The following is a 72,089-nucleotide window of genomic DNA, read 5'->3' on the forward strand; positions in this document are numbered from 1 at the left end:
GACTGTGCCTACTATCATCTTTGAGGTTAATGCTCATATGTCAATTCTTTTTTTTTTTTTTTGTTAGCAAATGTTCAAATTACACACCTGTGAAGCTGGATCAACTTCAGTGACTTCACCCATGGGTGTAACTCTAGTTGCATTGAACACTTGATCAGGAGATGCCTTCTTGTTTTGTTGGTATTGTGACATCATACGTGTTTGAACGGCACATCAGGAAGAGAGGTCACTGCTCTCAAATGCTCGGTCAGCTCTGGCATCTATCCATAGGCTGCAGACTGGTTACTGGTTTTGGCTTCTTCAAACCTCCTTCCACCTCATTAGTCCTGCTCCACCTCTTCTTTACTTTGGCCCCTGGATCATTGCGCTTCTTATTTCCTAACCAACTATGATCTCAGAAAGAGAAAACACGAAAGCCATGTGTCATCTTGTCATATAAGACACGAATAGCTCCAAGACAGAAATGAGATGAGAAAGGATGAATCTAATGGCTAGAATCAGACTTGCAAATTATCTTTGTATTTCATGTGTCCTCTCAGAATTTTCTCCTAAATAGAGGCTCACTGGCATCATGCTAATACATGCTGAGTTTGATGTCATGGTACCTAAATTGAAATCTCTGCTCTCCCACCTAGCTATGTGATCTTGGGCAAGTTATTTAACCCCCTGTAAAATTTATATTAATATTAATAATGTCTACCTTTTGAAGATGAAATAAAGATTAAATGAAATGATGGGTGAAAATTCTTAGCACAACACAATACCAGTGCACAGCCAGAGTTTAATAAATGTTGGCAATTGTCATGTGCATTAATTTTAGTTTTTTTCTTTCTGCACTTTTGATATTGAGGATAACCTATAATTAGGAAAACTCAGCTTCCAGGCCAAAAGTCAGATCTGGTAAAACTGGCCTCCATACCTGGAGGGAGATTTCTTCCTGAAAGCACTGGATTCTTCCACCCACATCGTTCTCCCTCCTCTCTCCAGGTTAACTACAGGTGCCAAAAATCTGCCATGAAAGGAGACAGGAGTTGCTAAACTTGTTGGTAGCTTATTTTGTTTTTATTTATTAATATTTACTGCTACCTTCCACCAACAGCTTACAAAACAGAGACCCAAATGACACTGAACATGTTCCCTCCTTCGGTGCTGTCCAGTCACTTTTCATCAGGGATCTCTCAAGGGAGGAAGTGGTTTCATTCCCCCCAGAAATAAATGTACCCAAGAAGATCCTTGACAAGCTGAGGGGTGGGGTGGGGAAGTAAGTGTGCGCTAGCTCTGGAGGTTTGATACATCTGCTTTAGCCATCCGGAGTGGAGTTTGCAGCATTATGAGCGTCTAGGAAAAGGCTTAGGGATCAAAGTGAGTCTGAAGGATTAGAAAAGCCATTAACAAAACTGGCCTCTGAGAATTTTAACTTGGAGAATTCAGGGGAATTCTTAGTTTCAAGTGGAAGAAAGCAGCACTAGATAGAAAACTAAGTTCCAAACACATTTAAAAAGCATACTATCCAATGGACTGTGTTTCTTCTTATGAAGATTAAAAATTATTTTGCCTACTCCCTCCCTCCCAACTCGCCTTTCCTAGTCTCAGCCCAAAGCAGTCCCTCCTCCTTTCAGTCCTCCCTTTTCCAGACTCTTTATTGGCTCTAAATGGGGGAAGGGATGGCAAGAGATGATTGGTTCAGTGAGAACAGCAGCGCCCTCCCTGAAGAAACAGCTGGAATGAGAAGTAGGGAAGGAAGGCTGGGATTGGCTGAGAGTCAGTGGCAGGGTGGGGTGAGCCAGCACAGAAGAAGCATTTACCTGTCCAGGTAAGTCAGGAAGAGGTCCAAAGAAGGAAACTACAGGAGGCAGGGGAAGCAGTCTCTGTCCCCCTGTCCCCGTTCCGCCCTTTGAAATACAGGGGTGTTTCTTCCTCTCTTCAGCCCCCCACCCAGGGAAGGTGAGTTTATCGCTGACCAACTACTGCTCATTCTGTAGAAAGGTGGAGTGGGGAGGGCACGTGGGGCCGCTTTCTGGGAATTCAGAGCTACAGGGTTGTGAGGAGCCCTGTACACCCCAGCTGGGGGGCTTTCCTGTCTGTTCCTCAACTCTGACAGGCCAGTTAGGGATCAGAAAAAGTTGGACTGAAATGCTTTTGTGGAGATGAGGGCTAGAATGCCTTTAAAAAAAAAAAATCTGCCTATTTAGGTTAGATAAGCATATTGTGCAGACACAAGGAGGGAAAACAGGTTTGTTTTGGAAATTTCCGTTTCTGAGTAATTCAAATTGAGTTGTGACTTTGGAAGAAAGTAGTTGGAGTACAGAAGTCTTCTCACCCAGGGAAGAAGAGTGGCCTTCCATTGCATTTCTAACAGGAAATTGTCCTACGGTCTTATCAAGTTATCACCTATCTTTATTTAAATACAGGCCATGTGATAATGGCAATGTGTAAGGTGTGAGCTCTGCTCCGTTGTTTGTAAGGGGTGAGCTTTGGCTTCATTGGGAAACCTCCAGCTCAGGCCCCCTGCTCATCTCTGGAAAACCCACGGATAATGTAGTTGTAGAGTCCAGTTTATTGGGGTTCAGCTCAACTAATTTTCTGGTTTTACCTATTAGTAGGCATAGAGACTGGCAAACAGAAAGCTACCTGACTGTGCTGGGACCCCTCCCACATTGATATTTCACGGTAGCATGTTGACTCTGGTAGAAGTTCTGAGTGGGGCTTAGGTCAAAGGAGTGTGGCCGGGTCCACAGAGAGGAGAACCAGACGAGTGCAGTGGTTTTGCTTATTTTCTTCTGTCAGGGGCCCCAGTTGGCAGTGTGTTTGGCAGGTTTACCTACACAAGGAAGCTAGATGTAGACATCAAGTCAGAATAGTAAGTCAGCCCTCTCCATTTGCCACCTTGGGGGATTAACACTCTGGCCTGTAAGTTTGCCTCTTTTCCTCCTTTGTCCTGCTTTGGGAAAGAGGGAAAGGGGAGACCCCAGGGCCAGGCTCCCAGGGCCTGAACTACACAAGCTCTGAGTGAGTATACAGGGTTGGCACATACAGGTGGATACACAGTGGTTGTGAGTTTGCAAGAGAGAGAATTTATTTTTATATTAATATTTAGTAACTATTGTATAATTTTCCATACGAACAACTGTAAGCCCACTTTTGCCAACCCTTGTATTAGGTTTCCAGTCTTGACAACTGGAGCTTTAGGCTTTAGCTCCGTCCACACCACAGAACTAGACCACCAAACTCACTGACTGAGGACTGCCATAGGTGGTGAACTTGTCAGCAATAAAGATGACCTGCAGTGTCAAACAAAGCTCTTTTGTGCAGAGAATATTTTTACCAACCTCTTCCCTCAACACTGTGGTGGAAATGGAGATTACAGTGTTGCCTTTAACACACACAAACTTGCCCTCTCAAAGAGGGCGGCACACACAGGGCGACTTGGAGTCTCCCTGGAGGTTTTCTTGGGATGTTCTCCAGCCTGAGGCACATTTCTGGGTAGTCGGCAAAAGGTGCAGACACCTAGTCTGAGAGAAATAGGCAAATTCCTTGACTACTAGGGAGGGAGGCTGAGCTCTTGGAGGATATGGGGTGGGCTCATGGGAGCAATCTATTTAGAAAGTATAAAGCCCTAGCTGGTGTAGCTCAGTGGATTGAGCACGGGCCTGTGAACCAAAAGATCGCGATTCAGTTCCCAGTCAGGGCACATGCCTGGGTTGCAGGCCAGTTCCCATCAGGGGCCAGTTCCCAGCAGGGGATGCACCAAAAAGCAACCATACATTGATATTTCTCTCCTTCCCTTCCCTTCTAAAGACAAATAAATAGATTAAAAATTAAAAAAAGAAAGTATAGAGAAACCAGACTGGAATGGGGCTGAAGCCTTCTCCCCACCCTCTTCAGATGCCTGAATTCCACATGCTATTTATTTACTCTCCTCTAAGGCTTGGCGGGCATTAGTAGAGTAGTTAATATTTAATGTGCCTTTGCAGGCCCTGACTATAGGCTGTGCACATTACCTAACCCATTCCCTCCTCCCCTCAAGGCCTCTGAAGAGGTCAAGGGTTAAAAGATACCAAACTCTCACCTGAGGGTTTTACATGTTTCTCAGGCTTCTTATCAGGTTGAAATACCTGAGGTTTCGATGGTTGTCGTGAAATAGATTGTCCCAAGTTTCAGGGTTGTAAAGTTGGTGGAAGGAAATACAGCATCCAGATCAGACCTCACTGGTGAGGGAGGGTGGAGGTGGGGACAGAAGACTTGTTCACAGTTCACTCTTTGTGTCAGAAAACAAGGTGTGGAGACAAGGTGCAAGCACTTCAGGGATCATTCAGCTTTGGTTTCTGATTCAGATTCATCTCTGCAGTGGTTATGTAGTGCCTGATAGTATGATTGTCAGTGGCATTTGGTATAATTCCTTTACTCTGAAATGTCTGTTGTTGGGGCAAAACCTGTCCTGGAAGCATAACGCTGAACTAAATAATGTACAGGGGTCAGGGGGTTAGTTAGGAGACAGGTGACTGTAGGGCTTTCACTGATTCGTCAGGGGTGCCCCATGACCCTTTTTTCGGTGCATGGCTGTCTTGCGTTTGGATAGTCGGAGACACCCACTGGAGGGCCAGGGCCCACAGGCTGCCCTGCGTGTGCAGTTATAGGTCATTCCCTCTTTCTCTTACGGAGGGAAAGTGGGAAGAGTTCCAGCTTTCCAACCTGTCAAATGAAAGTGTCCCATCCTGCCTAAGTTACCAGGTTATTTTAAAGATCTGACCAGCATATCTAAAGCACTTTGTAAGTTATACCATGCTATGTTTTTTGAAGCAGTGCTATTCATACAGTTTCTACCTCTTCCAGCTGTTTCAGGCCACCCTAGTTTTGAAAAGAAAGTGTGATAGGCACTCTGAGGGGAAGGATAGGCTAGCAAACAACCATAAAGGCTGAAGTGTACTTGGAAGAACATGAGTAGTAATTTTCTCTGAAAGGAGGAGGTAGTGTCCTCTCACCTATTCACAGAGAATATTGTATTAATTACAGTGAGCCACTTGTAATATTTACTGCCCCAGTTTTACAGATAAGAAAACTGGAGCCAAAAACCAGACCCTTGGTTGTAACACTGGCTTCTTGGAAACAGTGCACATTAGTGCATGCCTGTTAGTTTAACTGAAAGCATTGCCCAAATTCCACTGAACCATATATTCTCTGGGAAATAAGATATTTTAGAAAGAGTTTATAGTAATAGGGTAGAACCCAAAAAAGAGGTCTTTCAATAGCTGAACTCAAAAGACACTAGAATGGATGGCAAGTTTACTCATCTAGCATTTTTTGAGCAGCTTCTGTGTGCCTAGGCTGATGCGAGATGGGTCTCCTTTGCCACAATGGCATCAATCCCATGGAATGTCAACAATGAGTTAGTACTCTCTGAACCTAGACAGTCATCTATGGAGTGTGAGCCAAGGTGACTGAATTTCATTCACGTGATTTCTCATGTTTCTGTTTATTTGCGTTTCTGGATATTGGGAAACTAACCTCATGAAGGAAATCCAGGGGCTGTCTTGCCCATGATAACTTATCATTGGATGTCTTTGTCATCTTTGTCCCTTCTGGTTCCCCTCTATCTCCTGAGAGGCTTTGGACCCTCATAAACTACATGTGTCATTAGGGATCTTCCTTCATTTCCCATTGCCCTGCCTCTCCCTACCTGCTCCACCTGAAGGCCTTCTCCCAAATAGGAGAGGAGCTCTCTGAGGGCTTGTTTGTCAGCTCTACAGAGCTGGTGGGCTGACTCACCCAGCACAGTCCAAACCTGACTTTGGCACTGGGAGCTGTGATTGGCAAAAGGACAGCCAGACCCGGAATCCAAATCCCAAGTCCCAAGGTCTCAAATAGAACACATTTTTCTAGGACAATTTACCTAGTATTGGAAGGGTAGAAAAGGTGGTAGAACATAAGTCTGGTGTTATGGGGAAAATATGAATTCAGAATCAGACTGTATTCTATGTTATGTATTCTACTTCTCTCCCAACTCTCTGTTTAGCCTGTCTTTTAATCTTTATTCTTTTAGAATTTCATTTTCACATGGGGGAGTCACCCTAGCCTTTCCAACTCTGCTGGAGTGTTCCCACACACAGGCATGTGAAAGTCCTTGTGGTTTTTGGAAGGAAAATGGCACTGCCTTCCTTTGCTATTACCATTGGTGCAATGAACTTGAAACTTTCTCTTCTCTAGAAGTTGGAGGTGGGAGGAAGACACATAAAACATTCCTCTTGTTCATTTGACAAATGTTAGGGACCCATATTGCAAAAAGTTCAGCAATGGAGTTGCTGACACACAGGAGGGGAACTGGGTTCGTGCCAGCCACTCTAGGTACTATGCATGTGTGTCCCAGGCTAGGGAGATAATGGTGGCTGTGGTGGTGGCTGTTGTAGTGATGTTGGTGATGTTGACTGTGATAGCAGCTAACCACTGGGCCATGCACTGCACAAATGTTTTATGTGGAGAATTTTGTTTTATCTTCAGAACAACCCTATAAAGTAGGTGCTATTAAGGGCCATGTTCCTTCTTTCAAGCCTATAGTCTCCCATTTAACCCAGACTCCTCTTTTCCAAATTCTTATTTCCTTTAATTCCATTTATTTCAATTCTAGGTGGATTCTTGTCTTTTTCTTATTATAAGAACAGCAGTAGTTTATTCATTAAGTATTTGAGTATTCACTACCAGCTAAATTGCACTGCTCTCATTCTATCCTTACATTAACCCTATTTATTGAGGAAAAACAAACTCAGAGTAATTTGCCTCCAGTCACATAACTGTAAATGGCTAAACTGTGATTTGAACCCAGATTCAGCTACCTCCAGAATCCAAGCTATTAACTCCTATAGTATCTATTATACATGGTAATGAGAATATAGGGTAAGCTCCCTAGTTCAGAGGAAAAGGTAACTAAAGGAAGTGATGGGGTTTCCTTGCTGACTAGACTGCTTCTCCACCCCCCACGTCCGTCCTTCTGCATGTGTGTGGGAGCCAGCTTATGTGTCCTTCCATGCAGGCTGGGGCATTTGGGTTTGGGTAATGGCTGTCCACGGCCCCTTCTAGCTCTTTGCTTGCTTGGTGTCCCTGCCACCATGCTGCTCCCCGGCCTGGGCAGAACCTTGCCAGAGCCCAGCCTTGGCTCACACATGGCTTTGATTCTTTTCTTTTCAGGCCCAGCTTGGGACATTCTTCACTTCCCTTCGCTTCCCCTCTGGGAACCCCTTTCACCGTCCCTGCACCTTGTTTCTGGCAATGCCGGAGAGGGAGCTGTGGCCAGAGGGGCCCGGCTCAGAACCTGTGACCCGCGTCGGCAGCTGGAACAGCATGACGAGCACCACCTCCACCCGCTCTGGATCTGTACGTACTCTCTGTCCTGCAGCCTGGCCTGCTCTCCGCACACCTGCCCTGTCCTGTCCCACCCTGTCCAGGACCGACCTGTCTCACTGCTCCTTCTCTTTCATCTTCCTTGTCAGGGAGTGAGTCACACCGATTGATGCTTTCTGTCTCTGAGTCATCCCTGGTTCCATAGAAAATAAATAGGGTGGGACTACCCCAGGGTGCAATAGAACAAATGAGACTTTTTTTAGTTTTCATGAGGTTGAGGGTCTGAGTGGAAGTGAGAGAGCAGGCCAGTAATCTCAGGCCATGGTGGAAACCAGAATGTAGACCCTTGTAGCCCATGGATTCCCAAAGTTCTCTGCAATTAGCAGCATTACTTCAGTCTTTGAAAAGATCGAAGAGAACAGAGAGATTAAGAGCCTGGATTCTGGAGCCAAAAGGATCTGGGTTCCCTAGTATAAGCTCTATGACCTTGAGCAAATTATTAAATTTTCATAAGCTTTCGTCTCCTTAATTTTAAAATGGGAATGATAATAAAACTGAATCCATAGGGATCCTAGGGAGAAGTAAATGAAATGCATATAAGCACTTAGCATGTGCCTGTATGTAGAAGAGAAATGGTCTCTCTGTGCAGAGATTGAGACTGTTCCAAAGTCAGTATGTTTAACCATTTGTGAGCGGCACATAATACATTGTAATTTTTCTGGGCGTGAATTTAAATCTAAATTGTTGTATGGCTGGTGTTAGAGAGTAAATATGCCTTGTGTCCAAATGTAAGCATTCCTTTCTTATTGGGATTCATCATGTACATAATTATGCCTGAGAATTTATATTGTTTTACTTTGCATCCTCTAGAGGTATTTGAAAAATTAAGGATTATAAGAGTCTCTACCGTGTGTCAAGGATGTTTAATACAATTGATGAGTTTTGATATGTAAAAATGGATTAGAAAAAGTAGCACATACACATAAAATCCAGAGTGCAGGCAATCTATATATAATTTCTTCTTGACAGAGACATCTTTTTGCTTTTTAGGCCGAGGCCAGTATGAATACTTAGATACCACTGGACACAGAGTACGACCAAGATTAAAGGTTTTCAGAGAGAACTTTCCACAAAGGAGAAATTCAGAGCTGGCTTATCTTGGGCAAGGCTATTTTAGGTTGAAGAGGGCAGTAAAGAAAATCTTTGTTCAGAGAATCCCTGGCATTGGCTTCAGGGCTTCCAAAGGCTGTGTTTGGGGCTCCCCTTAAAATATGGGCCCCACAGTCAGCTGACAGATGGCTCTTTAAGGGGTCTTGAGACTAGAAGAAGTGTTACTCCAACAGAGTTCTTCCCTCTGCCCAGGATATTTTTAGAGTTATCCCAAAATCTCTACTGCCCATCTGGGTAGGTCTGGAGAATATACAACTTAGAAGTTTCTAAAATATTAGGGGGGAGGGGGAAGATGCCAGGAAGGGACTCTAGCCAAATTTCATATATTCCCATTTGCCCTTTTGGGCTTCCCTTCAACCTTCTCACTTGGAGAGTGATTGTTCCATGGATCTTCCTGGCCTTGTAGAGCATGGGGAGCAATCATCCAAAATGACCACGACATTTTCCCCATATATTCCTATGGCCTTTCTCCCATCCAAGTACTAACCAGGCCTGACCCTGCTTAGCTTCCGAGATCAGACGAGATCGGGCGCATTCAGGGTGGTATGGCTGTAGACTCCTATGGCCTTTCTCATAATTAAAATTACTTACTTAATACCTACTTAATATTTAATACTAAATTGCTTTCTCCTCCCCCTATATTCATCCAGTTTCTTTACCCTGCCCCCTTAAGTTAATATTTGCTTGAGAAGTACGCACTTATTTGAATGTCAGCAGAGCCAAATGCCATTAAGAAAGTAAATACACAAGGGAAAAAATTCTATATGGAATGCATATCACAGTCAAGTATAAATTATTTAGCAAACTTCTCTGTGGCTAGTCATACCCCTGTTCCCACTGGCCTGGCAGCCAGCAGTTGGCTGTGCTTTCTGTTTGTCCTTGTACTTGGCTGTGCTTCCTGTTTGTCCTTGTACTGTCCTTGACATGACAGATTAAGGATGCAGAAGTACTTTGAAAAGTTGCAAACAGTACCATTCAAACTGAAGGTCAAATCTTTATGTCACTCATATAAGTTAGAGCTAAACCAGAGACACCAAGTGAAATATTTAACACAGATCACACAGAGAAATTGGAAGTAGAACCTGGGACTGCAAAAGAAAGGCCACTTGCCATTTGTCTGCCCAGCTACCAGAGCTGTGTGCTGGTAAGAGAGCAGTCTCTGCCCTGCCTGGTGCCTGCAGTTTCAGGAAGCAGCTCCAGCAGGTTTGCAGAGTAGCGTGGTGGAAAGGTTTCCAGCTCTTCAGCATTCCTTCCCCAACTCAGGGTGGTGCTCAGGCCCTGCCAGTTTCTGCAGAGCTCCCTCTCACAGCTCCCTTCTCCTCTGCTTCCTCCTCTCCTCACTCAGAGTGACAGCAGCTACGACTTCCTGTCCGCTGAAGAGAAGGAGTGTCTGCTCTTCCTGGAGGAGACCATTGGCTCATTGGACACTGAGGCTGACAGTGGACTGTCCACTGACGAGTCTGAACAAGCCACAACTCCCCAAAGTCCCCGTGCACTGCCCCAAATCCAGCCTGCTCCCCAGGGTAAGAGAGACAGTCTGGGGTAGCACCTCTAGTGAAACCCAGAAAATATGAACATCCTTCTGTCCACTTTCTACTTTGTTTGCTCTTTGCTCTATGGGACACAGGCAGAAGAAAGAATGACCACACTCCTCTCCACTCTCCAGGCTAGAATAAAGCCTTGTCCCTGGAGGGAAGGAGAAACTGCTGACAAGCCAGCTTCCTGTGTCTTTCTGTATGTATCAGAGGCCTAGGAGCAAAAGGGGTTTGATCCACTCATGGAGAAATTCTAAATAGATACAATGACAGAGGTGAGAGAGGGGTGGATGGTTGGCTCTGGAGAGACTGAGTCAGTCTTGGGAGTTAATCTGGATGACCCAGAGGCCCAGGCTGCAGCAGATAAGAAGAGGGTAGGGCTCCCTTAGCTTGGGCGGGTGGCACCTTGAGCCTCTTGTGAGAGAATGTGAGAGCAAGTGGTGTAGGCTCAGTAGAAAGAGGTTAGGGTAGCACGTGAGTGTGGGGCCATGTGTCCAGGTGAGTAGGATGGCACTTTATTCCTAACGAGAGTCCCACTGGTATCAATGCTGCAATCATTTATTTGTTCATTTAGTAAATATTTATTGATAATGTATTAGACCCTCCCTGAAGGCAGAGCAGTAAATGGGGCCATGGCACTTCATTACCACCTAAGATTAATTCCCTGACCCATTGAGCCTGATGCCCCTGACCAGCTCACTGGAAGGAAAAGGCCCATGTCACTGTCTGGTATGGGGACAGCTTGGGCCATTACAGAATCATCCAGGTACTTTTAGAAAGGGAAGGTGGAAGAAGATGGAAGCCTGGTCAAATCGAAAGCGAACCATCTGTTTATGCTGTTCGTGTTCAATACTCCCATTGGACCCAGTTATCTGGCAGCTTCAAAACAGCTAGAGGGACTGTCCTAAACCCCTCCCCACCCTAGTGCCTCCATAAGGGAAGAACCTGGGTCAAGGACAAGGAACTATCTGGATCTGCCCTTTCCACAGATGGCCTCCTCCAGCTGCCTTGAAAAATTAATCCTTGGATGAAGGGAATCTGCTAGTGTTGATCCATTAGTCTAAATGATATCCAGAGAAGAGTACTGCCCCTTTAAGAGCAAAGAAATAACAAAAACAAAACCCATCTATGCAAACTACAGATCAGAGTTCAGGAAATATTTGCTTTGCCCTTGGCAATAGGGTTCTCACCTCTGTCCTTTCTTCTTTGCCTATTCTCTCGGACTCTCACAGGACATCCAGAGGAGGTTTTTGTTCAGCAAAGACTAGAGCCAAGAAGAGTGACTCAGTCCAGCTCATCGCATCTGCCTGAACCCCAAAGCCCGGGCTTCAGATCCGGCTCCTACAGCCTCCCCAGAAATATCCATATTGGTAGGAACCAGAGCCTCAGGAAAAGCACCACCCAGACTAATAGCCACCTCCCAGGGAAACCTGAGAGGTTCATCCCAGACCCTGAGAAAGAGCAGGTCAGCCAGAGCAGTGAGCCCATCCAGGCTCCGACCGCCCTCCAGGAGGCTGCCCTTGATTTGGACATAGCTCTCATTCCCCCACCAGAGGCTTTCCGGGACACCCAGCCAGAGAAGAGTGCGGAAGACAGCCCAGCCAAAGGACCAGTGGAGAAGAACCCCACGCCCCAGCTCCACATGTCAATCAGCCCCCAGGAGAGGAAGGAGACTTCTTCAGAGGCCATGTCCCAAAAATCCAATGAGAACGGCTTGATGGGGACACCAGGACAACCTCAGCCTCTTCCTGCTGTGTCGTCTCAGAATGCTGGAGCTGCAGATGCTCCCATCCCAGCAGGGAGCGATCCAAGTACCCAGCTGGCTCCCCTCACAGCACCTAAGCCCCGGAGGCTGCCACCTAATATTGTTCTTAAGAGCAGCCGAAGCAGCTTCCACAGTGATCCCCAGCACTGGCTGTCTCGCCACTCTGAGGCTGCCCCTGGAGATTCTAGCCTGGTCTCCTCTTCCCTGCAGGAGCAAAGGAAAGCCCGCAAAGAAGCTCTGGAGAAGCTGGGGCTACCCCAGGACCAAGATGAACCCAGCCTCCACTTAAGTAAGCCCACCAGCTCCATCAGACTCAAGGGGACTTGTGCTCAGGCCCCTTCCCCCACTCCAGCTTCAGCTCCTGCTCTGGTGCTGCCTGCAACTCAGGTCTCGGTAGCTGTGCCTGCTGCAGGGAAGGCTTCAGCTCCTGCTCCAACCCAGGGAACTTCTCCAATGAAAGCCCCAGCTCCGGGTCCAGCTCAGGGGTCTTCTCCAGGGAAGGTTCCAGCAGCCAAATCCATGCCAATTCCTATCTCTACAGCCTCAAGGGCAAATAGTCCCCTGACTCAGCCAAAGCCAAACTCAGGCCTGACTCTCCAGGAGAGCAGCATCCCTGGCCTGAGACAGATGAACTTCAAGTCCAACACTCTGGAGCGTTCAGGTGTGGGGCTGAGTAGCTACCTCTCAACTGAGAAAGACCTCAGCCCCCAAACCAGCACCTCTCTGGGAAAAGACTCCTTCTTGAACAAGATCTCACCCAATGTTTGGCGTAATTCCCGGCCCCGCCCTGCCTCTTTGGGCACCGGGAAGGACTTTGCAGGAATTCAGGTGAGCAAGTTGGCTGACCAGGAGTTGGAGCAGAGCTCCAAACGCCTGTCTCACCAAGGACAGAGCCGTGACAAGCTGCCTCGACCCACCTGTGTCAGTGTCAAGATTTCCCCCAAAGGCATCTCTGATGAGCACAGAAGGGAGGCTCTGAAAAAGCTAGGACTGTTGAAGGAGTAAAGTGAACACTGACCACCAGCACAGCCCGCACAACCTCCTCCCTGCCTCCTATCAAACAAGAAGACACTCAAGCCTCCAGCCAGGAGCCTTGCCCACCTTGCTACTCAAGGGTTGGGCAGGGGTAGTCCCCTCTCCAATGCTCTGCTCTCTGGGGTAAAGGGGAGAGAGGAGAGACTGCAGTCCAAGCCTACACTTATATTCAGGGTGGTTGTGCCAATGAGTACCTGCTCAAATCATCCTGAAGATGATTTCCACAAGTATGTGTGTGTGTATGTGTGTTAGACTGTATATCACTGAAGCTATTTATATGACACATGGAGTCATTGCTCAGAGTTCTGCTCATGTTGGTTAGAGTTCAGCCTAATGAGAACTGTGTGGAGGGGGTGGCTGAACCTGGGAATTAAAGGCAAATGAGACTGTGCTTGTGCCAGTGACATTGGGCACATGCAGCACCACCAGAAATGTGGGTCTCCCAGAATTCTTGCAATGGCTCATACCTTCCTGGATCGCTCTGCCAGTTCTGGCCTTCTGGACAGAGGCCTGGGGCCAAGAGGCATTGGTTTGTTATCTCTTCACCTGCTGCCTTCTCACTGTCCCTGGTCCCAAGGATAGGACACATTCCTGGAACTAAAAGCACTTGGCTGACTGAGAGTCGCAGAGCTCTTGTTGGTCCGAGGTCTGAGAAGGCAGAAAAAGTGTCCAAACAGCACACCTCCACTGGGGAGGGTCCTCGTCCATGGACTTGACAAATTCAATAATAAACCACACAGTGGTTCTGGATTCTGTGATTTCTGCTCCCTTTCTCATTCTGCTCATGACTGGTGCCAGAGCCCGACCAACACAGAGACAGATGGGAGCCTGAGCCCAGAGGCAGCAAAGAACTGTTTCAGGCCTTGCCCATGCTGTTACATGCAGTAGGTTTTAACTTCCTCAGAGCCTATAGAAAATCAACCCAGTACATTCTCTGCTCGTTATTCATAGAATATCAGAGCTGGGAGGGGCCTTAGAGGTGCTCAAATCCAACATTGCAGGAGAAGGGAAGTGACTCACCCATGGTCACTGCCACTTAGTAGCTGAGCTGGGACCAGAGCTGGGCCTCCGATCACCATTCCAGGCTGCATGCTGCCTCCGTTAAGCAGCACTTCTGCGCATCCACACAGCACCCCAAGGGCCCTTCAAGATCCTAAAGTTCCCTCTGAAATATCAGAAATTAAATGTTATTCATGTCTTATTTAGTGTTGTGGCTTTTTATTTTATTTTTGGAAAGTAGCAATAGAGTAACTCGTCATTAACCCCAAATTTCCTGACTAAGTTATACAGCTTGAGAAAATGCCAAAAGAAGGTGGCAAGGGTGGGTAGTGTGAGCTTGTGAATACAAGCTTGGGGATCAGATAGAACTAGACATGACCCCTGCTTCTCCTTAGGAAACAAATGGCATTCATGGCTATGACCTGGTTGGAGTCCAGGAACCCCAGGTGTTCGAGGCAGATAAAGGAGACTCTTGTTGGAATGGTGCCCTTTAGGTTGGCTGAGCATTTTTGGGTTGTGTCCTTAGGAATGCAGCATTGTCAAATTTCAGCATTTCTGAACATGATGAGGTTAAGGTAAGGACAACAAGTGGCTCACTCCACCCTGTGACGGTATGTGGGGTGTGGTGGGGACAGTTTCTGTGTACTCTCTCACACACACCCAGAAGCTTGGTGCCTTAGCCCCAGTCCTGGTCTGTCTGGCCAGTCCGGGAGCTGGTCTGTCACAGCTAACAGGAACTCCCACTACTGGCCATGCCAAGTCTTATTAGAGTCCCCAAAAGAGAGAAGTCCTCTCCCGTAAGACTGAGTGGAAATGTTATAGTTGGTTGAGCTGCTTCATGAGTTTATTTCCAGACACAACCTGAAGAACAATCACTTTATTTTTTATTAATTGCACTGATAAATAGGGCACTAGCTGTAAAAAGTAGTCTGGAGCTGTGGCATCAGCATGGCTGAAGGACATAGGTTGGTCAGGATTTAACAAAAATCCCACTCCCTGATAAAGGTAACTTCTCTCCAGACTGGAGTTGCACACAGCCTGCATTCCAGCCCTGCACTCTCATCCTAGCACCATGCCCACTTTCCCTGTTCTCTGAATTTGAGAGGCTCCCTTCCCTCATTATTTAAAGACACCATGTGTCCTGTGTCCTCATCCTTCAAGGGGCATGTTTCTCTCTAGGGGTGGTCTTTGGGGTTCAGGAATAGAATAGTAAGTCCAAATCCAGTTGTCCTCATTTTGAAGAAGGGCAAAGGGACCTCAATGAGGATGCTTGCCATCCTGAGGGTGATGTTAGACCCACCTGTGGAATTTATCTTCGGTATCAATGTAGGATTCGTCTCCACGCAGCTTGAACTGACTAGGTGGGTGGTGAAAATGTCCTCAGGTTTGCTCTTAGCTCTTTTTGAAGGGTTTTGTGTGAATGTGTAAAGGCCAGTCATTTGATGTTTCAAAACCAAAATGACAACTCTACTTCCACTTGAACTTATATCCCTGCTCTACCCTTCTGCAGTCTTGCTGCTGCTGGGAACAACCATCTGCTAAATACAGGAGCTGACCTCTCAGCCTGGCACGTGGGGACTGTGCCCTCAGGTACATTGGCAGCTGCTCCTCTGAATCATCGCTCAGGTGCTCCTCAGAGTTCTGCACTCTTTCTCAGTGAGGCAAGCCCACATGCTCTCCTACACAGAGGTCGGGGATGGGCCCAGGCATGGCTTAGGTGCCTCCCTTCACGGTGGGATGTGTGGTCTGGCAGAGGCCTCCCTGTAACCTGGGTGTAGGCAGGTATGCTGAAGTTGGTGTCTATTCCGTGGAAGGAAGGGCACAGGGAAGACTGCAGTTCAGGCCCTATTTGAAGTTACGAGTGAAGATTTCAGTCTCCAATATGTGTAAATATGCAGGAGGAATAACTCTATTCTTTGATCCATGATCATATATGTAAGAAGGAAAAGATCATACACTATCATAATGCGAAGCCATAAGCTCATAGACTAGAGGAAGTGACGACCTGGGGCATGGACAAGAAAAATCATGTTCATCTCAGTCAGAAGGTAAGAAGGAATGCAGATAAAGTGCTCCCAAGCTCTTTTCTCATGTGAATGACTACGGAGAATATAGACGTGGGCTCAGTTCAACCTCCATTATTTACCAATCAGGAACCCCTGGAACTTGCTGAACCTTAAAGTTCTCAGTCTGTAGCATGGGGATGAATAGGTGATGTAAACTATGTAGAGTTCAGTGCTTGACACAGTGTAGATACTCCATAAATGATTCTGTTGTCTTCTTGTTTCTTCCTTCTCAAAGGGAGCAAGTGTAGAAAGGGTAGGAAGCCAAGAGTGCACTTGATCCAGCACTGAGAGAAATGGGAAAGATCTTGCTGCAAATAAAAATCCAAAATAATAGCCTGGTTTTGGCACACCTTCCAGGTGACTCACCTTCAACCACACCATGATTCTTGGAATTTGGAAAGAAAGAGATCAGCATCAATATGGTGTTTGTGTCTCCATGTAGGCAGAACCATCCGTTCCCAGCATCTCTATCCCCAAATTCAGCTTCCCCTTTATCATCAATTTTTTGCCACCTATGACCATATAGTTTGCTTATTTTAATTTTCTTTTGTGGTTGTGTGGTTCACTTTTAAATAATTATTTTTAAAATTGAGGAAAATAATAAACTTATACACAAGGAGGAAACTCTGGATAAAATCAGGAAGAGATGGGACTAGAAAAGTTTTCAAGATTCTTGAGGCAGTTTTTGGAATATTTCAGAGATGAAGTAGGCATTTGTTAACAGGAGACAAGAAGGTAAATTGGATGACCCCTCCAAATCTCTTCTGATATAAGGGTCATGTGATTCACTGGACTCATTATCATCATTGTCATCACCACCATTATTGTCATTATTGACTCAGAATACAAGTGAGGCAAAAACAGGTGATGTTCTAATTCCAGGCCTCACTGTCTCTTTCTCATTGCCTGTCTGAATGGTTGTTCTTATTCACCACCTGCCATGTATTCAGAGTTCAAAATAACTTGAAGTAAAATGATATCCTGACAAAGCTCTGGACCAGGTGAGCTTCAGTGAAAATGTATGTATGTTCAGTAAGAAGAAGCAATTTAATTAGGAAGAGCAACACCCTGCCAAGAACAATCACAATATAATCTCAAGTGAAAGATACTTCACATAACCTAAGAGCTGGAAGGGAATTTTTAGGTTATTTAATCCAGCCTCCTACCTGAAAAAGAATTATATCTATAAGTAGATACAGATACAGTCAGAAAGATGGATGAATAAGTGGGTGGGTGAGTGGATGATGAGCAGGTAGATGGGTGGATCAATGCGTGGATGGATGGATGGATAGATAGGTGATGAGTGGATAGAAGGATGGATGGATGCAAAAGAGGAGGGAAAAGGTAGGGATTGAGTACTTTTAGTGCCCAAGAGCACAGGCAGAAGAGTCAAGATGCCAGGCTCCCTATATCTCAGTTTACTTTTCAGTTTAATTCTTTTCGATTCCTTTAATTTCCTGTGTTGTGTGCTACCCTACAGTTATTTGGTTTAAAAATGGTGTAAAAAAATGAAACCTAACAGGATAAATCCTGTAGAGGAAATAGTCATATTATCTATTGCAGTTGTTATGAGAATAAAATCAAATAATATAATATATGAAACACATAAAATTTATCAATAAATGAAATCTATTAATATTATTATTGTAGTTATATGTAATTAAGATGCCAAGTATTGTAGATATATGTAATTAAGATCCCCCTTGAGAACTAAATTTTTCTTAGCCTACAACCAAATTCCTCAGCCTGAAATAGTCAAAAGCCCTCCTCCAATTTTCAGAAACTTCATCCAACCTCCTCACAGCCCTCTTGTTTTCTTTCTCCATCCATGTGTTCTGCTTTGGGGTCTCACCACACCTGTTCACCCCACATTACCCTTACGGTCCTTACTCCCATCAGGCCAGACTCAAAGCCCAAGCCTTTAATTTTTTCCATGGAAAATCAAGTTACTTTAAGCATCCTGTTGTTTTGAGTTTTTAAGTGAAGACTGATGTGAGATGCCGAGGGACTGAACACAAGGTACACAGCCTTCTATCAGCTCTCATGTCACCCTTCCTTTCCTATCTTTTCCCCTCCTGGTGTGTTACTGCACACCCAGGAAGCTCTCACTTCTACCCATATTCAAGGGCCCCAAGAGACTTTTCAAAAAATGTCTCATCTGCGATGTGAGTGGCTCACTGAAATAAGCTCAGCAGACAACAGTGGGGAGGATACAACTCAAGATGACTCATGGCATTGGCATCTACACCTCCACTTCACACAAACTCATACCAACTCCACCACACTCTCCCCAACAAGTTCGGCAGGGCTTCCTCTGGATCGCTCCCTCTCTGTACAGTTGTTTGGATATGCAAAGAGGTGTAGTCTCCTCTCCCAGCAACCCCTCCACCCCAACTGTTCAGGTGAGTGCTCCTCTGTGTTAGTCTAGGTCCCAGGTAGGTCTTGTGGGCTGAGGAGATATCATTTAATGGAAGTTAGTTCAAATGTGGCATCATTATCATTTCAGGGTGACTTGAAATCAGGCACAATTCTAGCCCCAATCTTCTGCCATCCTGCTTCCACCTTGAGAGGCAGAGACCACCCTGTGACATGAACTTTACCCACCCCTAGAAAAGTACACCCTGCCCTGAGCAGCCAGCCTCCAGGCAGAAGAGTTTGGGTGATGACCAAGGTTTTGCTGTTGTTTTATTTTCTTCTGCGTGAGACTGAAATTGTGGTTTTTAATAAATATATATTTGGTCTTCATCCCCAATTCTGGTTCAGAGATTTTAAAACCTTTGGAATTTCCTGTGAGTCAAAAGGTAAAGGTGTGTTTTGTTATGCCATTGAGTGACTTTTGAAAATCCCCAAGATGACCTAAGGATGAGAGCTGATCACCTGGTAACTTTTAGTCCTACCCACCCACCCACCCACTCCTCTTCTAGGGAAAGTGGAGGGCCTGGAGATTGAGCTTAATTGTCAATGGCCAATGATTTAATCAGTCATGACTATTCAATAAAGCCTCCATAAAAACCCCAGAGGACAGAATTCAGAAAGCTTCCAGGTTAGCAAACCAGTGCATTCCCAGCCCCAAGCTCTGCAGGAACAGAGCTCCTTTGTTCCAGAACTCACTCTATGTATCTGTTCATCTGGATATCAATTAGTACCCTTTAATATATTTTGTAATAAACCAGTAATCCAGTGAGTAACCTTGTTGTCTGAGTTCTTCAACCTGTTCTCGCAAATTAATCAACCCCAATGAGGGTGTCATGGGAAGCTCTGATTTACAGTCAGAAGCACAGGTAACCCCTGAACTTGCAATGGGCATCTGAAGAGAGGGGAGGGCAGTTTTGTGGGACTGGTACCTGCACTGGTGGGATCTGATCCTATCTCCAGGTACATAGTGTCAGAATTGAATTGAAATACAAGACACCCAGCTGGTATCGAGACTTGCATGGTGTACAGGGAACTCCATGCACACTGGAGTTGAATGGAGAATCTACTCTCCATGCTGCTGCCCTCTCATTTCCTGACCTATGTGCCCAGAAGACCAGGGAAGAATTCACAGCTTTAGACATTTCTCTTCAGACCTCCCCTCCATGCTTTATGCCTCAGCTGCCTACTCCATCTCTGCTTCATATTCAACATGTCTAAACACAGACCCATGTAGGGGGCCCCCCATATCTAACCCTTTTACAGTGTTCTGCATCTCAGCAGGCAACACTAACAACATTCACCCAGCGGGTAAAGCCAGAAACCAAAATACCATCCCTGATACTGTCCTCAATTACAAATTTGTAATCAATTATGAATCATAGCAATGTCACCTCCAAACATCATTCATATGTTCTTTCTTCTTTTTTTTTGCTACCACCACAGCAGCATCGGTGCCCCAGTTGCCTCTCTCCTGAACCATAATATCAGCTAAGTGTTCTCTTTACATCTACCAGCAACCAGAATGATCTTTTCATGGGTAGCACACCACCTTTCATGGAAGGCCCTAAGAAAATATACATGTATCAGCACATTTGTGCAAAAAGAAATACAAGAATGGTAAACCAAAATCTAACGTGACTGATTAACCACAGAGGGTGGGAGGAAGAACTGGAAGGAAAATGGGAATGGAAACAGCATAGAAGGTGGGGGAGGAAGCCATTTCTCTGAATATATGTTTTTGAATAGTTCAGATTTTAGAGTCTGGTAATGTTTTGCATATCCATAGAATTAATATGTGAATAATAAATAAATAACAATCAGGATGTGTGTGTGTTTGTGTGTGTGTGTGTGTGAAGAGGGGTGTGCATGTGTTTAGAGGAGGTTGGAGAATCCATAATGGAAGTGAAAACAGTAAAGAAAAACCTAATTGAATTATTTTTTTAAATGAATGAGATAACTGCACTGAGAGGAGTGGGGAAAGAAAAGAACTAACCTAAGTAACTTTGAAAAAAATATGTATTTTTGCTGTAGGCTGTCAAAGGCCAAAGACAGGTTCTAGTCATTGAATGTGTTTTTCACATCTGTTGGTTAGCATTCTGATTTTACTTTACATGCACTACTAGATTGAACAAATAAATAACTATACTATAGATGAAAGAGCCAGGTTTCTCACTGGTGAAGAAGGGAAATAAACACTTGATGGCTATGCAAATACACTGTTTCTCGCCATACTGTCTTCCACTCATCTTAGTATCCATGAATGATTCTGGCCCGAAATCATGATCACTGTGGTCCTTCCCAGGTTGATTGTTCTACTTCCATCATTTCTCCTAAATTTATTGTTTGGAATTCCAGTGTAATGAAGAACTGTTTCCTAACCCCCATTTAATTATTTGTTCAATTATCTATTCATATCAATATGCAATAATGTAGGTTTATTTTATTCTGTCAGTGAAGAGTCCATGACTATCCTTCATTTTGTTGCTCAACTTATTCTCCATTTGGCCCTTGAGAGACCCGTTACATTGGCTCTTTTGATGTGCCCCCACCATTTTGTGAGTACTTTCAAAATTTTTGTCATGTAAACTACTTTTGGCTCACCTTGTCCTTTCTCTGTTCATACCCTGGAATTATGCAAGGACCTCCGGATCCCCTTTTTTGGAAAATAGTAGCTAGAAATCAAGATTTGGGTGTTAGATGTGCTCTTTGAGACTTGGATATCATTTCTTCTAGGCCTTCTCAGCAGACAGAGCTAGGAAATAGATATATGAATAGACACACACATGCACACACATCTATATCTTTGCCTATATTCATCTGCTTACCTATATATTAAAAGTCATGAGTTCATACTGTACCTCCAATTCTATTCCAATACCACAGTGCTTATTCTAGTCTTTCTCATTTTCTTATTTATTTTTAATAAATGTCAAAAAGGACAAAAGAGACAAAGGAAACAAAGGAAAGGGTCTCTCAAGAGCCAAAAAGGAAATAAGTTAGGTAACAAAATAAAGGATAGTCGTGAAGAATAACCCATAGAATAAAATAAACATACACAATTTCATATTGATATAAAGAAATAATTGAATAAATAATGAAATGGGAGTTAAGGAACAGTTCTTCATTACAGTAGAATTCTAAACAATAAATGTAGAAGTAATTATGGAAGTTGAAAAATTACAATTTGGCAAATGACACAGTAATAATTGTGTCAGTTAAGAATCCTTAATAGACGCTAAAATTAGTGGAAGGAAGTATGATAAGAAATAGGGTATTTTCAATAGTCTCAAAGTATCTTCCTGAAAATACTCACTGAAAAGAAACAAATAGTATCTTTGGAATGAAAAAAACTGGCCAACACAAGTTCAACAAGTGATTAAAGTTAACATTACCAATTATGACACATATTGACATCATGCATCTCTTATTACACTCACTGAGAAGGACACAATATCAAAGCTGTGGTGTGTACAACCTGAATTTAAAAAGAAGAAACATCAGAGAAACAGAAATTGAAAGACCTTTTACAAAATAATTGGTCGGTACTCTTCAAAAGTACTATGGTCTTGAAAGATAAAGATTGAAGAAAAATCACACATTGGAAGAGACAAGAGACATGGCAAATAAATGCAATATGGGATCTTAGGTTGGATCTTGCCCCAGAAAAGGATATCCCAATTTGGTTTTATTAAATGTACTATGTAAGATGTTAACATTTGGGGGGCATGGGTAAAGAGTATGTGGGAACTCTGTACTATTTTTTCAATTTTTTAAAGTCCAAAATTATCTAAAAATAAAAAATTTTAAGAAAAAAAAATTTTTCAAAATAGAAAACTGAAGTAATCACGACCTGGGGTTTCCCCACTGCTCTTAGGATACAGACCAAAATCTTAAACATGGACTCCAGCCATTTCAAGCTCCATCACAAACAACCCCAGTCCGTCCTCCAGCCTCCCTGTACCCTCTCTAAGCTTCAGTCACTCCTCCAGTTCACGGAACTTGTCACTCTCTTTCCTAAAGAGCATTTGCTCACACCTATTACTTTAATGTCTGCTAAGTTCCACAACACCAAAGACCACATCTCCTTTGGGTCATCACTTTATGCCCTGCACATTGTGTAGCTCCCAGCATGCAGTAAGCACTCAATGAATGTTTGTTAATTAAATGAAGGAATTAATGATGAAATCAAGTGCAGGATGCCACAAAGGCTCATCATTCCTACAGCTCAAACAAAAAGTGAGACAAGTCCTATCCATCAAGTCTCAAGTGCATCTTTTTAATTTTTTCAAATGTGGCCCATTCATATTGGGACCTGGTGTTAGATAACCAGGTGGCCCTAGGGGTCCTCTTGGTAATTAGGTTTGACAAGCAAATGTGTGGACATTATCTCCACCCAGGGCCTTGAATTATACTGGGGAACCTTCTAAACAGAGAGGGAGAACCTCATCCCAACTCCCAACCATGCTGATGTGCCTTGAAAGGCAACAGAGAACAGATTAAGGGTGCAGACTCTGGAGGGCTGGCCTGGGACTCATCTTGAGAATTGTAATGCCAGGTAACATTTCCTGCAGTTATTACTTACAAGACCTACAGAGGTAGGCACTTTGTCTGCATTATCCAGTTTAGCCCTCACAACAACTCTAGTGTTATTACCATTTGGTAGAAGAAGCAACTGAGGCATAAAGAAGACCAAAGACTTGTCCTAAGTTCCACAGCTAACAACTGGGGTCAAGTCTTCAACTCTGTTCTACAAACTTTCTAAAATTGTTCTTAGAAAGAATTGAGCCAGAAGAATCCTTTGTCCTGGAGGAAGGCAACTGTGTGGCAGCTCACCCAGTCATTGCTGGACAGAGACTTAAGCAGATGCATCACACCAGCCTCTCCCAGGTTTCCTCTGGCCCAGAACTGGGCCAGCTTCCTCCTGCTGCACCATCGCATTCAGAGCCACCGACCGAAACTGGAGGCTGTGAGTGGCCTTCCACCTCTGGAGGGAGGGTCCAGGCAGAAAGGCAACAATGAGCCAATGTTTAGCTCAGGAGACAAAAGGCCCTTTGATAGGACCCTGGCCTTAGTAACCTCTTCCTTCTGCAAACAAGTTTGGGTTCCATTCAGGGAAAACAGGAGCAGAAAGCAGCATTAGTGAAGAACTCCTTATCCTTCAGATGTGGACCCTGGACTGCATATCAAGCTTCTATTGCTCCCCTCTGATAAGGCCCTCCTCACACCCAGGAATGTTGCACCTGCCCCAAGAGAGATAAGGGGGCCAGGTAACCATGTGTAGAGAGAACAAGGACTTGTATCCACACTACTCCGGAACTAACACCTGTTCTCAGGTTAGAGTCCCTAAGCCAACATTTCTAGAGGCCCATCTTCCTCTGTGATATGCCAGTTTCTTGCTTAATCTCAGTTATTTCAGCTGATCAGCTTTCCAATGCAGAACCTAATAAAGAAAACTCAGCCCTGGCTGGTGTAGCTCAGTGGATTGAGCACGGGCCTGCAAACCAAATGATCTTGGTTCGATTCCCCGTCAGGGCACATGCCTGGGTTGCAGGCCAGTTCCCAGCAGGGGCCAGTTCCCAGCAGGGGATGCACCAGAAGCAACCATACATTGTTATTTCTCTCCTTCTCTCCCTTCCTTCTCTTCTAAAAGATAAATAAATAAAATTTTTAAAAAAAGAAAACTCAGTGCTTGTGGCTCTGCAGGGAAACAGAGGTACTGAGCAAGCACAACAGGCTGGAGAGGTGGGCACAGTGTGCTGTGGAGACAGGACTTGAGGGGCCATCCACCCAGGGACAAGTCTAGGAAGGGACAGGTTGAGGAGGGGAGCTGAGAAAGCCTCCAGGGCCAGCCCCTGGGGGTGGTGCCTGCTCGGCCCAACTACACTATTCTAGAATCTTCCTCCTTGGTACACTCTTTCCAATCCCTCCACAAACTGCAGAATGATCTTTCTTTTCTCACTACCCCCAGAAGACATTTCTTAGGGTAAACGGAAGACCTTCTCCAGGACTGGACCATTCTACCACAGGACTGCATTGTAAAAGAACATCCTTCAGAGCACCATTAATGTAGTTCTATTGCCCCCTAACTTGGATAAGGAGAACAGAATGTTTATAGAGCTTTAGAGGAAGGGTCAGGCAAAGTTCATCTGGTTTCAGGAATAGTTGATCAAGAATGATTCTTGGAAGAAGGAGGACGTGTGACCACAGATTACAACTATTAATTGGGCCATTTGGATTTTTAAAAAACTTTTATTAGTACTTTTTTACGCTAAATTTATTCCTGGGTCATATTTTTGTTTTTTCAGTCTATTCCAGGATATCTTTTTTTTTTCCTGTGCAGCCTCCTCTTCTGGGTTAGTAACAATCTGCTCTTTTTCAGTGAGATCATCTCAGTGTGGCAGAGAGAGCTCATGTGCAGGTTAATTCACCCATGAGCTCTGTAACTTCTGTGCCACATCTTGGGAGCTTTGTTCCCCTGAATGTGCTTAATCACCAAAGAATCTATATCTAAACCCCTAAGTTCAGCATTACTCTCTGCATTTTCAAGCATGTACAGCAAATATTCAGCACTCTATTTGGGCTACCAGCTCTGTGTCCAGCCCCACTGTTTGGCTTGGACATACCTACCAACTCTATCTACCATTGTCATGACAGAATGGCACACATTGCTTCTGTAAAGTGACACCATTAAGATGCTTGGTAGCTTTTCAGATATGCATACCCTTGATGGTCTGGACAGTTTTGTGGCTGTTCTTAAAGTGAACACCAAGATTTGGACCTCTTGATTTGCATAAATTTATGGGGTTTTCTGGGTCAGGTGAATAGCAAACCACTTTCAGAGGTCACATCTGTCTGTTTTCAGGAAGAGGAAGACCATTTGAATCTTGTCAAGAAGGGTAGGAGGAACAGCTAGGGTGTTATGACATTGTAATTTACAGTAAGAAATTTACATAAAATTTCTATATGGCCTTCCGCCTGTCTCTGGCACAGAGCTCTCAAAGCCCTTGGAATTTCCTAAGTGATAGAGAGTGATTAAGGTGTCCTTGTCATGCTAAAGGAGTGGCTTTTAGAACACCTCTAGATCACCTAAGTGTGGGGGCTGGTTGCAAGGTGACCCTACCAAGTGCTAGAAGGGTTGGAACTTTGAGTCCCACCTCGGTGACTTCCAGGAGGGAAGAGGGACTGGAGGATGAACCAATAACCAATGTCCAATGAATTATTAATTAATCATTTCTATGTAATGAAGTTGCCCCTAAGAGAAAAACAAATCACACAAGGACAGGATTTTGAAAGCTTCCTGTTGGTGAACACGTGGAGGTGCAAGGAGAGGCACATGCCTGTAGAGGGCATAAGAGCTCTGTGCCCTTTCCCACATACCTTGCGCAATGCATCACCTCCATCTGGCAGTTCCTGGGTCACATAACTTTTATAATAAATTGGTAATCTAGTAATTAACAGGTGTCTCTGTGTTCTGTGAGCTGCTCTAGCAAATTAATCAAACCCCTAAAGACAGGGTCATGGGAGCATGCAGCCTCTAGCCAATTGTTCAGAGCACAGGTGACAACTTGGGCTTGGGACTGGCATCTGAGGAGGGTGGGGCAGACAGTCTTGCAGGACTGAGCACTTAATCTGTGGAATCTGATGCTATCTCCAGATAGATAATGTCAGAATTAAGTTAGCTTGAAACACCCAGCTGGTACCGGAGAATTGCTTGCTGGTGTGGGTCTGCCACTGCCCCTCAACACATACAAATTGGAATTAAATGCAGAAAAACAGGGCCAAAGTCACGTGTGTGCAAGAGGGTTTGGAAGAGTAGCTGCTGGGAGCAGACATGAGAAGGCCCAACATAGGAAACTCTCAGTCCACTCAAGATGAAGTAGTACACAGACAAATCAATGTGCCCCCCTCTCTGCCCCTTTAGGATCATTGCTAGTCCCTTTTCTTTGCTCCAGCCCTGCCCTGTGTCCAGCCTCTCTGGGTACAGAGGAACCAGGGCTCAGCCAGACCTGGTACTTTGGTCTGGGCAGTGGAAGAGGGGCCCTGAGACCTGGACTTTGGGGAGGAGAGAGAAAGGAGAAGAACTAGCTGAACTAGAAGGAAAGATTCCTGTCCAGGCTGAGGAGGAAAGGAAATGGGAGAGCATATGTGGTGAGCTGTGATGAAATAAGAAGGGGCCTCAAAAGGTTGGGTGCTCCCCCAACAAGAGCCAGACAGAATTGAGTGCTGCTTCGTTTTCTCCATGCATCCTGTAGGATTTAAAGAAGGCAGGCTGCTGCCTGGCCCCATTTTGTAGGGTTTTGCATGAGAAGGGGCCACGTTACCTAATCAAGGTTTGTCTGACCAATGCTTCAAGGCCAATATTCAAAACACCAGGTTCCAAGTAAGGAAAGGTTTATTGATTTAGAAGTCACCAGCTCAAGAAGATGGGGTGAAGGGGCTTAAAGCTTCTACAAATCCATCTTAAGAGACCCTGGAATTCAAGCTTCTTCCAGGTCAAGGGAAGGGAGAATGGCAGGGCAAGAGGTTTGTGACATCCAGGCACCAACTGGGATCCAAGGAAGAGCCTGAAATCTCTGAATCTTTTTGTTCCCTACCCATTGTCTCCTGCTGATCTGCATCAGTGTTGAGGCTTCTGCAGATCTTTACCAAAAGCTCAAGCCTTGGGCAGAATTCTTCTAATAATTAGCAAATCTAAAGCAGGAGTTTCTTGCCTGAAAGCTGTGGGAGAAATGCAGGCTAGAATTAAGATAGAGTCAGGGAGAGCAAGCATTTCATTCTGTTACAGGCATGGTAAGTAGCCCAAAGGAGAATATAATCTGATGGGGAAAAGAGAAGAACGGCAGTAGACAGATTGGGCTGAGTGCTTGCACAGCCTGGAAGATTCCAGACACAAGATGGTGAGCCTGAGGCTGGGGCTGCCTACAGGTAGGATGGCCTCACCAATGGCTGAGAGGGCCCAAAGGTCCTTGATGATGACTCAGCATTCTCTTGTTCCAGTTCCAACTCTCCAGGCTGCTCTCAGCCATTGGACAAAGTATCCTCCAGAGGCTTACAGGTATGAAACACACAGGAGGGGTAAAAAAAGGCAGATCCCAACAGAGTCAGCAGCCCCAGCCCCTCACTTAGTCCTGTACTGGTCTGCTGGAGTGACCACCACACCCACATGCCTGGTCTTGGCCAGGTATAGACTACACACATTTCCTCCTTGGCTTAGGGGGGTTAAACCTGCAATTATTGTCAAAGAATTTTATAGAACACTATAAAAAAGACAAAACCCCTAAATCAGAAAATGCAAAAGCCATGAGATAGAAGAGTCTGTGGAGTTCAGATTCCTTACTCAAGTCCAGCCACCAACTACCTGGGCTGGCAGCAGTCTTAGTTCTGTGGCTTCATTACAGAAAACTGGAGGACCCAGGTTCCACTCTTCTCCATCCCTTGAGCTCCTAGCATGCTGCCGGGCATCCTACAGGAAGGTAGTAAATGTGTTATGTTGGATAAATAAATGAATGGATTCCCAGAATACACAGGCAAAGAGTGGCTCACTCAAAGGTCACTTGTCCAAACACCTGGTTGTCCTCCTTATCCCACAGAGAACCCATTCTCTCCCTAACCCCTGCCTTAGGGAGCAGAGAATAACCCAAATGAAGTGATCACACAAAATTGGGCAAACATGGTTTCAAAAAGTCAAGGGTTTAGAATGCTCCCCTAAAGTGGGTTTTATTTCCAGTAAAGCAAGTCTTTCCTCTCTGGACACAGGGCAATGTCCCTTTTGACCTTCCTTTGGGCCTGTCATTCTCTGGGAACTGCTGCAATCTCACCTCAGCATGGGTCCTTGGTATTTCAACCTCTGTGTCCTCTCTTTATTTGTCCATGTTGTGGTCTTCATCTTGTAACTAGGACTCCCCACCAAAAAAAATGGCCTCTCTAACCCTGATCTCCAACAGAGGTGCCCACAGCATCTGCAGAGTGTTTCAGGCTGCTCAGATATGCACAAACAACAGACAGTAAGGACGTGTGTGTGTGTATGTGTGTGTGTGTGTTGGGGGGGGGCAGGGGGCTGTGAGCATGGTTTCCTCAGGCTACTGAAATGGAATTTTGCCATAGTCCTCTTGTGTAAGAATGATATACACTTGAGTAACATACAAGTATTCTTTTTTTTTTTATAGAGGCTTTGGTACAAATAAATGAAAATACGTATCCCCATAATGCATTTTCTAAAAAAGTAAATTTACAAAGCACTATGTTGGCTGATGCCTAGGTTCCCTCATCCACACATAAAATAGCTCATGTTTTAAACTTAACCAGCAATGAAAACTGGAAAGCACATTTTTTAGTTCTTTTTTTTTCTGGAACTGAATTTGATGATCTATACATGTAATTTATAACACAAGTGTGCCACAGACAGTAAATTTTGTGGACATGAAAGGACAAGCTAAGGATGATGTAAAAGAAGCATTACAATATATTTCAGTATTTGGATATAGGTGATTCACTTTTTACCAAAAACACAGTAGAATTATTTCACTACCTCTTAGGATATACAGGAAGGAGGAAAAGCAAAAAAAGGGTGATAAGAGGACTAGAACAAGACATGTCTAGCACAGTAATCTAAATAGAGGAGGTAACTCCCCGATAAGAAAAAGCTAAAGGAGTTTATTACCACCAAACAATATTACAAAAAATGTAAAGGGACTTCTCTAGGAAGGAAGAAGAAAAGAGAGAAACATTATTACAAAGAATAAAATGACAATAAATATGTATCTATTGATAATCACTTTTAATGTAAAGGGATTAAATGCTCCAATCAAAAGACATAGGGTTGCTGAATAAATAAAAAGACAAGACCTATATATATGCTGTCTGCAAGAGACCCAACAAAAGACACATTCAGGCTGAGAATAAAGAGATGAAAAAAGGTATTTCATGCAAATGGGAATGGAAAAAAGCTAGGGTAGCAATAGTCATTATAAGACAAAATAGACTTTAAAACAAAGGCTATAATAACAAATGAAGAAGGACATTATACAATGATAAAGGGATCAGTCCAACAAAAGGATGTAACCTGTGTAAATGTTTATGCACACCACAAAGGAGCACCTAAATATATAAAGCAAATATTGATGGACATAAAGGGAGACATTCATAGTAATACAATCAATAGTAGGGGACTTTAACAAACCATTGACATCAATGAATAGATCTTTCAGACAGAAAATCAACAAGACCATAGCAACCTAGACCAGATGGATTTCATTGATATTTTCAGAGTATTTCACCTCAAAGCATCAGAATATACAGTATTTTTGAACCATAAGGCATAACTAGGTTCTAGACGAGGAAAATAGGAAAAATATTTTGAAGCAAAAAATGTAGTAAAATATTTAATAACATAAATAACATATTATTTCCTCAATATAAATGTAAACAGAACTCAACAGCAGCATTAACAACCATTATTCCCCCCCAAATTTAGTGGGGGAAAGGTGCGTCTTATAGTCTGAAAAATATGGTACATTGTTTTCAAGTGTACATGGAACATTTTCCAGGATAAATTATATATTACAACACAAAACAGATTTTTTTATTGTTGTTCAATTACAGTTGTCCCCATTTCCCCCTCATTACTATCCCCTGTCCTTCCCACCCCTCACTCCCACATTAAATCCTCTCTCATCCCCCGTTGTCCTTGTCCATGGGTCCTTTTACACATTCCTCAACTTGATCATTCTCTTCCCCTTAATACAAAACAAGGCTTAATACCATATTTTGCTATGTATAATGTGCACCCGCGTTTTTGTGCATGTTATACACAGGATTATTATATCCACTGTTATACCCATGTATAATTGTACATATACCCATGTATGTAATTGTTATAGCCACATATAATGTGCATCCCTATTTTTCTCTCAAAAATTTGGGCAAAAAAAAATGTGCACTATACATGGCAAAATACAGTACATTTAAAAAGATTGAAAATGTATCAAGAATCTTCAACCAAAATGGTATGAAATTAGAAATCAACTACAAGAAAAAAAATGATCCAGCCAGAGGCATAGGTGGAAACACTGTGCCTCCTCACAGAACCAAATTTAAGGACAACAAAGATTTAGAAACAAAAACACAATCAGAACAGACAGAAAATTGAACTGTACTGAAGTCTGACAACAAGAAACCATTAATCCAGACCGGTAAGAGGGGCAGAGTCCATGGCCAGCAGAGAGGGGGCCCAGTGGTTGGCAGACCTGGATGCAGGGAGGAAATGAGCAGACCCAACCCAGTGAGGTGCACAAGGCAGTTGGCTGACCGTGGTCACACATTCGTACACAGATAAACCAGGCAAAAAATGGGCAGTGAGATAGACCGCACAACCCAGGGCCCCAGCAATGGGAAATAGGAAATAAAGCCTTAAAGCACAGATTGGAAAAACTTGTGGGGGTTGAGGTGCCAGGACAGACTCCCAGCCTCATAGGAGAGTTCATTGGAGAGACCCACAGGGTCCTACACAAGCCCACCCACCCAGGAACCAGCACCAGAAGGGCCCAATTTGCTTGTGGGAAGTAGCAGAGGGGACTGAAATCCAAGAGAGAGCAGAGCAGGTGCCATTATTCCCTCTCTGACCCCACCCCCACATACAGCATCACAACCCAGCCACTGGGTTGCCCCTCCCTGGTGAACACCTAAGGCTCCACCCCTCATACATAACAGGCATGACCAGACCAAAAGAGTATGGCTCAAACAGAAGAACAGCTTAAAGCCCCAAAGCCAATACTTTTAAATGACAAAGAGATAACCAACCTATCAGATGCACAGTTCAAAACACTGGTGATCAGGATGCTCACAGAACTGGTTGATTTTGGTCACAAATTAGATGAAAAAATGAAGGCTACACTAAGTGAAACGAAGGAAAATGTGCAGGGAACCAATAGTGATGAGAAGGAAACTGGGACTCAAATCAATGGGGTGGACCAGAAGAAAGAAAGAAACAACCAAACAGAAAAGAATGAAAAAACAAGAATTCAAAAAGATGAGGACAGGCTTAGGAAACTCCAGGACATCTTTAAATGTTCCAACATCCGAATTATAGGGGTACCAGAAAAGGAAGAGGAAAAGCAACAAGTGGAAAACTTGGTTGAATAAATAATAAAAGAGAACTTCCCTAATCTGGCAAAGGAAATAGACTTCCAGGAAGTCCAGGAAGCTCAGAGAGTCCCGAAGAAGGTAGACCCAAAGAGGAACACACCAAGGCACATCATCATTACATTAGCCAAGATTAAAATAAAGGAGCGAATCCTAGAAGCAGCAAGAAATAAGGGGACAGTCACCTACAAAGGAGTTCCCATCAGATTGTCAGCTGATTTCTCAAAAGAGACCTTTCAGGCACGAAAGGGCTGGAAAGAAATATTCCAAGTCATGAAAGGCAAGGACCTACATCCAACATTGCTCTATCCAGCAAAGCTTTCATTTAGAATGGAAGGGCAGATGAAGTGCTTCTCAGATAAGGTTAAGTTCAAGGAGTTCATCATCACCAAGCCCTCATTACATGAAATGTTGAGGGGACTTATCTAAGAAAAGAAGATAAAAATACGAACAGTGAAAAGACAGCAAACTCACAGTTATTAACAACCACACCTAAAACAAAAGCAAACTAAGAGGACAGCTAGAACAGGAGTGGAGCCACAGAAATAGAGATCACATGGAGGGTTAGCAACAGGGAAGTGGGAGGAGTTGAGGAGGGGAGAAGGTACATAGAATAAGTAGCATGGACGGTGGAAAGAAAATAAACAGGGGGAGGGCAAGAGTAGTGTGGGAAATGTAGAAGCTAAAGAACTGATGACACATGGACATGAACTAAAGCGGGGAATGTGGGGGTAGGGAGTGTTCAGGGTGCAGGGGAATGAGGGGGGAAATGGGACAACTGTAATGGCATAATCAATAAAATATATTTAAAAAGAGAAAAGAAAAAAATGAAAAACACATGAACACATGGAGGCTAAATAATATGTTACTAAACAATGAATGTGTTAACACTAAGCTCAAGGAAGAAATCAAAAGATCACTTGAAACAAATGAAAATGAGAACACAACAACCCAAAATCTATGGGACACAGCAAAGAAGTCCTAAGAGAGAAATTCATAGCAATACAGGCCTACCTTAAGAAACAAGAAAAATCTCAAACAATCTAACCTTATACCTAAAGGAACTAGAAAGAGAACAAACAAAAATCAAAGTAGTAGGACAAAGAAAATAATACAGATCAGAGTGGAAATAAATAAAGTCTAAAAAAATACAACACAAAAGATCAATAAAACAAAGAGCTGGTTCTTTAAAAAGATAAACAAGATTGATAAACATTTAACTAGACTCATTAAGAAAAAAAGCAAGAGGACCCTAATAAATAAAATCAGAAATGAAAGAGGAAAAGTAACAACTAACACCACAGGAGTACAAAGGACTATAAGAAACTATTATGAACAACTACATGCCAACAAATTGGACAATCTGAAAGAAACTGATAAATTCCTAGAAATATACAATATTCTAAAACTGAATCAAGAAGAAACAGAAAATCTGAACAGACCAATTATAACCAACAAAGTTGAAGCAATAATAAAAAAACTCTCAACAAACAAAAGTACCTATCAAATGGCTTCACAGGTGAATGTTACCAAACATTCAAAGAAGAACTAACACCAATCCTTCTCAAGCTAGTCCAAAAGATTCAAGAGAACAGAAGTTTTCCATGTTCATTTTACAAGGCCAGCATTATCCTAATTCCAAAACCATATAAAGAGTCTACAAAGAAAAAAATCGTAGGCCAGTATCTCTGATAAATATAGATGCAAAAATCCTCAAGAAATATTAGCAAGACAAATTCAGCAATATATTAAAAAGGTCAAACACCACAATCAAGTGTGATTTATTCCTGGGATGCAAGATTGATAAAATATCTGCAAATCAACCGTACCACATAAACAAAATGAAAGATTAAAATAATACAATAATATCTATAGATGCAGAAAAAGCATTTGACGATATTCGCCAATCACTTATGAGAAAAACTCTCAGCAAAGTGGGACTAGAAAAAGCATACCTCAACATAGTAAAGGCCATACATGACAAACCCATAGCCAACATCATATGCAGTGGGGAAAACTAAAAGTGTTTCTCTTAATATCAAAAATGAAAAAAGGATGTCCACTTTCATTCTTCTCATTCAACAAAGTACTGGAAGTTCTCACAGCAGCAAAGAGACAACAAGAAGTAAAAGGGCTTTAAATTGAAATGGAGGAGGCGAAACTGTTGTTATTTGCAGATGACATGACACTGTGAATAGCGAACCCCAAAGATTCCCCCCAAAACCTATTAAAATTGATAAATGAATTAAGTAGCAGGATACAAAATAAATATTCAGAAATCAGTTGCATTTTAATACACCAACAATGAACTATCAGAAAAGGAAACTAAGAAGGCCCTGGCTGGCGTAGCTCAGTGGATTGAGCACAGGCCTGTGAACCAGAGGATCACGATTCGATTCCAAGTCAGGGCACATGCCTGGATTGCAGGCCAGTTCCCTGCAGGCCACCTCCCAGCAGGGGACGCACAAAAGGCAACCACACATTGATGTTTCTCTCCCTCTCCCCTTCCCCTCTAAAGATAAATAAATAAATAAGATTTAAAAAAAAGAAAAGGAAACTAAGAAAGCAATCCTGTTTATAATTGCATCAAAAAATAAAATACCCAAGACATAAATTTAAACAAGGATGTAAAAGATTTGCACTCAAAAAATGATAAGACACTGGAGAAAGAAGGTGAAGAAGATATGAATATATGGAAGCATATACCGTACTCATGGGTCACAAGAATTAACATCATTAAAATGTCTATACTATCCAAAGCAATCTATAGATTCTACAGACTTCTTATCAAGATATCAATGATATTTCACAGAACTAGAATATGTATTCCAAAAATTTATATTGAACCACAAAATATTTATATGAAACCTGAATAGCTATAGCAATCTTGAGGAAGAAAAACAGAATTGGAGGTATTGCACTGGCTGATATCAAACTATGCTACAAGGCTATAGTAATCAAAACTGTATGGCACTTACATAATAGCAGACATATAGATCAATGGAACAGAATACAGAGCCCAGAAATAAAATCATGACTAAATACCAATTAATATTTGACAAAGGAAGCAAAAACATAGAATGGGGTAAAGGCAATTTATGCAATAAATTGGAAACAAGGACAGATACATACAAAAATGAAATTAGACCACCTTTGTACATGATATACAAAAATAAACTCCAAATGAATTAAAGACTTTATAATGTGTAAAAGTCAAAACCATAAAACTTCTAGAAGAAAACATAGGCAGTAACTCTGACATTTCTCTCAGCAATTTTTTTTCTTCTATATCTCCTCAGGTAAGATAAACAAAAGAAAATAAATAAGTAAATAGGGCCACATCCAACTAGAAAGCTTTTGCATGGCAAAGGAAATCATCAACAAAATGAAAAGACAATCTACTGAATTAGAGAAGATATGTGCCAATGATACATTCCATAAAGGGTTAATATTTCAAATTTATAAGGAATTCATACAACACAACACCAAAAAGAAACACAATCTAATTAAAAAATGGGCAGAGGATCTGAACAAACGCTTCTGCAAAAAGAATATAGAGATTGCCAATAAACATATGAAATGATGCTCAACATCACTGACCATCAGAAAAATGCAAACTAAAGCCACAATTAAAATCACCTCATACCTGTGTCAACCTACGAAACATTTAAACTTGTAGCAGGGGTGTCCAAACTTTTGGTGTCTCTGGGCCACACTGGAAGAAGAAGCATTGTCTTGGGCCACACGTTAACTACATAAACACTAATGAAAGTGTTTTAAGTAAAACAAACAAAAAAGATTTTAAGTAAATTTGTGATTTTGTGTGGGGCTGCATTCCTAGCCATCCTGAACTGCATGTGCCCTGTGGGCCGTGGGTTGGACACCTGTGATAGAGAATTATTGTGAGTTTATTTGAGCCAAACTGACTACTGCCAGGAAGCAAAACCTCAACAAGTTGAGATAATGCTCCAGAGAATGGCAGTTTAAGACCTTATTTTATAAGTAACAACCAAAGGAGGAGGGATACTGGAGTTACATGAATCCACTGGAGATGGATTACAGAGGCAGGAGAAAGCAAAGCAGGGAAATCCCTGGGACTGGATGAAAGTAAACTGGAGAGACACTTCTTTTACATTGGTGGGTACAGGACAGTTAACAACGAACATTCACAGCACACGTACAGATGGTACGTGGGAGAACTGTGTAATGAGGAGGGGCTCTGGCGGTCCCTGCTCTGGCGTGAGATTGTGCCCTGAGATTGTGCCCTGAGGGGTCTGGAAAAAGGAAGTTTTCTTGACATTCCAAAGGTCTGTTATCTGAGATGAAAAAAGACAATAGAGAGGCTAACAAGATTGACTTTGTTAGGAAAAGATACTGGAAAAGATACTTGTTAGGAAAAGATCAATCTTTCCTAACAAGATTGACTTTGTTAGGAAAAGATACTGGCCTGGGATATGACTACTTGCTGTGAACTACTCTCATTTATTAAGTTTTTAATTTCAGACCATTCTATGTGGTTACTTTAGGTCTCTGAGTTTGAAAGGCCACCGTGCAGGACTCCCCTGAGCTTGTCAAGTTTAGTATGTGGCTCATTTTCTCCCATACCTGTCAGAATGGCTATTATTAATGCATCAACAAAAAGGGTAGGGGGGTGTGTGGAGAAAAGGGAAGCCTAGCACACTGTCGGTGAGAATGCAGAATGCTGCAGTATGGAGGGTCCTCGAGAAATTAAAAATGAAACTTCCTTATGATTCAGCAATTCCACTTCTGGGCATGTATTGGAAGAAACCCAAAACATTAATTTGAAAGAATACGAGTGTGTGCACATCTATTTTTTTTGCAGCCTTATTTATAATAGCCAAGATATGGAAGCAATCCAAGTGCCCATCAATAGACAAGTAGTTAAAAAAGTAGTACTACGTACATACAATAGAATATTACTCAGCCATAAGAAAACCATAAAATCCTTTGGAGAAAGCCTAAATGTACCTTAATGGTATTATGCTAAGTGAAATAAGTCAGTCACAGAAAGACAAATACCATATGATTTCATTTACACGTGGAATCTAAAGAACAAAATAAACAAAATTTAAACAGACTCATAGACACAGAGAACAGACTGATAGTTGCCAGAGGGGAGGGGGTTTAGGGGCTGGATGAAAAAGGTGAAGGAATTGAAAAGTACTACTACTATTTTATAACTACTTTGTAGTTATAACTACTTTGTAGTTATAAAATAGTCATGGGGATGTGAAGCACAGCATAGGAAATATAGTCAATAATAGTATAACTATGCATGATGCCAAATAGATACTGGAAATATCAAGGGGAACACTTTATAAAGTATATGATTATCTAACCACTATGCTGTATACCTGAAACTATTACAAAATAATATTAAATGTGAACTATAATTGAAAAAATAAAATTTAAAGCAAACAGATAAATAGAGTGGGTGCCTAATGAATAGGCAGTGAATTGATTACAGGTGATGAAGTCAGGTGATGAAGTCAGCTGGGTGAGATGTCCACAGGATCCCAAACAAGGAACTGCCCACCCTGAGGCCCTGAGTTCTCCTGCTCATCTTCTCCTGATTCCTGATAATGACAACCACCTCTTCCACCAGCTCAGCATCTCTCAGGAATCAAAATATGTTCATAGTTACTATCTCATTTGGATTTCAAAACACAGTGGATGAGAAAATTGAAATTCTTACTTGTATTTTACAGACAAGAGAGCTGAGGCTCAAAGAGACTTAGTGACTGACCCAAGGCCCCAGAGCGATGCTACCAGGACTTGAACCCTGTTTTCCCAGCAACCCGGCCAGGCTGACTCCTGGCTCTGACTCCATCTGCTAAGACTTTGCTTTGAATTCAACTCTCCACATGGCCCCCCACTGGACATTTTCCCAAGACTGACCATGTATGGCTCCTGACCTTATTCTTGTTACAGCACGCCTGCCATGGTGCTTGTAGAGCCGGGTTCAGAGATTCAGAGACAGGCACACCTATTTTAGCTCAGGAAAGTCTCTTTCTAACCCCAAACCATAAAGTACTATGACTCTCTGCTGGAATGACCTCCTGGGCTGTCTGTCAAATGCACCTTGTGGTGCTGTGGAAAGCTTGCTGGACTTGGAGGCAAATCCCACAAGCATTAGTTCTGATTCCTACCTGGTTAAGTAATCTTGGGTGAGTTCTTTCACCTCCTTAAACTCCAGTTAATAATACACACCACTCACTGTTGTGAACAATGTTAAATGAAAGCCTACCAGCTGCTTGTAGGCAGCCTGTTAAATGCTGCCTCTTGTCTGTCTACCCTTCTTCCCTCCCCCTTTCCTTTTCTTCTTTCCTCTTTGCTAGAGTGTATCTTGTCCTACACCACCAGAATGATCTTCCTCAAACTCTGCTTGCACCAGGCTCCTCTCTTGATCACAAATCTCAAGTGGCTTCCCATCACCAGGTCCAGTCCCCTCTTCATCAGCCATGCAGGACCCTCGGCTACTGGCTCCACCTTCCTTTCCACACTTCATCTCTTCCCGCTGGGGAAACATGCGCCTTCTGGGTGTGGATTCTCATTCACACTGGCTTGCTCCCCTCTGTCTTGCTTTCACTCCCTCACCCTTCTGGACTGCCCTCTCCGGCTCCCCCCCACTGCAGGTACTCCTCACTGGATCTCTCCCTTCCCTCATTTCCAATTTCACATACTGCCCATACCAATTTCTTAGGCACTAAAACACAGAGACAACTGTATCTTTAGGTCTGTATCTCTCTCTTATCAATGTTACTGTCTGTTCCTCCAGGACAGATCACAGTTCTTGACCTCTTTGAGTGCTCACTGGACCAGGAGTGAAAGTGGGTACCCAAAACAAACTCCAGGCTCATGCTTGCAGGCCTGGGTTCTAATCCTAGGCCTACCACTTGCAACTATGTGATTTAAAGAATCTTGTCTTTCTCAGATACAACATGTGTAATTTAACTTTTTCATCAGAAGACTGTCTTTTAAGAAATGTATTTTTTCTATTGGATAAATATTTATTGAGCACCTACTATACCCCTGTGTTATTAAAAAGACTGTCTTTTTAAGACATATGAGCACATAATCTCAGTGTAGTAACCTCAGCTTTGGAACCCAAATCCTAGCATAAGTTTATGGAAGTTAAATTAATGAGTTATGATTGTATATAATAGCCTTGACAAATAGCCTTTGCTGAAGACTATTTGAAAATGCCAATGCTCAGCAAGTCTTTGCTGAATCTGAGTATTAGGTCCTCAATAAACTGAATGTAATTAACCCACTCATAGACAGCACTGAAGATACAGTATTGAGAAGAATACACCAGTGTCCTGTTCTCATGGACCATTCAGTCCAGCAAAGGATGAAGTTGACATTAAATAAAAAATGACAATTGTCACATGGAGCATTGCGAGCATTGAAGGGGACCTAATGTGGGGTATGGCATTGGAGTAGACTTCTCTGAAGAGAGCACTGAGCTCATATAAGAAGGATCTATAGGTGATGGGCATTCCAGGCAGTGAAAACAGCAAGTGCAAATGTCCTGAGGCAGGAAGCACAGAACCCTTTACAAGGAACGTGAACTCAGCTTGGGGAGCAGTGAGGAGAGCGGGGCAAGGGGAGGCTGATATGGGCTGTTTTACAGCACACAGAGCCTGGCAGGCCATGCTGGGGGATTTCACTTGCCGTGCAGCAGGGGACCACTGGAAGTCTTGGGCCAGGGAATGACATGATCAGGGTTGCGTTTTTGAAACACAACCCTGGATGCTGTGTGAAGACTGGATGAAAGGGCAAAAGAGGGAATTCAGGAGAGTGAAGGGGAGTTTAAAATACACTGGTGCCTGGAACAATCAGGATAAAATCCCCGAAGTGTGTGAGCCTGAGAGCTGACCACCCGGGCCGGTGCCCAAAGAGCAGCAGCAGCCTCCCATCCTGAGCGCCCTCCTCTTCCTAAAGAACATTTGTCCCTACCCACCACCTCTTGTGTTGTCCCCACTCTCTTCTCAATGGACAGCCTGGTTTAGGGTGGGGATGGGGAAAATGCAACCACCACCCCATTCTGCAGTACAGGTTAGGCCACAAACTGGTTTGAGCCTGTCGGTTAGAGCTGGAGGGCAAGACCCACCTGGCCTGGCTCAGACTGGCCTCTCTGCATTCTTGTGCCCACGCTCACCCCAGGGAGGCCAGGGCAGAGGCAGGCCCTCCTTCCACTCCTTCCTACCAGACAGGTGTCAGCAGCCCAGCCTCCACTTACATAATCTGAGCCAAGGGCATTGGTCTACTCTTTCTTTTGGGGCTGGGTGGTTTCTAGTGGTAGGATTAATAGGTAGGTTCTGGGCTGGAGATGGAAATAAGAACCAGTTTCTAGTCCCAGTAGCCCACTAGGCCCCAGTGGTCTAAATTTGGGGCGTATCCACAACTCAAACACTCAAGCCTCAGGTGGATCTCTCAACACTCACCATTCAATATTCTTCTCTTCTGTTGTGAGAAACTGGAGTGACCATTGACTGGAGTCAGGGGACTTTGATTTTAGACCCCTGCTCTGTCACTAACATAGGCAAGTAACGCAACTTCTCTGGGCTTTGTTTTCTTCAACTGTAAAATAAGAAAATGATTACTCATGCTTTGTACACCTCACCAAGGAGAAAGAAGGTCAAAGTGAAAGTACTTAGAAAAGTTAGAAGCACAATACCAATGTAAGAAGTGTTAACAGCAATTTGAATGATAACAAGATAATCGGTAATAATAACCTATGTCCATCCTCACCCATTGCTGGCAGAGCACGGAGAATCCCTTAACTGGGACTCCAAAAGTAGTGCTCCAAAGGGCTGAGGCCACCTCCCCAGCCCTGACCCACCACAGCCAGTGCTGGGACAGAGGCTCAGCCCCTCACACTGGTGCTACACCTGGCCGAGGCGGCTTCCACGTGGCACTGAGCACCAGCACTAGACCACCGCTCTCTCAGGTCAGGCACACTTGTCCTGAAGCTCCACCTGACTGAAGGAAGTGTGGAGGTCTTGGGAGAGGATGGTGAACACAGGCTCAGAAATGTTGTTGTAGCTGCCCCAGGCAGGATTGAAACCGCTTCCTAAAATTGAGTTTGGTGTCCAGAGACTGGGTAAAAGGAGGAACTGAGGCCAACTAGAAGACAAAACACCAATTAGCTAAATGTGCCTTCCAAGTCCTGACCTCACCTCCCCACAAAATGTCCCTCTGTCCCAAGGTTTTTCACGAGGGTTTTCAGGTCTAACCACTGTCATTACCTCTTGCACACCCAGGGCTCTGGCACTGCTCATGAGGTTAAGCCAGAGGAAAGAATCTCTAAGAACACACATATGTACATCGAAGCCTAATCATCCAAGACCATCAGGCATGAACCTCCCATCTGACAAAATCACATGTATAGACTCAATGCACTGACCTTCAGAATGAGGCTCAGAAAGAAGAAAGACAGAAAGTATCTTTCTTAAGATTTGAGTTCCTGCAGAAAATTTTTGAGAAGAGTCTCAGGGACGTGAGGTTCAGTTCTGAGTTAGTTGCTGTTTCTGATACAAGATTAGGGAACCTGGACATCAACTAGGGATGGGGTGCTGTCATGAGCAGAGGGTCATTAGTCCATAACAGATGAGTGGAGCAAAGCAGTCTGGGAGCATCACTGGTTAGTTAGAAAGCTGTGCTCACTCAAAGAGGAGGGTCTTCATTTTTTTGTGACATTTTACATCTGCAAAATGTAAAATGAGAGAAAAATGTTTTCTGTTAATTTTGCAGCTCTTATTATCTGTGTCTATCCTCCCAACCTGATTAAGGACAGGGCTGCTTTTTTATTTTTTATTCTGAGCTGATTTTCACTCTTTCTTTTTGGGACAAAGTTTTTAGTCGTTCACCTGCCACCACTGATTATAGAACCTCAGGTTGTGTGTCTATCTATCTATCTATCTATCACCTATCTATCTGTCACATGACGATTAGGGAGGGGCGTAGCTCCTAGACTCAGACTGCCTGGTTCCACCACTTTCTTATCTCTTAGGTCTTTGACAAGATAGTTATCACTCTACCTCTCAGTTTCCTCATCTGTAAAGTAGGGGGGAAAAATAAGACCACCTACCTCAGAGGGTTGTTGCAGAGATTAACAAAACAGTAAGTTCTTAGGCCAGTGCCAGGCCCTTACTTAGTGTTCAATAAACATAAGTTCTTTTTCATTTTATTATTTTTTATTTTATAGGTAACCTAACTTCTGATTAAAGATAGCAGATGTACTACACACATTTTCTTTCCTCCCTTTAAATAATAGATCCCTCTATATAAAAATTAAAAATTAAAATGTACAAACTTTGAGTACTGAAGAGACCAGTGGAGAGGTGATCAGCAGATGAGAGAAAATAAGTGTGAGGAAAGAATGAGGCAGATGGAGGAGTGACAACTGTGAAGCTGAGAAGAGAGCCCAGAGCCTGGAGGAGAGAGTGACTGGGTAACACAGGCCAGAAGGGGGCTTCCATACTCTGCAGAACCCAGTGGACTTGGGTCTAGGAAAACCCATAAAAAAACCCCAACTGAACATCTAAACATCAGGTGTAGGCATAGAAAAGAGGGATTTTATTTTTAGAAATTAGGAAACATACACATAGATGAGTAAGTATATCTAGATAGATAAATGATATGTAGATAAACCTGAGACAGATAGATTGATGATAGATAGATAGATGATAGATAGATAGATAGATAAAGAGAAACACAGTTGAAACTCACTTTAAAAGATAACATGTATTGTTAAAATAAGACTGTGAACACCCATTGCCTATTGCCAAGCTTCAGGAAAATGTTACCGGTTTCTTTGACATCTCTGTGACTCATTCCTGATTCACCTCCCACTCCCTCTAAGGTAACAACTAGCCCCAGATTTTGTAATCGTTCCCTTGCTTTTCTTATATTATCCACATATGTATCTATCCCTAAGCAATGCATTGTTTAGTTTCCTTTCTTTTTGACCTCTATATATATATAATCATACTTTATGTATTTTTCTGCGACATGTTTTTTCACTCAACATTATATTTGCTTTTAAATAGTTTTATTAGCATATAATTCACATACAATAAAATTCGCCATTTTAAAGTGCACAACTAGAAGATTTTTAGTATATTCACAAGACTCTGCAAACATCATCACCATTTAACTCCAGAACATTTTCATCATCCTCAAAAGAACCTCTACGCTTGTTAGAAGTTACTCTCCACGCCCCTCTCCCCAGCCTCTGGAAACCACAATCTGCTTTCTGTGTCTATGGACTTGCCAGTCCTGGACGTTTCATGCAGATGGAACATGCAGTCTTTTGCATCTGGCTCACTTCACTTAGCTTAATATTTTCAAGGTTCATCAATATTGTAGATGCATCAGTACTTCATTATGGTAATTTTGGGTAACATTCCTTTGTATGGATATACTACATTTTTGTTTATCCAGTCTTCAGCTGATGGGAAATTTGAATTGTTTTCATTTATGAACTATTATGAATAATGCTGCTGCAAATATTTGTGCATTTTTTTGTTTTGATTTGGCTTTTGGCAAGGATGTATGTTTTGATTCCCTTGCAGAATACCTAGGAGTGAAATTGCTGGCCCACATAGTAATCCTACATTTAACATTTTTCAGGAACGCCACTCTGTTTTCCATAGTGGCTGCACCATTTTACACTCCCATTATTTTTCGCACTTTATGCATTTTACAGTTGAGGGTCATTTAGGTTATTTCCAGTTCCTTGATGGTATAGACAGTTTTATGAACATTCTCCTATAGGTCATCTGGTGTACACGTTCAAGGGCTTCTTCGGACTACATGCCCAGAGTGGGATTACTGGGTGGTACCATATATACATTTTCAACTTTATTAGATAATTCTGAATTGTTTTTCCAAAGTCCCAGTCTAGTAAGCACTTCTATATGTAGTGTTCAAGAGTTCCTGTTTCTCCACATCACCTCCAACTCTTGACATTATCAGAGTTTTAAAATCCTGGCTCATTGAATGAGCATGCAATGTTCCCTCACTGTGTGTTCTCTTTCAATTGGCATTCCCCCGACTACTCATTTTACTGAGCATCTTTTCATAAATTTGGGGCCATTTTAGTTGTCTCCAGTGAAAAGTGAGATATCTTTTGGCAATCTTCCTCTTAGTTTATTTTCTTTATGATTTGTGTGTGTTTTTCCTATATTCGGGATACAAATTCCTTTGTCATTTATGTGTTGCAAATATATTCTCTCTATGGCTTTTCTTCTCTTGATCTTTACAATGCACTTTGATAAGTAGTATCAAAGTATTCAATGTATTCAAATATATACAACATTAATTAGTGTATTCAAGTGTATCCATCTTTTCCTTTAGTTTGTGATTAGTGTCTTATTACAAAAAAACCCAAATCTTTCCCTTGCAGTTATAAAATTCCCTTATATTTCTTGTAAATATTTAATTTTGTCATTTATGTTTAAGTTTTTAATACACCTGGAATTCATTTTTGTGTATGTTGTAATTAGGCGCTTGACTTCCCCATATGGGTAGATGATCTGTAGTACCAACCCTCTCATATATCAGCCTTTCACCTATGCAAGGAACCTGCATCTGGGTTCTCATGCTCTGTTCCATTGATCTGTTTGTTTGCCCTCTGCTAATAGGGCACTGCTTTAATTCCTTAAGCTTTATAATAAACTGTGATATCAGAGATAAGATTCTGTCCCACACTTGTCATCAACCATGTGCTTCTTTGGGAGGGTTTTGGACAGTGTTTGTTCTTTGCTCTTCCAAACAGACTTTTCAGAGTCAGCTTGTCACATTCCATAGAAGACCATGTTAAGCTTTTAATTGGAATTTCTTTAATTCTATAGATCAAGATGGAGAAAATGAACATATTTAGAAAATTGATCTTTCCCACAAATTTATTGAATCTTTCTATTTATTTAGGTCTTCTCAAATACCTTTCAAAACATCATTGTTATTTTATATATTAAGGACGTGAAACTCTTTAACATTCTTAGATTTTTTTGCTGTTTTTATAATTTGAAATTATATTTTTCTGTTTATTATTGATATTAAAAATAAAATTAACTTTTGTGTATTGATTTTGTATTTAGCAACTTTGCTAAGGTAGCTTAATAATTCTAATAATGAATCTGTGGATTATTTAGAGTTTCCCATAAGGGTTTTACTGTCATTGTCAAATAAAGAGAGTTTTATTTCATTCCTTCTTTTTTTTTAAAGATTTTATTTATTTATTTTTAGAGGGGAAGGAAAGGAGAGAAATATCAATGTATGGTTGCCTCTCATGAGTCCCCTGTTGGGAACTGGCCTGCAACCCAGGCATGTGCCCTGACTGGGAATTGAACCGCGATCATGTGGTTCGCAGGCCAGCGCTCAATCCACTGAGCTGTGCCAGCCAGGGCCTACTTCATTCCTTCTTATTCTTATATATTTACTCTTTTTCTTGACTTGTTAAGCTAGCTAAAATCTTTACTGCAATCTTTATTTTGTTTCTGAGTTTAAAAGCAATACTTTTATTTCTCACCAATGATTTATAATGTTAAGTTGAAAAAAAATATTTTTTTGATCAGGAAAAGAAATTACCTTTTATTTCAAATTTACCAAGAAGTTAGGTGGGTTTTTTTTTATTGCATTTATTGGTTTGGCACTGGGTGATACAAGTATATAGGTTCGAAGTGCACAATTCTATAATGCATCATCTGTATACCATAATGTGTGTTCACCATCCCAAATCAAGTCTCCATTCATCCCCATCTGTCCCCACTGTATCCACTGCTGCTTTCCCGCATCCCTCCCTCCTTCTGGTGACTGATTACCGGACTGTTGTCTGTGTCTATGAGTTGTTGTTTTTAATTTGTCTGTTTGGTTTTAGTTTTGTTTTTGCCTAATCCCTTTACCTTTTTCACCCAGCTCCTCAACCCCTTTTCCCTCTGAAAGCTCTCAGTTTGAGTCTCTTTCTCTTTTGTTTGTTATTTTATTTTGTTCATTAGATTCCACACGGGAGTGAAATCATATGGTATTTGTCTTTCTCTGACTGGCTTATTTCACTTGCATAATGCTCTCCAGGTCTAAGAGGTCAGTTTTAACTTTTTAAAACAATGACTAAATGTTGAATGTCATCTAGTACTTTTTCTAGACCTTTTGAGATGAATATCTCTATAAATCTCTAATAAGATAAGCAATATTAATATATTTTTCAATACAACTTCTCAGAATAGACTCATTAATTTTAAAAAGATAGTTGTATTATGTTGGGAATATTTAGCTTAGTTTTTCATCTATATTCATAAATGAGACTAATCTGAAAAAAGTATTTTCCATACTATCCTTGTACAGTTTGGGCATCCAAGTTCCAATAGCCTCATAAAATTAATTTTTGAGTATTGCTTTTTCTACCTTCACTAAGAGTTTCAGTAGGTTTGTATTTTATACATCTACCTCTTGAATACATGCATGATAGGACTCACCTGTAAAATTCTGTAGGCCTGTGTTTTCTTTAATAGTTTCATTAACAGTTATGAAACCACTCCAACTTTCCATTTCACTTAGAGGTCATTGTTACCAGTTATATTTTTCTAGGAGTTTGTCCATTTCAACTAAGAGCAGAAGGTTATTGGCGTAAAGGTATTTATGACAGTTTCATCTTATCCTTTATCTTGTAGTTACCTCCTTGTTCATCCTTGATATTGTTGTGATGCCTTTGCTCTGCAGAGCTTTAATTAATACAGTTAATTAATTCAACTATGTGGATCTGTTTTATATTTCTTTTTTTCATAAGTGTTGCCCTTGTCNTTGGCACTGGGTGATACAATTATATAGGTTCGAAGTGCACAATTCTATAATGCATCATCTGTATACCATAATGTGTGTTCACCATCCCAAATCAAGTCTCCTTCCATCCCCATCTGTCCCCGCTGTACCCACTGCTGCTTTCCCGCATCCCTCCCTCCTTCTGGTGACTGATTACCGGACTGTTGTCTGTGTCTGTGAGTTGTTGTTGTTTTTAATTTGTCTGTTTGGTTTTGGTTTTGTTTTTGCCTAATCCCTTTACCTTTTTCACCCAGCTCCTCAACCCCTTTTCCCTCTGAAAGCTCTCAGTCTGAGTCTCTTTCTCTTTTGTTTGTTATTTTATTTTGTTCATTAGATTCCACATGAGAGTGAAATCATATGGTATTTGTCTTTCTCTGACTGGCTTATTTCACTTGCATAATGCTTTCCAGGCCCAAGAGGTCAGTTTTAACTTTTTAAAACAATGACTAAATGTTGAATGTCATCTAGTACTTTTTCTAGGCCTTTTGAGATGAATATATCTTTAAATCTCTAATAAGATAAGCAATATTGGTATATTTTCCGATATAACTTCTCAGAATAGACTCATTAATTTAAAAAATAGTTGGATTATGTTGGGAATATTTAGCTTAGTTTTTATCTATATTCATAAATGAGACTAATCTGAAAAAAGTATTTTCCATACTATCCTTGTACAGTTTGGGCATCCAAGTTCCAATAGCCTCATAAAATTAATTTTTGAGTATTGCTTTTTCTACCTTCACTAAGAGTTTGAGTAGGTTTGTACTATATACGTCTACCTCTTGAATCCATACATGATAGAACTCACCTGTAAAATTCTTTGGGCCTGTGTTTTCTTTAATAGTTTCATTAACAGTTATGAAACCACTCCAACTTTCCATTTCACATAGAGGTCATTGTTACCAGTTATATTTTTTAGGAGTTTGTCCATTTCAACTAAGAGCAGAAGGTTATTGGTGTAAAGGTATTTATGACAGTTTCATCTTATCCTTTATCTTGTAGTTACCTCCTTGTTCATCCTTGATATTGTTGTGATGCCTTTGCTTTGCAGACCTTTAATTAATACAGTTAATTAATTCAACTATGTGGATCTGTTTTTTATTTCTTTTTTTCATAAGTGTTGCCCTTGTCTTACATTGTTACTTTTTCACCTTTACTTGGTTTTCTTTTGTGGTTCTTTTTGTAACATTTTTAGTTGGATACTTAATCCAATTTAATTATCTGATGTTCAGTCTTCCACCTCCTACAATACAGCAATTTAATGTTATAAATTTCTCTCAAATTTCTGCAGTAGCTTTGAAATTTAGTGTTTTTATTGTTTAAATTTAAATATTTTAAAATTAATATTATTCTATTTTAACCCTTTAAATATTTAAATGTCTGTTTTAAATTTTCCAGTTCTTCAAATATACTGTTTTTAAAATAGGTGTGTTATTGTTATTGAATTTTAGCATAATTGTTTTGTGATCAGATAATAAGATTTGTTTGATACTTTTTGAAATTTGTCAAAAGTTGATTAATGGTTTACTATAATGGTAAATTCTTGAATTTTCTATATAAATATTTTAAAATAGTATGTTTTCTTTCATTATTAAGTACAGTATTTAATATATGTCCATTAGGTCAACCTTGTTAATTGCTTTATTCATAATGGTATTTTTAGAAATGCAAAGACTGAAGAGATTTACCTATCAAATCTCCTTACTGAGTATGTAATTAACAACATGCTTCAGCAAATATGGGAGTTGGCTAAGATGAAGAAGAACATAAGACACAGGAAACAAGGTCCTCACTCAGGAAAGCAGTGACTGCCAGAATGACAGCTGTGCAGCAGGGCTCATGAACAAACAACACCCACTGTGGAGCAGGACATCAAGGACTCCAGGAGGAAGACCTTCAGTAAAAGCACTTCAATCCCATCTTTAAGACTGGGAACATCTGACCCAGAACAAACTTCTGTGCACTGAAATGCCAAAGCCAGAGTCCATTGGAGTTGAAGACTTGGAGTTGATCAGGTATCCAGAGCACATGGTCAAGGCTGTGTGGATTTGCCTCTGTGGAGTGGAGCAGGTGGAAACCATGTGTACTGTGGCCAAGCTGACTACCCAGTGACTGTAACTGCAGTGGAAGTCACACAAACAAATGCTGATGTCTCTAACCTGGTCGAAGGTGTTTTTGAAGCACAGAAAGCTCCAGGAGTGATGGGAGAAGCTGTTCAAACTTGTATTTATCTCATTCTTTTTATTTCTTTTGTCTGTGTATAAATTCTAATGTACATAATAAGTTAGTAAAGTAAGAAATGTGCATGTATGAATGTGCATGTATACATACACGCAAATGCACATAGAGTGCATGTACACTCAGACATTTTTAGCTGCTAATTATAAATACTTGGAGACCCCTGAGAAATAAGAGTGATATAAGGGAGAAGCAGTTAGGTACCCTCCCAAAGACAGACAGAATAATAATACCAGCAACTATTGTTGCACAGTGATTGTGTGCCCAGTGCTATGCAAGATGATTTTAACTGATTCTTTCCATTAACCCTTGAAAACTTTCAAGATAAATACTATTTTTCTTATTATACAAGAAAGAAGACAGAGGTGCAGGAAAGTTAAACTGGCTTCAAGTCACATAAGAAGCCGCAAGTCCAGAACTAAACTCGAGTAGTTATGCTCCAGAGGACCTGCTCTCTTCCGCAAGCTTCGGCAGCCTCTCTTAGCCAGATTTTCCCTTTACCAAGTCGGTCGTTGCGACTTGTTTTAGAGTGAACACTGTCCCCCCAAATCTTATGTTGGAGTCCTACCCTGCCACCCAGATACCTCAGAATCTGACCTTATTTTGAAACAAGGTCATCACAGATGATGTCATACTGGAGTAGAGTAGATCCTTCATTTAATCTGCGTCTTACTAACACAAAATCAAAACAACCTCACAAGAAGAGAGATGTGTTCAGGGAAAAAAACACAACTCAAATTAAAGTCTGGGGCCACATGCCAAGAAATTACCAAAAGATGGGAGAGATGCCTGGAGCAAATCCTTCCCCAGCCTTCAACAGAAACAAGGCCCAGTCACATGCTGGTTTCAGAGTTCTTGCCCCCAAAACTTTGAGACACAATATTTTCACTGTCCAGGCTACCCAGCTTGTGGTATTTGTTACAGCAGCCCTAGCAAACTATATGCCATTAATAGTCACTTACTTTAGATGATTAAACTAAGTGTTTAGGGTAGGAAGTGTATGATATTTTGACTTATAGTAAGAAATACATTNCCTCACAAGAAGAGAGATGTGTTCAGGGAAAAAAACACAACTCAAATTAAAGTCTGGAGCCACAAGCCAAGAAATTACCAAAAGATGGGAGAGATGCCTGGAGCAAATCCTTCCCCAGCCTTCAACAGAAACAAGGCCCAGTCACACGCTGGTTTCAGAGTTCTTGCCCCCAAAACTTTGAGACACAATATTTTCACTGTCCAGGCTACCCAGCTTGTGGTATTTGTTACAGCAGCCCTAGCAAACTATATGCCATTAATAGTCACTTACTTTAGATGATTAAACTAAGTGTTTAGGGTAGGAAGTGTATGATATTTTGACTTATAGTAAGAAATACATTTTTAGTCTTCATCCCCATTTCCCACACAAAGGTCCTGAAACCCTTGTAATTTCCTACATGATAAGAGTACTAGGAGCATTATTTGTTCTGATGAGTTGACTCTGGGTGAGCTTCTGGGTGGGGCTGGTCACCAGAAAGACCCAGCCTAGATGAAAAGCTTGAAATTTTCAGCGCCACCCCCATCATCCAGAGAAGGGAGAGGGCTGGAAAGGGAGTTAATAATTGATTACACCTGTGTGAGGAAGGCTCCATGAAATCCCAGAAGTAAGAGATTTGGAGAGCTTCCAGGTTGGTGAAGCCACATGGAGGTCCTGGGAGAGTGGTGCACATGGAGAAGATGTGGGGACTCAGCACCCCTTCCCACACATCTTGCCTTATGCATCTCTTCCATCTGGATGTTCTGTATCCTTTATCACATCCTTTTGTAATAAACTGGTAAATAGTAAGGAAACTGTTATCCTGAGTTCTGGGAGCCACTCCAGCAAATTAACCAAAACTGGGGTGGGGGGCGGTGGGGAGGTGGTTGTGGGAACCTCTGGTTAGGCAGAAGCACAGATGACAACCTGGACTTTCAATTGGCATCTAAAGGCAGGAGTGGGCAGACTTGCAGGATTGAGTTCTTACCTATGGGATCTGATGCAGTCTCCAGGTCAATACATAGTATCAGAATTGAGTTAAGTTGCAGGATACCCAGCTGGTGTCACAGAACTACCTGGTATGGGGAAATGCCCCACACTTTTGGTGAGCAGAGTGCCAGAGTGAAGTGTTCTGTGTAAAAGTAAAAGAAACCCATAAGGCAACTGTAGGTCTTTTTAATACAAGATGGAATTTAACTTCTCATCAGTGTGTTTAAATCCAAGTCACTTATTAGATAACAATTTTGTAGTCTTCTCTCAAAACACCCTAGGTATATAATTCATCAGAAAGACTCACAAACAAAAGCTTCTCTTACTGAGATGAAATAAATGATTAGATGTGAATTACTGTATTCACCAAATTATAAAACCACCTAAAACTATAAAATATGGCAGCTGGGAACCATTTCTCCAGACTCTGATAATGTGGGACTACATTCAGGAATCTCAATGACACCCTGGGAGAGGAGCAGCAAATCCCCCAGCTAGAGGGTGCACAGGGGCTCCGCACTGGTCATAGCAGAGTGGGGAGAGAATCAAACTGTGCTTGTCTAGAAGGATCCCACATCTGCTTAAACATGGTAGAGTAGATATAATATTTTATCTCCAGTATGTCCAAAAATTCCATTAAAAGAACAGTAAAAACAATGTAAAAATTAACTAAAACAAAGGACACCAAAGAGAAGGTGACAATGGATGATGAAAAGCAGGCAGAAGGGAGATCCAAGATGATGGTAGAGTAGGTGAAGCTACACTAACCTCCTCTCAGACCAAATTGGAATTACAACTAAATTGTAGAAAAGTCATCCTGAATAACCAACTGAACACTAGCTGGAGAGAAGCCTTATAACCAAAAACTTGTGGAAGAAACACCACCTCTACAATGAGACTGGCCCACCAGAGGACCCAAGCTCTGAATTGCTGATAGCTCCAAACAGGTTGCCAAGAGCCAGTCACAGGAAGCATCCAGCATAGATCTGCACCAGAGTCTCTGTGGATCTAGCTAATACATAAAAACAAACACAAAGAGGCAGCTGAATTGGGAATACAAAGACACAGTCCCCAAATGAAAGAACAAGAGAATTCTCCCAAGGAAGAACTAAATGAAATGGAGGTAAGCAATGTATCAGATACAGTTTTGAGTAATGATTACAAGGATACTCAATAGCATGAAAAAAGACATAGAAGCCATAAAAAGGGGTCAGTCAGAAATAATGAATGCAATATCTGAAATAAACAATGTACTGGAAGGAATAAATAGGAGGTTAGATGAAGCAAAATATTGAATGAGCAATTTGGAAGACAAGGTAGAAAAAACATCCAAGCAGAGCAGCAAAACGAAAAAATTATTTTAAAAAATGAGGGAAGTTTAAGAAACCTTTGGCACAGCATGAAGCATAAGACATCTGCATTAAGGAAATGCCAGAAAGAGAAGAAAATGAGCAAAGGATTGAGATCATAATCGAAGAAATAATGGCCAAAAACTTCCCTAACCCAGGAAAGGAAAAAGACACACAAGTCCAGGAAATACAGAGAGTCCCATACAAGATGGACCCAAAGTGGCTCACACCAAGACACATCATAATTAAAATGGCAAACCTTAAAGACAAGGAGAGAATTTTAAAAGCTGTAAGAGAAAAGCAGTTAGTTACCTACAAGAGATCTCCCATTAGACCAGGGGTGTCAAACTCATTTTCACCAGGGGCCACATCAGCCTCATGGTTGCCTTCAAAGGGATGAATGTAATTTTAGGATTGTATAAATGTAACTACTTCTTAACAGTTAAGTAAGAGCTCGACACTGCTCCCAGGTAGAAACAAGGTGCTGGGCCGGATCAAACAAGGTGGAGGGCCAGATTTGGCCTGCGGGCCTCATGTGCATTAGATTGTCGTCTGATTTCTCAACAGAAGTATTTCAAGCCGGAGGGGATTGGCATAAAATATTCAAGATGATAAAAAGCAAAGACTTACAACCAAGGCTACTTTACCGAGCAAGGCTATCATTTAAATAGAAAAAGAAATAAAAAACTTCCCAGACAATAAAAAGCTAAAGGAATTTATTAACACCAAACCAGTATTGCAACAAATGTTAAAGGGCTTGGAAGAAGGAGGAGCAGGAGAAGAAAACAGAGGAAAGTAGTTAAAAAATAAAATGGCAATAAATATGTACCTATCAATAATCACTTTAAATGTAAATGGTTTATATGCTCCAATCAAAAGACATAGGGTAGCTGAATGGGTAAGAAAACAAGACCTATATATATGCTGTCTCCAAGAAACCCACCTCAGAATGAAAGACACACACAGACTAAAGGTTAAAGGATGGGAAAAGATATTTCATGAAAGTGAAAAGGGAAAATAAGCTGTGGTAGCAATACTTATATCTGACAAAATAGACTTTAAAACCAAGGCTATAGTAAGAGATAAAGAAGGACGCTACATAATGATAAAGGAAACAGTCCAATAAGAGGATATAACCCTAGAAAAACAATTACACACCCGACATAGGAGAACCTAAATACGTAAAGCAAATCTTGATGGACATAAAGGGAGAGAACAACAGAGATACAGTCATTGTAGGGGATTTTAACACCACATTGATTTCAATGGATAGATCTTCCAGACAGAAAATCAACAAGAAGACGGCAGCCTTAAAAGACACACTAGGTCAAATGGATTTAATTGATATATAGAGAGCATCTTATCCCAAAGCAGCAAAATATACATTTTTTTCAAGTGCACATGGAACATTTTCTAGGATAGACCACATGTTAAGACATAAAACAAGTCTCAATGAATTTAGGAAAACTGAAGTCATATCAAGTATATTCTGTGACCATAATGCTATAAAACTAGAAATCAATAACAAAAGCAAAACTGAAAAATGCACAAATATGTGGAGGCTAAATAACATTACTAAACAATGAATGGGTCAAAGATGAGATAAAGGAAAATATCAAAAGATACCTTGAAACAAATGAAAATGCAAGAAGCCAAAATCTGTGGAACACTGGGAAACAAACCTTAAGAGGGAAATTCATAGTATTAATGGCCTACCTCAAGAAACAAGAAAAAGCTCAAATAAACGACCTAACTTTACACTTAAAGGAACTTGAAAAAGAGCAGCAAACAAAGCCCAAAGTGAGCAGAAGAAGGAAATAATAAAGATCAAAGGAGAAAATAAGCAAAATAGAATCTTTAAAAAAATACAAAAGATAAATGAACACAAGAGCTGGTTCTTTGAAAAGATAAACAAGACTAATAAACCTTTAACTAGACTCAAGAAAAAAGAAAGAGGACCCAAAGGAACAAAATCAGAAATTAAAGAAGAGAAATAACACTGACACCAAAGAAATACAAAGGATTGTAAGAAAATATTATAAACAACCATATGCCAACAAATTGGACAACCTGAGAGAAATGAATAAATTTCTAGAAACATACAATCTCCCAAAACTAAATCAGAAAGAGTCAGAGAATTTGAATACATAGACTATACCTAGTGAAATTGAAGCAGTAACAAAAAATTCCCAACAAACAAAAGTACTGGACCAGATGGCTTCACATGTAAATTTTAGCAATCATTCCAAGAATAACTAACACCACTCCTTCTTAACTATTTCAAAAAATTCAAGAGGAGGGAAGTCTCTCAAGCTTCTTTTATGAGGCCAGCATTATCCTAATTCCAGCCAGATAAAGACACTACAAAAAAAAACTGTAAGCCAATATCCCTGATGAACATAGATGCTAAAATCCTCAACAAAATACTGGCAAACTTAATACAGCAATATATCAAAAAGATTATATACAGTGATCAAGTGGGATTTGTTTCAGAGTGCAAGATTGGTATAACATTCTCAGATCAATAAATGTGATACACCACATAAACGAAATGAAGGGAAAAGACACATGATTAGATCAATAGATGCAGAAAAAGCATTTGATAAAATTCAGCACCCACTTATAATAGAAGCACTCAGCAAAGTGGGAATAGAGGGAACATACCTCAACATAATAAAGGCCATATATGACATACTCACTGCCATCACCATACTCAACAAGCAAGAACTACAAGCATTCCCTTTAAGACAGAGAATAAGACAGGGATGTCCCCTTTCACCTCTCTTATTCAACACAGTGCTAGAAGTTCTAGCCATAGCAAACAGACAAAAAGAATGAAAAAAGGCATTCAAATTGGAAAGGAAGAAGTAAATCTGTATTTGCAGATGATACTGTACATAGAGAACCCTAAGGATTCTACCAAGAAATTACTAGAACTGATAAATGGATTCACTAAAGTAGTAGGATACAAAATTAATATCCAAAAGTTAGTTGCATTTTTATATATAAGTGATGAATTACCAGAAAGGGGAATTAAGAAAACTACCAGTTCACAACTGCTCTCAAAAGAATAAAATACCTAGGAATTACTCTAAGGTTGTAAAAGACCTGTACTTAGAAATTTATAAGACACTGAAGAAAGCAATTAAATAAGATATAAATAAGAGGAAGCATATATCATGTTCATGGACAGAAAGAATTAGTAAATAGTAAGGAAACTGTTATCCTGATTTACATTACCATTAAAATGTCCATACTACCCAAATCAATCTATAGCTTTAACTCAATTCCTTTCAAGATACCAATAATGTATTTACAGAACTAGAAAAAATACTTTAAACATTTATATGGAATTATAAAAGGCCCTAAATAGCAAGAGCAACCTTGAGAAAGAAAAACAAAGATGAAGGAATCACACTACCTAATATCAAACTATATTATAAGGCGATAGTAATCAAAACAGCATGATACTGGCATTAGAAGAGACACATAGATTGATGGAACACAATACAGAGTCCAGAAATAAACCCACCCACCCCCTTTTTAAAAGATTTTATTTATTTTTCTTTAGAGAGAAAGGGAAGGAGAGAAGGAGAGAAATATCAATGTATGGTTGCTTCTTGTGAGTCCCCTGCTGGGAATTGGCCTGCAACCCAGGCATGTGGCCTGACTGGGAATCAAACCGCAATCGTGTGGTTCACAAGCCCGCGCTCAATCCACTGAGCTACACCAGCCAGGCCACCCACCCCTTTATAGTCGACTAATATTTGACAGAGGAAGCAAGCACACCCCAATGTACAAAAGATAGTTTATTCAATAAATGGTATTGTGAAAATTGGACAGATACATACAGAAAAATGAAACTAGACCACCTTCTTATGCCATACATAAAAATAAATTCATAATGGGTTAAAGACTTAAATGTTATGCCTGAAGCCATAAAAATCCTGGAAGAAAACAGGCAGCAAAATCTCAAACTTTGCTCATAGCAAGATTTTTTCCGGATGTATCTCCTCAGTCGAGGGAAACAAAAGAAAAAATAAACAAATGGGACTACATCAAACTTGAAAGTTTTTGCAGAGCAAAGGAAACCACCAACAAAATAAAAAGGCAACCCACTGAATGAGAGAACATATTCACTGAGACATCTGATAAGGGGTTAATATCCAAAATTTATAAAGAACCTGTTAAAACTCAACACCAAAAACAAAAATAACCCAGTTTAGAAACGGGCAAAGGACCTGAATAGACACTTCTCCAGAAAGGACATACAGATGGCCAGTAGATATATGAAAAGATGCTCAATGTCACTAATCATTAGAGAAATGCAAATTAAAGCCACAATGAGATATCACCTCACACCTGTCAGAATGGCTACCACCAATAAATCAGCAAAGAAGAAGTGCTGGCCAAGATGTAGAGAAAGGGGAAACTGTGCACTGTTGGTAGAAATGCAGACTGGTGCAGCCACTGTGGAAAGTTGTGTGGAAATTCCTCAAAAAATTAAACATGGAGCCCTGGCTGGTGTAGCTCAGTGGATTGAGCGTGGACCTGTGAAGTGGGGGGTCACCGGTTCGATTCCCAGTCAGGGCGCATGCCTGGGAATGGGAATCAGGCTAGGTCCCTGGTGGGGGACACATGAGAGGCAACCTCACATTGCTTTCCCTCTCACTCCTTCTCCTTCCCTTATCCTCTCTCTAAAAATAAATAAATATTTTTAAAAATTTAAACACGGAGAAATCAAACGCATTTTTGTATACCAACAATGAAACAACAGAAGCAGAAATCAAGAAAAAAATTTCATTCGATATAGCAAAAAGAAAAATTAAGTACCTAGAAAGAAACCTAACCAAGGAGGTAAAAGACCTGTACTCAGAAAACTACACAACAGTAAAGAAAGAAATTAAGGAAGACACAAACAAATGGAAGCATGCACCATGCTCATGGATTGGAAGAATTAACATCATCGAAATGGCCACACTACCCAAAGCAGTTTATAGATTCAATGCAATCCCTACTAAAGTACCAATGACATATTTCACAGATATAGAGCAAACATCTCAAAAATTTATATGGAACCATAAACAACCCCGAATAGTGCTGCAATTTTGAGAAAGAAAAGCAAAGAAGGAGGGATCACAGTACCTGATACCAAACTGTATTACAAGGCCACTGTAATGAGTTCTCCAGCTCGGTGGAGAACTCAGCTGAGCTGTGCTGGGATTCTGGACCCAAAGAAATCTTGGGATAATAAATGTGGGCTGTTTTAATCTGCTAAGCCCATGGTAGTCTTGTTATGCAGCAACAGATAGTAAATCTGTTGGAACCAGTAACAGTGTTGGAGGGAAGGCATCCATTTCCAGGGCTGCTGGGAAGTCCCACAGATTGGGTGGCTGAAAACAAAAGAAATTACTCTCTCACAGTGTTGGAGTCTAGAAGTCCAAAATCAAGGTGTGGGCAGTGCCACGATGCCTCCCAGAGCCTGTAGGGAGGATTCATCCTCGCCTTCTCAGCTCCCTTGGCATTCTAGGGCCCGTGGCACCATCACTGCGATCTATATCTCTTCTCTTCTTACATGAGCACTAGTCGTAACGGGTTAAAGATCCACTTGACTCTGCATGGCCTCATGTTAACTAATTACATCTTTTAAAAATTATATATTTATTTATTTTTAGAGAGAAGAGAGGGAGAAAGAGAGGGAGAGAAACATCAATGTGTGGTTGCCTCTCACATGGGCCCCACTGGGGACCTGGCCCACAACCCAGGCATGTGCCCTGACTGGGAATAGAACCGGCAACCCCTTAGTTCATAGCCTGTGCTTGATCCACTGAGCTAAACAAGCCAGGGCCTAATTAAATCTTTAATGACCTTGTTTTCCACAAAGCCATTCTGAAGTGCTGGATGTTAGAACTTTAGCCTATGTTTTGGGGGACAGAATTCAACCCAGTAACAGGAAGAAAAAAAGAAAAGGGCTGACAAAATGTCATCTGGAAGCAAACTGACCCACATTAACCAATGATTTTAAATGTGTGTGTCAGTTGGCCATAGGTAAGCACCTATACCTTCAATGCAAGGAATAGTGCAGGTGAGCATCTCGAAAGCTGCTGGGGCACTGGATCCATCCCTGGGTGCCACACAGGAAGTGCCTGAACCCTGTCTAATTTATTTGCCAGGACAGGCCCCACCCCGAGGGAGGACAGCTTCTCTCACAGCTCTCAGGTATGGTTGTGCCATCTGCCCCATGGCAGGGGATGGACTGGGCGAGCCCTTACAAATCCTCCCATTCTAATTCCTCGCTTTCTAAGGTCCCCTTGGAATGGTGCTTTATTTCCTCCCTGTCCTGGGTTAGTGAAGGGGCCCCTTTCACTGTCATAGATACTGGAACTGCTCACAAACTGCAGTACTTTTTTTAAAAAAAGATTTTATTTATTTATTTTTAGAGAGAGGGGAAGGCAGGGAGAAAGAGAGGGAGAGAAACATCAATGTGTGGTTGCCTCACGTGCCCTCTTCTGGGGACCTGGCCTGCAACCCAGGCATGTGCCTGACTGGGAATTGAACCAGGACACTTTTGTGCACAGGCTGGTGTTCCGTCCCCTGAGCCACACCAGCCAGGGATGCAGTACTTTTTCAACTGCAGGCAGATGCCACCCCCTTGTGTCAGAAAGATGCCATGGCTTGGGTGACCATATAATTTACCACTCAGATTAGAGACCCTTTTGAAAGTGACAGTGGGCACTTTTCATCATTGTGTTGGGTCAGCAGATGTAAGTCAGGACTAACCCAGACAAACAAGGGCATATGGGATACAAGGGAACAGAGGATGTGCAGGGCTTCCTTAGAGGCAAATTTCCAGGTGGGCCCACTCCCCACATCTACTCCCTGCGGGAAGCTTCCTGTTCCACCCACCTGGCAGGAGGCCAGCAACACTGAAGAAAGTTTTGAGTTCTTCTGACACAAATATAAAGAAATCCCAACTCTGCCTGTTAAAAGGGGGAAAAGGAGATCTCTTTCTGCATTGCCTATAGACAGAACATGTCCCAAACAAATTTAAAGTTTTGTTCTCCGATATATTTTAAGTTAATAAAGGAACAAAAGTCCCAGAAAGGGCCTCTTGTGTGTGTGTGTGTGTGTGTGTGTGCACATGCATTAGTAGTTTCTAAATTTATATATTACTTAGAAATATAAAAGTAAATTTTTGTTGGATAATTGCATTTTCTTCTGGGTGCTAACTTCTGTTCATAGAAGGGAGGAGGTGACATTGGCAAGACATTGGACCTGATGATTAATAGTGACAACCTTTCACTCTCAGACTTCTTTTAAGTAAGGTAGTAAATCCAAGCTCACAGTCCTGACAGCTTGAAGGGGTCTCTTCTATGCCTTTGCAGGATGGGGCCTGGAGTCCGTGCCCTGGCTCACACACCCCCTGATCCTCTGTGGCCTCTGCTGAGACATGGTCTTGCTTGACCATGAAGGTACAGTGGGTCAGAGCTGGTTCATGCTCACCACAGCAGCATCTGCCACCCACACCTTAGGTCATACCACTGTCTCTGGTGACAAGAGGGCCACATTCTGAGCTTCCTTACTCAAAACCCAGGTCTCTTTTGGTCTCAGGTATTCTGCTTCCTCCTGGGTGCCAGAAAACTACAGGTCGCTTCCTCCCCAACATGCTGTGGTGTGTGGCCCCTCAGAAGCTGCTTTCGTCATGCTAAGTGGAAGGACCTCTGCCACACCTGTCACTTCCGCAGACTCTTCTCAGGAAGAAGATTCGGGTTTTATCCATGAGGTCCTGGGAGTGGGTGGGTGGGTGGGGAAGTCACACACATCTTCCTTCTGCAGCCCTGCCCCAGCTCAGTGTATTTGATTGAGTTTCTGAGGTGAGAAAAACTGGTTCTGGCTACTTATTTACTTCCAAATGTCTTGGTCTTTGGCCTGCATCTCCACTTTTGAAATTTAAAACCTATTATTTGATCATTTTGTTATTTGGTTCTGCTGTAACAATCCTCAAGATACACCCTAAGATATAAAATACAATTGCACAAACCACAATAAAAATTTAAAATCATTGGTTAATGTATCAAAAAGCCCACTACAAAATGCTAAAACAAGCTAAAACAGGGCTGGGAATATAAGACAGAAAACTGTACTTGAACAAGAATCAAATTTAAAAAAATGCTAAACAAGCAAACAAAATCCCAAAATTGCTCACATGACTTTACTATAACTGTATTAACATTATAAGGAAATACTAAGTGAACTGATGTGCTGGTGAGGAGACAACATGGGTGATTAAAAAAAAAACACATTTCCTTTATATTCATTACGTGTAAATACCACCCATGTCATTTGTGAAAAAAATTAACTTATTTTTACCTCTAATACAGAGCCTTCCCAGTTCCTATATTTCCCACCTGGTCTCCTGTCAATCTTGATAGAGCTTCCTCACTCCAGTGAAGCCGGTCAACCTGCTCAGGCCAGCTTCCAGCCTTTGCTTAGCCCAGTGGTTCTCAGGCTTTAGCTGCATCAGAATCACCTGGAAGGCTGGGCCCCACCCACAGAGTTTCTGATTCTTAGGTCAGGGGTGGGGCCTGAGAACTTGCATTTCTAACAAGTTCCCAGGTGATGTTGATGTTTCTGGTTGAAGGACCCCACTGAGAACCACTGACTTTTTCATACCTCTCACCTGAATCGTCTTTTTCCCCCTTTCCCCTTCCTCCCTTCCTTTCTTCTTTCCACAAACACTTACTGAGAATGGAATGGGCGTGAGGCACTCCTTAAGGAGATTTTTGGCTACAGCCAATCTATTTACCCACATATTTCACCTACCTTTTCTCAACAGATTCTCAGAACTCTGATTATTTACTCTTAACTACTGCTGCCACTTATACAATCCATCCAGGACATCAAAATAATTCTATATTATTTTGAATTTATTACTGCATACCACTACAATTATTTTGTACACTTTTTCCTCTCTCCTTAACCAGCCCTTTGAAGCTCAAACAGCATGCCCTCTCTCCCCTCCTTCCTGGGCACAGACCCAGTGTCTGCTGCTGGGGCCCCCGAAGGGTAGACATACCACCTATTAATAGCGCAGTGGCTGCAGAAACCTGTCTGACCCAGCGCTCGCCCCACCCTTCCCCATCCTGATGTGGAATTTCTCCCGCCCTGTTCTTGTGGGCCCATTTTCAGTGTGTCTACCCCATCTTCTAGGCAGAGAGCCCTGAGACAACTCCCAGCAGGCTCTGCTCACATCGAAACCAATTCCCAAAGACAGCTGTGCTGAAGAGATAGAACAACTGTTTGCTATTTTAAAATGGACTTCACTATAAAAAATATAATGTAGTTTCACAGTTTATTTTTAAACATACAGAAAAGCCAAAGAAGAAAATTAAAATTTACCTATAAACCCACCCTATAAAGATACCCAATTTTAACATCTGAATGTTTATCTTTTATATGTGTTTTCTCACAAAGTTAAACTGTTCTGTAAATACTGTTTTTCAAGGCACGCTTTTTCATTTGTCAGTGTATCCAGACTTGTTTACTGATACCACTTAATCTTCTGTAACATCACTTCAGATGGTTACAAAGCTTTGCCTTATTTACACAGACTGTACGTTAGTAAAAACCAATCCTTTATTGGTTAATAATTGGTCACTTCTGTTAATAAAAAAAGCGATTCAGTGAATATCTTTATTCATTCATCTTTGTACACCCTCCAATGAATTCATCAAGCATGCATTTGAAAGACTGATGCCTGTTGAAACACTACCATCCCAAGTATGTACATTCCCTTCAGCAGTGTGTAAAAGGTGTATGCAATCCCTCACACAGTGTTACCAAACTTTAGGACCTTATCCAGTTCGTTTGTGAAGATGGCTTTTTATTTTAATTTGAATATATTTTATCACTCAGAGAATTAATTTTTCTTTAAGATTTATTTATTTATTTATTTATTTATTTATTATTAGAGAGAGGAGAAGGGAGGAAGAAAGAGGAAAACATCACTGTGTGGTTGCCTCTCGTACACCCCCTACTGGGGACCTGGCCCCAGTATGTACCTTGGCATGTGCCCTGACAGGGAATCAAACTCTTGACCTTTCGATTCGAAGGCCCCTGAGCCACATCAGCTAGGACTTGGAGAATGAATTTTAAATGAATGTTTATTCTTTGGTGAACTGCCTTTTTGTGTTCTCTGCCCAGTTTTCTTATTGTTTTCATAACAGCAGATTAAGTTAAATGTTTTAAGTGAATCACCAAGAAACAAGAGATAAGTGATCCCAGAGTGAGATAAGAGGCAGACCTGCAGAATATTCTATGAGAACAGTGAAGTGACTCCTGTATGAGATGGGAGAGGGTTGGGGGTGGAGATGGGGGGAGACAGTGAAGCAGATTTCTCTGCTGAGGGCTGGGCTGAGACCAACCTCCTTCCCCAAGGAAGGAGAATGGCGGTGCTTGCCTGTGGCTGGAATAATGACATGGGCTTCATTGAACACTTAGAGTGTGTGTGCTCCCTGCAGTTAGAGTGAAGGCTGACTCCTTCCTGCCCGTGGAATTCAGGGGAAAGGTGCTGCCACTTGGCTGGATGTTTGGGGAGTGGAGCAAGGCAAGGATAGTTGCTTAGATTCTATCAGGCAAAACAGTGAGTTTTCTGTGAACCAGAGGTAGAGAGGGCCCATTCAGAAAGGAGAAATGGACTATAGTCCTTTGAGACCTCACCCCAAAGGACACTTGTAGTAGGCAGAATAATGATTTCCACAATGGTGTCCACATTCTGATCCACAGAACCTGTGAATGTTACCTTACCTGGCAAAAAGGACTTTGCAGTTGTAATTAAATGAAGGATCTTGATCTGGGGAAATTACCCTGGATTACTTGGTGGTCCCCATGTAATCCACAGGTTCTTTTTTCAAAAAATATTTTTTAAAATTACAGTTTACAGCCCTGGCTGCTGTAGCTCAGTGGATTGAGTGCTGGCCTGCAAACCAAAGTGTCACCAGTTCAATTCCCAGTCAGGGCACATGCCTGGGTTGCAGGACAGGTTCCCAGTAGGGGGCACATGAGGCAACCACACATTGATGTTTCTCTCCCTCTCTTTCTCCTTCCCTTCCCTCTAAAATAAATAAATAAAAATAAAATCTTTAAAATTACAGTTTACATTCATATTACTTTGCATTAGCTTCAGGTGTGCAGAAAAGTGGTCAGACTATTACATACTTTATGAAATATTCTCCCAATATTTCCAGTACCCACCTGGCCCCATACACAGTTATTGCACTTACAAGGTTCAAGAGAGAGGAAAGAGGGGCGGGGCCAAAGAAGAGGATTTCTGTAACTTTATTTTATATACATTTATATTTATAAACTTCTGCCATCATATTGTATTTTACAAGAACATTCTCTTCTTATTTTTAAAAATTTTAACTGAATTTATTGGGATGGCACTGGCTGATAATGTTATGTAGGTTTCAAGTGTATGATTCTATAACACGTCATCTGTATTGCCTCCTGTGTCTAACACCCAAAATCAAGTTTCCTCCTGTCACCATACATTTAACCCCTCATTCTCATTTTTAAAATCCTTCTTTTAAAAAACATAGCATTATTGGATTTGTTCAGCATCTCCTCATGTTTCCTGGGATACTAATTATTGTTTACTGAAAGGTATTATTTATATAGTTTTCTTTGATTCCTGCAAGTGTCTGTTTGCCCCAAGTTCCCTTTCTCTGTTTATTTTGGCCTTGGGCTCAGATTTTACAGGCTTTTCTCCAATGCCTAGTGGACTGAGGCACTGACCATCGGTTGGTTGGACTGCATGTATTTTGGGAATTTGTCAATTTGATTGACAGGCTTCACTGGAGGCTTTCTGGGCTTCATTCGTTCTGCTTTGTTTTTTAGGCGGGGACCCATCCAGTTCACTGGCGGAAACCCCACCCCCCCGACCTTTGCTAGCAATGGCCGGTTTCTCTGGGACTGACTTGTTTCTGCAGAGAATCTTCCAATTCCCTGCCTGGGGTGGGGGAGGGAGATGAGCCTCTTTTTGCACTATTGAGACCAAATGGAGAAAGGCTGAAGGTTTCCCCGTTCAATGTACACATCCAGTTAATCCCCAGCTGTGCCCTTTATTTCCGAGTTTATAGTTTTTAAATTTTATTTATTTATTTATTTTTAGAGAGAAGGGAAGGGAGGGACAAAGAGAGGGAGGGAAACATCAATGTGTGGTTGCCTCTCACGTGGTCTCCACTGGGGACCTGGCCCCCAACCCAGGCATGTGCCCTGACTGGGAATTGAACCAGCCACTCCTTGGTTCAGAGCCCACACTCAGTCCACTGAGTTATACCAGCCAGGGCTGAGTCTAGTTTTTCTGGACTAAATTCTCTAATTTTTAGCTGAATTTCACCTGCCCCACCCTCTTCTGAGTGCCATGTTTCTCCAACCCCAGGGATAGGCCTGGGTTTCCATTCTCTCTCCCCTGCTGGGTCAGTTCTTCTGCCTGCTCTTCCCTCCTTCCTTCCTTCCCATCTTCCTTCCTTTTTTCCTTCCTTCCTTCCTAAACATTTTATTTTATTTTATACCCCCACTATATATTTTATTATATTTTTTCCATTACCATTTATCCTCCTTATACTCCCTCCCCAGCCCTGCAATCACTACACCACTGTCTGTGTCCATGAGTCCTTTTCCTTTTTCACTCCAGCCCTCCCTCACCCAGCCAAGGCCCCCAAAGCTGTCAGCCTGCTCTCTATGAGTCTGTCTCTATTTTGCTTGTTAGTTCAGTTTGTTCATTAGATTCTACATATGAGTGAAATCATATGGTATTTGTCTTTCTTTGACTAGCTTATTTCACTTAGCATAATGTTCTCCAGGTCCATCCATGCTGTCACAAAGGGTAAAGTTTTCCTCTTTTTTTACCATAATTGTGTAAATGTTCCATAATTGTTTTACCCTTTCATCTATTGATGAACACTTGGGCTGCTTCAATATCTTGATGATTGTAAAAAATGCTGCAATGAACATAGGGGTGCTTATGTTCTTTCGAATTAGTGATTCTGGCTTCTTCAGATAAATTTCTAGAAGTGAAATCACTGGGTCAAAAGGCAGATCCATGTTTAAATTTTTTATAGTATTATCCTTTTTAAAAAAATTATTTTAATTGTTGTTTGAGTGCAGTTTTGTCTTTTACTCCCATCCCAGCCCACACCCTCAGTGCTCCCCACCTCTCTCCCATTTCCACCCCTCTTAGTTTTTGTCCATGTGTTCTTTATACTTGTTCCTGTAAACCCTTTCCCTTTTCCTCTGAAATTCCCTCCCCTCTCCCTTCTGGTCACTGTCAGCCTGTCCTCTATTTCATTGTCTTTGGTTATATTTTGCTTGCTTGTTTGTTTTGTTGTTTAGCTTCCTGTTAAAGGTGAGATCATATGGTATTTGTCTTTCACGGCCTGGCTTATTTCGCTTAGCATAATGCTTTCCAGTTCCATCCATGCTGTCGCAAAGGGTAGGAGCTCCTTCTTTCTTTCTGCTGCATAGAATTTCATTGTGTAAATGTAACATAGTTTTTTGATACATTCATTTACTGATGGGCACCTAGGTTACTTCTAACACTTGAATATTGTAAATCATGGGTGCATAGGTTCTTTTGGATTGGCATTTCAGGGTTCTTAGGATATAATCCCAGCAGTGGAATTACTGGGTCAAAAGGCAGATCCATTTTTAGTTTTCTGAGAAAATTCCATACTGTTTTCCATAGTGGTTGTACCAGTCTGCAATTCCACCAACAGTGAACTAGGGTCCCCTTTTCTCCATGACCTCTCTAACACTTGTTTGTTGCATTGTTTATGATGGCCATTCTGACTAGTGTAAAGTGGTATGTCACTGTGGTTTTAATTTGCATCTGTCTCTAGCTATTGAGTGTCTTTTCATGTGTCTCTGGATCCTCTGTATGTCTTCCTTGGAGAAGTGTCTATTCAAGTCCTTTGCCCACTTTTTAATTGCTTGTCTTCTTAGAGTGGAATCGTGTAAGTTCTTTGTGTATTTTGGAGATTAAACCCTTGTCTGAAGTATCATTGGCAAATATGTGTTCCCATACAGTTAGTTCTCTTTTTATCTGAATACTGTTTTCTTTAGCCATGCAGAAGCTTTTTATTTTGATGAGCTCCCATTTGTTTATTCTTTTCTTTATGTCCCTTCCTCTAGGGGACATATCAGTAAAAATGTTGCTGCGTGAAATATCTGAGATTTTCCTGCTTATGTTCTCCTCTAGGACTTTAATGGTGTCACAGCTTGTATTTAAATTTATTCTCCATCTCGAATTTATTTCTATGTATGGTGTAAGTTGGTGATCAATTTCATTTTTTTTTTTTTTGCACATAGCTGTCCAGTTCTCCCAACACCATTTGTTGAAGAGGCTATTTTTACTCCATTTTATGTTGCTGCTTCCTTTGTCAAATATTAATTCACCATAGAGACTTGGGTTTATTTCTGGGCTCTCTGTTCAGTTCCACTGGTCCATGTGCTTGTTTTTATGCCAGTACCAGGCTGTTTTTACCAGGCTGGGTCCAGAATCCCAGCACAGCTCAGCTGAGTTCTCCACCGGGCTGCAGTCAAGGTGTCAGCCAAGGCTGGGTTCTCCCCAGAGAGTGCAGTGGGGGAAGGATCTCTTCCAAGTTCACATGACTATTGGTAGGGTGCTGGACTCAGAGCCTCATTTCCTTGCTACATGGTCTTCTCCATAGAGCAGCTCACATCTCGGCCACTGGCTTCAGCAAAGATAGCCAGAGCCCCGTGGAATGACGGTGTGACAATCTTTTGCATCTTAATCACAGAGGGAACCACTCATTATCTTTGCCATGTTCAGTGGGTAAAAGAAGTTACAGATGGCACCCATACTTGAGGAAAAGGCACGAGCATGAAGAGCAGGAAGCAGGATCACAGGGACCGCAGGACAATGTATTTCCTGCAAATTAGGCTTCCAGGCTGAATTTTCAGGGGCTCAAGCTCTACAGCAATTTCTAGTCACTGTCTCCCCATACATCCAAAAGCTAAAACAAATTTTTCTTAAGCATTCCCAGATTGGGAGAAACTTCTCACAGGTCTGTGAGGTGACCCCCTTCCCAGCTGTCCCACTTTCTCCCTACTGCCAGTTGGACCATGGCACAGAAGAGGGCCCCTAACCCCTGGAGCAGGGCAGAGTGTGCACCCTGCGAATAGGTGGTCCCAGGCAAGGATGGGCCGTGTTCCCCTGCAGCCTGATGGGCATCATCCTCGTCTGAGGAGAAATGAGCTGCTACTCCTACTTCTTTGCTTTTCCTTGCCTCTAGGGCTGAGCTCAGGGGCAATCCCATTGCATGGCAGGGCCAGCGCTCTCCTGATGTTTCTCCACATTCCCCCCACTCTCTTTTGCAGTTAGGCTGGGGCCACCCGACTCAGTCAAGCCAAGCATGTTTGCTGTGGCACTTCTGGGGTGAAGAAATGAAAGACAGTGTGCCTCCTCTGTCCCTGTTTTCCTCGACTCCACAGACTTGGAGGCCATGTGTCGGGAGGGCAGCGCCACAAAATAGAGAGAGCTTGGCTCCTCTGAGGTGGCTCTTCTTGGGGCAGAGCCCCTGTCCATCCACATGGGATGTCCCTTGAGAGATAAAGTTTTCTGTGTTAAGCCATTTAGATTTCAGGGTTTGCCTACTGCCTCAGCCCAGCAATAAGTAGCTTAACCCAGAACCTTTGTTTGGGTTTCTCTATCAGCCCCCAGACAAATGTTGAAAGAGAAGCCCAGCCAAGCACATTTGAAGTCTCCAGAACCTGTGCTGGGATCAGAGACAGACACTCAGAAGAACACTGACTAGTGACTCTTTTCTATGCCACTTACAAGCTGTGTGACCTCGGGAAAATCAGTTAACGTCTGTGCTTCAGTTTCCATACCTGTAAAATGGGTTCTACTAGTACCTTCTCATATGGTTTTAGTGGAGAGTAAATGTGTAGAACAGGCAAGCAGTGCAATAGTTCCTACCTCATTATGCATTTTATTGCCTGGGTGCAGGTATGCATTCTGGGGCACTCTCTTGAACCTTACCCAAGCCCATCAGCACAGGTCCCTGGGGGCTTCTCCTTGGCCTTTTCTCCAAAACAACACCCGCCACCCCCCCACCCCCACCCCGCCTTAGGGTCTCCCTTGACTACCTCTTTCAGGCTATTATCTCTTTTTCCTTAACACTAGAGGGCGCTTCACAACTAACACCATCCAAAACTCCTGTACAGGTTCTCCACAGCCTGTCTAGTCAGCAGTGGCAGCTGGCAAGAACCAAGCAGGTGGCTGAACTTGAACTTGGTGTATATCACTTTGAACAAGGAGATGAGCTTCTCACTCATCAGCATGGCAACCTAGCTTAAGTGTTGTCAGCACACTCTGCTATTTCAACCTGTCCTGGATTACTTTCTTAGACCTATTCTTTTCCTTCCTAATAATTAATATATGTGATTATATACCAATTAGTTTAATGCCCCCCACCAGGCTATAAGTGCCATGAAAGGATGGGCATACCTGTTTTGTTCACTATATTCAGCATCCAGCTGGTATATGTATTCTTGAGAACCACATGAGGACTCATTAAATTAATCCCTCTATTTCTTCTCACACCCTCTTTCTACTTACCTGCACACACCCCACACACACACTACTGGACATCAACCTGACCTTGTGCTACTCATCACTACCATTGCAACCTCATCATCATCTTTGATTATCATCACAGTTTCCTGATCCGTTTGTATTTTCCCAAATGTTTGCTCTCCAATACTTCATCTATAAGGGAGCAACTTAGATAGTGGGGAAGAGGAGAAAACTTCCTTGCAGCTCCAAGATCCTTATCTACATATAGTGGGCATAATAACATGGGCTTAGTGGGTCATTGCAATGGTTAAATGAGATCATGGCAGGCATGTGGACTGACAGAAAATAGACGTTCAATAAGGGATTCATATTTGCATCAGTAATAGTCTATGATTTTACCAAAGGAATGGGAACTATTGAGGAGAGCAAACAGAAGACTCTAGTGGACTAGGTCAAAGACCACTGAGGGAAATAGAGAGTGCATTTAATCTAACATTTCTCTTTCCAGAAGGTATAATAAGGATCACCAATAAGTAGGAACTAGAACTAGTTAGATTTGTTGCAATAACATTTCCTGGAAATTAGAAATATTTGAAAATGGAATTGGCTTTGGGTGAATTCTCTTTCACTGCAGGTAATCAAATTGAGGTGAAATGTTTCCTTTTTAAAGAAGTCTTCAAACATACTGTATGTCAAGTAGAGATTGAATTAGGTCACTTCTAAGATCCCACACACTTCATGGTTTTATGATATTGTCTGATTCTATGAGAATCTTTTCCCAATTTCTTCCCATTGAACTTTCTCACCCCTTTGAGGTCTTCTTTTTTTGGAATATGTAAGTTTGTGTTAACATTTGAGTTTTTATGTTTCTTCCACAATTAGGTAGAACATCTCTTGAGGACAGTATATTTGAGTCTTTACCCTGCCAGCCTCTCCTTGTGCATACAGCACTGTGCCAGGATCACCGGGTGCCAGGAGTTGTTAGGAAGGAAGGACGGTCCAACCAGGTCTCTGAGAGAGAAAAGTGTCCATTCTGTTTATGCTAAGTCGTGGGGCTGCAGGATTCTATTCCTGTCTCTCCTTTGAGATAAACCCCAGCTTCGTAAATTGAACCATTAGGAAGAAAAATAACCCTAGAAACATTGGGAGCCTACAAATCAGCTATTGAAATGCCCAGTGAAGCTTCATTGTTTCCTCGGGCATCTTCGTGTAGAAGGCAGAAAAGGCGGAGGGGTGGTGAATGAAGGATTAAGGAGAATGATCTCTGAAGATAAGTTACCTTCTGAAATTAAGTAATTTTGTCATTGTAGGTCTTTAAAGAGATAGAATGAACAAACAGGCTTTATTTAGAACTTAAATCAGAGTAAAATCCCCATCGTTATGAAGCCTGTCACACTGTAGCAAACCTGGACCCTGAATACATTTGCTTGTTTCAGTATCTGGTGGGAAGATGGTCCTTGAGAGCCCCTTGTTTTCACCTCCTGTGGGATTTCAGGCAGTTGGGGTGAGCCCCACAACAGTCTTTCTGTGAAGGCAAGCTGAAGTGGCCCACTGTCACACACATAGAAAGGCTTAGAGCCAAAGAGAGCGGAGACTTTCTGGGAGTAAATGGAACCCCAGAACTTAGGTTGGGTCATGGGGGTGGATGAACCCTGCCCAAATTGTTTTTTTATCTTTCAGATTCTTTGAAACCCTGACCTGCAGAACTGGCTGACCTCTCCCTTTCGAGAGCTAGCACTACTGTCTCTGGTCCCTGAACGCCCACCCCCACCTTGCTTGAAGACATTGCAGAGACCTCCCCTCCACCTGCCCTCTTAGTAACGAGGCCAATAACCAGGCAAAGTCATAACATAACCCAACGGGGACATGCTGGGCCTGGTGGAGGAAAGATAACAGACCTCCAGCAAGCACGGTCCTGGCCAACTTAAACCAGCTGAAGGCAGAAGTGCTGGGCCTGGGATCAGAAGGTGCTGGACTGAGGGGGCCAAAGTGTAAGATAGGGCAGGGAGGAGTTTATTGATTTGGGAGCACTCCCCAAGGATACAATAGTTAACACCCTAGTAACAGTGCTAAGAGATAACTTTGCTGTTCCAATGGCTCCAAGAAATATGGAAAAAGGTGAGGTTGAAATGCTAGCATTGCCCCAGCAGGCAGTGAAGAAGAAATGGAAAGGCTCAGGGAAGTGGGCATGCTAGTGTGGATGGATACACCTACCAAAAGGCCGGAAGACTTATCAGATGACTCTGTTCCATGGAAAAGCTGGTATAGCTCAATAGATAGAGTGCTGGCTGTGAACCATAAGGTCACTGGTTCGATCCCCACACAGGGCACATGCCTGGGTTGCCGTCTAAGTCCCCAGGAGGGGGTGTTCAAGAGGCAACCACACACTGATGTTTCTCTCCCTTTCTTTCTCTCTCCCTTACCCTCTCTCTAAAAATAAATAAATAAACTCTTAAACAAATAAAAAAAGAAATGAGCTAGTGAGGATACCAGCTTCACCAAGATCAACCAGGGCTCTCCTCTACGAGCCATGGCTGGTGGTAGGTTAGGTGGGTGGAGACTTTGCTCAGTGACAGCAGTGGTGATGACAGGCCCAGAACCATGGAGGCCCAGTGGATACAGTTCTCACGATGAACAACAGGGTGGGAGGGGCAGCCAAAAGGGACCTGACCCACAGAGAGTTTTGGAGACAATTAAAAATACAGTGTCCTTAGAGGCAAAATGAACAGCCAACCAAGTGTTTCCTAGCTTATGCCATTAGAAGTTAAGAATGGATGACAAGGAGTTGAAAGGCAGTAGCCCCAGTAAAGTGTCGTGATCCCTGGCTTGTTTTCTGGGCCTGAGCCAATTTCAGACTCACACTTGGCCAGTCTTCAGGAGAAAACAGCCTGCAACACCACAGCAAACACAGACAGTGATGACTCCAAAAATCCCCCTGAAAGTGACCCATGGTCATTTATTTGAGTAGCTGTATTCTTGGGAAAAGGAATTCCCAAACATTTTGAGAACTGTTGGAATTGACCTGATAAGGAATCCCCAAACATTTTGAGAACTGTTGGACACAGAGTCCAAGCTGACATGGTACCCAGGAGAACCAGAATATAATCACAGTCCCCTCTTCAAGCTAATGGGATATGCAGAGCCAGGTAATAAAGTTCCAACCAAGGTCTGGCTCAGAGCATGCCCCGTGGGTCTGCAGATACTCTCAATGGTAATTTCTCTAGTTTCTGAATGTATAGGTGGGGCCAACATGCTTGTGAGTTGAATTACTGGGTCTTAGGCTTGTGGGGTAAGAGCTATCATAACAGGGAAGGCTACAAAGAAGCAACTGAAACAGCCTCACCCCAGCCAAGATAATACCTACAAACCAATGTCTCATGGTGGGAGAATTGTGGGTAATAGTGCCACCCTTAAGGATCTAAAGGATGCAAAGTGGTAGCTTCCATAATATCTCCATTCAGTTCATAGTTGGTCCCTACAGAAACCTAGGACACTGTGGAAGATGACTAGTGACTGCCAACTCAATGAAATGTTAGCCCCCATTCCAGCCACTGTATCTCTTTATCCACTACAGTCTTCCTCCCCCACCTCATCCT

General features: G+C 42.0%; 1 protein-coding gene and 1 long non-coding RNA gene across 4 annotated transcripts; both read left to right on the forward strand.

Moving 5' to 3' along the window:
* Positions 1-1,792: 1,792 nt before the first annotated feature.
* On the forward strand, positions 1,793-14,035 carry CUNH1orf116 (chromosome unknown C1orf116 homolog). 3 transcript variants are annotated; one of them, XM_037067208.1, is made up of 4 exons: positions 1,793-1,813; positions 7,180-7,365; positions 9,848-10,025; positions 11,270-14,035. In XM_037067208.1, exons 2-4 carry the CDS (start codon positions 7,261-7,263, stop codon positions 12,805-12,807), a joined length of 1,821 nt encoding a protein of 606 aa, XP_036923103.1. In that variant the 5' UTR covers positions 1,793-1,813; positions 7,180-7,260; the 3' UTR covers positions 12,808-14,035. The 3 variants fall into 3 exon arrangements, with proteins under 3 accessions (XP_036923103.1, XP_036923102.1, XP_036923104.1); XM_037067207.1 differs by lacking the exon at positions 1,793-1,813 and adding an exon at positions 1,820-1,944; XM_037067209.1 differs by lacking the exons at positions 1,793-1,813; positions 7,180-7,365 and adding an exon at positions 1,820-1,944.
* Positions 14,036-23,485: 9,450 nt separating this feature from the next.
* On the forward strand, positions 23,486-26,595 carry LOC119001686 (uncharacterized). Its single transcript, XR_005069616.1, has 3 exons — positions 23,486-23,650; positions 24,286-24,383; positions 26,570-26,595. It is a non-coding gene; the product is annotated as an uncharacterized LOC119001686 (long non-coding RNA).
* The last annotated feature ends 45,494 nt before the right edge of the window (positions 26,596-72,089 follow it).

This window comes from Sturnira hondurensis, unplaced genomic scaffold (genome assembly GCF_014824575.4).
Source record: "Sturnira hondurensis isolate 20B ecotype Veracruz unplaced genomic scaffold, ASM1482457v3 Scaffold0017082, whole genome shotgun sequence".
Taxonomy (NCBI): Eukaryota; Metazoa; Chordata; class Mammalia; order Chiroptera; family Phyllostomidae; genus Sturnira; species Sturnira hondurensis.

Bases quoted from the DNA above. Each gene is read 5' to 3' on its own strand.
- CUNH1orf116 (XM_037067208.1), top strand. From the start codon at position 7,261: ATGCCGGAGAGGGAGCTGTGGCCAGAGGGGCCCGGCTCAGAACCTGTG. The intron at 7,366-9,847 runs GTACGTACTCTC...CTCCTCACTCAG, and splicing joins CCTCCACCCGCTCTGGATCT to AGTGACAGCAGCTACGACTT. The intron at 10,026-11,269 runs GTAAGAGAGACA...GGACTCTCACAG, and splicing joins AATCCAGCCTGCTCCCCAGG to GACATCCAGAGGAGGTTTTT.